Source organism: Apodemus sylvaticus, chromosome 6 (genome assembly GCF_947179515.1).
Source record: "Apodemus sylvaticus chromosome 6, mApoSyl1.1, whole genome shotgun sequence".
In the NCBI taxonomy this organism is placed as follows: Eukaryota; Metazoa; Chordata; class Mammalia; order Rodentia; family Muridae; genus Apodemus; species Apodemus sylvaticus.
The window spans coordinates 40,630,103-40,696,510 of record NC_067477.1 but is presented as its reverse complement, the minus strand read 5'-3'; the positions used below and the strand labels follow the sequence as shown (position 1 = coordinate 40,696,510).

The 66,408-nt window shown below is 45.7% G+C and overlaps 1 protein-coding gene across 1 annotated transcript; it reads left to right on the top strand.

The window, feature by feature from the left end:
- The first annotated feature begins 10,294 nt into the window (after window positions 1-10,294).
- On the top strand, window positions 10,295-47,433 carry Ttc9 (tetratricopeptide repeat domain 9). Its single transcript, XM_052185531.1, has 3 exons — window positions 10,295-10,835; window positions 40,734-40,916; window positions 43,680-47,433. The coding sequence occupies exons 1-3, from the start codon at window positions 10,433-10,435 to the stop codon at window positions 43,757-43,759; spliced, it is 666 nt and encodes a 221-aa protein (XP_052041491.1). The 5' UTR covers window positions 10,295-10,432; the 3' UTR covers window positions 43,760-47,433.
- Window positions 47,434-66,408: the final 18,975 nt, after the last annotated feature.

Genomic DNA, 66,408 nt, shown 5'->3' with positions numbered 1-66,408 from the left:
CTGGTCTACAGCGTGAGTTTCAGAAAAGCCAGGGCTAAATAGAGAAACCCAATCTTGAAAAACCAAAAAAGAAGAGGAGGAGGAAGAGGACGAAGAGGGGGAAGAGGAGGAGGAGGAAGAAGACAAAGAGGAGAAGGAAACAGCCCAGTAAACAAGGTGTATGTGATGGAACATACCACTAGCCCCAGCTCCTTAGGGAGGGAGCAGAGGACTGTCACACTGTAGAAAACACAAGGCTCAATCTCTAGCACTGCAGAGAGAGATGGAAAGGTAATTATTGTATATAGGTTACTAAAGACAAAAGAGAATGCTATGGTAATGAGTGTATTATGTATACATAATTCAAGATGTAATTTGAGACATTGGTAATGTGAAGAGAAAATAGAACTACAAAGCATAGTCTAAACTTCAGCCGAAGCTAAGCTGTTGTCAACCTAAGGCTGAGTGCTATTACTTTGTTTTATGTACTAATGAGAACAAAAAGAAAATAAGTATAAAATATAAATAAAAGAAAGGAAGAAAGTTAAAACATGTCACTCGTGGAAACACTCATTTAGAACACATGGAGATTCCAGAACGAAAGTTCATGGAGACCAGATGGCTTCACTAAAGAACCCCAATGTGCATTTAAAGAATGAACAGTCTTCTGAAAATTAGTGAAAACCCCTGAGGCATTAGCATTACCCTAAGACCTTACAGAAGAATCATGCCAAATTTCCCAACAAAAAATGGTAGCAATCTGCATCCCACAGCACATTTAGAAGATCATATATCACAACCAAATGGGATTGGACTATGGAATGGGAACAGTTCCACCTATCAAAATAAAAGCCAATATAGAGTCGGCTATGATTGCTCCCGGCACTGGGGAAGTAGAAGCTGGAGCCATGTGAGTTACGGGCTAACCTAGGTCACAGTGACATATGGACCACAAAATAGAATTGTAAGCCAAATAAATTCTTTCTTAAATTACTTTTGTTGGATCACTGTGGTGGTTTGAATGAAAACGCCCATGCCCCCTGACCCACCTCCACAGGCCCATAGGGAGTAGAACTATTAGGAGGTGTGGCCTTGTTGGAATAGATGTGGCCCTTATTGGAAGAGTGTGTCACTGGTGGGCTTTGAGGTTTCAAATGCTCAAGCTAGGCCCAGTGTCTCTCTCTTCCTGCTGCCATCTGGATATAGAACTCTCTGCTTCTTATCCAGCACCATTTCTAACTGCATGTTATCCTGTTTCTCGCCATGATGATAATGGACTAAACCTCTAAACCTGTGAGCCAAACCCAATTAAATATTTTCCTTTACAAGCATTGCCGTGGTCATGATGTCTCTTTACAGCAATAAAACCCTAACTAAGGTAGGCACTGTGTCATAGAACAGAGAAAGAAACCAATGTTCCTAAGAACACGTGGTGAGTCCACTCCCCAATGGTGAGTGGCAGGGAAACAGAGATCTGCTGCTAATGATGGGAGTGGAATCTCCTCCAGCAGAGCCTTGGGATAACTTCAGGCCCAGCCAGAAGGCTACCCATAACCCCTTACAAGGACCTTAGGGCTGGTCAAGCAGTTCAGTGAAGAACACCTGCCTAGCATATATGAGATCTCAGGTTCACTCCCACACTGCAAAACACAAAATGCAAAAAAGCTTAGCCAGAACTGTCTAAATAAAAAAAAAAAAACTCCTACAGAAACTGTAGGGTTGCTTCAAAGTAATGATAGTTTTAAGTCTACTTTGGGGGCAATTATATTGTATGTATAGCTACACACAACTGCTCTACCCTTTTAGCACTCTGTAGGGAAAAGAAATAGGTGTATCTCTCTCTCTCTCTCTCTCTCTCTCTCTGTGTGTGTGTGTGTGTGTGTGTTTGTGTGTGTGTGTGTGTTGTGCATGTACGTTAGAAAAGGCTACAAAATGTTAAAAATGCTATTGCTACTGGGAGCTGTTGATCATGCTGTCAGAGTTCCACATAATATTGTAAAAAACTAAACAACAACAGCAACAAACTACACACGAACTGACATGCAAACAACATGGTTGGCCCAGTAGAGGATTTGAGAACAAAAACTTCCAATTAGTGCTTACACTAGTCTGATATTCACCATTACAGATTAATTCCATCTGATCCTGTTGCGTCAAGTCATTAGAAGTCCCCTGGAAGCCACAACATCTTAAAATAGTTTTATAGCAGGGTCATTATATGGGAAAATCTAACTCTAGAGTCCACGTGAACAGGACTGAAGTAAGGAGACTGAATGCAGTCATTGGCCATAAGAAGAACCCGGAGTCTCTTTCTCCCAGAGACTGGTGCGAGAAAGAATAGCTTGAGGGAAAAAGAGAAAACACACACACACACACACACACACACATTTTTCAGAGTGGCTGAGGCATGAATCCAAAGAAGAGGGGTCCCCAATCTTTACTGTAGTAGAAATGGAACATTTTGTAAATCACTGGGCCCAAGCAGGAAGGACACGGAAAACTTGTCAATCTCTGTCATCCCTGTCATCAAGATCACATTGGTTTCTCCCCTTTGCTAAGCTCTCTGTCAACCAAAAGGGAAAAGGAGCCCATGGAGCAGGGATCAGGGCCAGCGCTGGAGGGTGGAGACTGACAGAGCCTTTTGTGGTGGCCAATACTGATTGTCAATTTGACAGGATCTAGAATCACCTAGGAGACAAACCTCTGGGCATGCCTGCAAGGGAGTTTCTCTATTGGGTGAACTGAGATGAGAAGGCCTACCCTAACAGTGGGGGGCACCATTCCATGGGTCGGGGTCCTCCATTAAAAAGAAGGGGAGATTATCATCACCAGCTTTCGTCCTTCTCTGCTTCCTGACTGAGGGTACAATGTGAGCAGCCATCTTACCCTCCTGCCACTGAGCCTTCCTGGCCGTGTTGGATGATACCCACAGACTGTGAGCCAAGAGAAACTCTTTCATCTTCTCTTAGGTTGTCACAGCAACAAGACAGGTGTCTGATACAGTGCTAGAGCATGCTCAAAGTGGAAGGGAACTTTAACCACATGCAGGATAGTCAGTGAACCAACTCCAACCGGCTTGTGTGCTCATGGGCTTGCTTACCTATGAAGCCCATGGTGTATATGGCATTTAAAACAATTGGATTTTATCACTTATCTGACATCCCACAAGCTCTGCCTCTCACCTCTTTTTTCCCCCCTCTATTCCTTTTCCAGTCAGCTAAGCAAGGTGATCATGGATAGTCCTCAGCCCAAAGCCCATAAGATATTCCAAATGGAAAATGAACTTCCTTTCAGGATCTAAGGCTAGAGGGATATCATCTCTATTTGGTCCATGTGCCCTTCCTGAATTAGTCACTATACTACAGGAAGATGAAGTAATATTACCGGCTCTATCTAGAACAGGTGCCAGCAATGAATGAGGGGGTGGTGCAGACAGAAAGATGATTGACAGTTCTCCCAGACCACACAGCAGAGGGGAAGGAAGAGTCTCCTAAGGACAGACGTTAGCTGGTCTAAATAATGAATATCATGGCTCCCAGGCAGGGAGTATAATGGACACCGGAGACAAGGAGGCTGGAGAGGGAGTTGGGTGGTAAGAGAGAGGAGCGATATAGCTAGCTGAAGGAACTATGGTACCACAGAGAGATTTGATGTTAGTTTGAGAAGGGGAGGAGATGACATGAATTAAACCGTGAAATGCATATTAGCTATGTGTAGACACAACTAACCTGAAAATTTCACATTTCCTGTGGAGGAATATTTGAAGACTATTGTAAGAAACAATATCCTGGCTTCATAATAAGAGTGCCAGAAACTCAAAGTGGTGACAAAGAGACAGATTCATTTGTACTTTCTCAGAAGACGGCTGTCAGCATGGACAAAAGACTTAAACAGTGCGTGTGCATCCGCGTGCGTGTGCGTGTGCGTGTGCGTGTGCGTGTGCGTGTGTGTGTGTGTATGTTTGCGCGCGCGCGCGCATGTAACCTCTGTTCATAATTGCATTTCTCTGCCTCCTGAATTCCTCAGTGGCTAAGCTCTTGATGGAGATATAGTCTTCTTGTGTTTAGAATGACTGGCTCCCTCTTCAAATTCTTCATTGTCTTGGTTCAGGAAGCAAGGCTTTATTTAATGTATATCTGGAGGCTTGAGATTTCCTCCTTTTCTAATATGTGACCCTGGTCACTAGACAGACTGTAACTTTTCGACCCTGGAATGAGCTGACAGTACCAAGGCAAGCAGGGAAGGCAGGGGCCTAGTGCCTACTGCTTCTCTGTGACTCTCTGATGATGTCTAAATGCACCCCATACTGAAAATGGAACATAATCATTTATTTCTTACATATGGATGAAAACAGATGATAGAAATGCTATAATTTTTCTCAGGTAAATTGTAAAGTTCAGTGCAACTAGCAAAACATCCTCAAAATAGCTTTGGTTTGGTTGTCACGCCATCCAACCCTGAAAAGCTTAGATTTGAATAAGCAAGATTCAAATATAGATCTCATGTCTGCTCAAGAAACTGAGCTGAAGGGAGAGGCAACAGCAACCGCAGCCATCTCCGTAGGGGGTGTGCAAGCTCAGAACCAGTCTGCAAAGGGGGGGGGGAGCTTTGAAGATCAGTGGATAGGCAAAGAGTCAGAGACCCCAAGAAGTGGAATCAGTATGGAGACCCAGAGAAGATATAAGGCTGAAACCCACAGGAAGCAGGCATTGCATGCTAACACATAATGCTTTCCTTCCAAGTTCTTCACTTCCAGTGTCAACCTCAGGAGTAAAGACTTCCCACGGAATTCTGAGAGCTTACTTGCTATGGATGGAAGGAGAAGCTACCACAGTGCATCATAGCTCCATGATCTCCTGTGGCCCAATCATCTTTCTCTCATGAGGGACGCAGTGCACCCGAGAGCCACCAAAAGAAGGGAAATCAAAATACCACTTTCTGTGCAACGGAGTGAAGGCCAAATTGCTTAGTTCAGGGTCCTCGCTTGAGGGCCAGCAGCCTACATCGATGGCTTCCCAGGGACTTTCCCTCTTGGATGAGGCACAGAATGCAAGCAATGAAAAGTTTATGTGGCCTGGCGGTGGTGGAGCAAGCCTGTAATCCCAGCACTTGGGTGGCAGAGGCAGGCAGATTTCTGAGTTCAAGGCCAGCCTGGTCTCCAGAGTGAGTTCCAGGACAGGCAGGGCCACACAGAGAAACCCTGTCTCGAAAAAAAACACAAAACAAAACAAAACAAAAAGTTTATATGGTTATGCACTTGAGGAGGGGAAAGCAAGGTAAACAGATCCCCAAAGGAGGCCCTGACTCAGTTTCCCTGTGCCAGGCAAATGAAGTAGAAGAAACTAAGTGGGTTTGGACTGATTCATTTCCTAGAACCTTACCAAGAAACTGAACAAAAATCTGGGGAAAGGCAAAGCTAGGAGAGAAGGGGATCCGGGCCTTCCCCTCCCTCTAGCACCTGCCTCTTCCTAGGGCACACCATAGCCAAGCAGAACCAGCATAGCTGAGAGCTTGTTACACATGCAGGATCTTGTGATCCCGAGGTGAACTGAATCAGAGAAGCAGTCCGTAAGATCACCAGGCAATTCAAACCCAGAGTCTGGGCTACACTGAATGTCTGGCTCCCAATTTCACACTCTGCTTCATTTCCTAAAATAATGCTCGGCATATGGTCAATAATTAATGAATGAATATTTGAGAAATTCTCCTTGGCACTTCTTTAATTCCATCTGATGGGAAGCAAGCATTTCCAAGAGGCTAGAACACATTACAAATGAGTGGCTTAGCCAGACAGAAGCATGCTGAAAGCAAGCAAATAAACAATTCCAGGCAACCACACGCAGCACTGCCAAGTGGGACAGATGGGCATAGTAACTCCTTCCTCACTTCCTTCCCCCATGGTCCTCCCTCCCTTCCTCACTGGTGCTCCCCTCGCCTTCATTCTTAGGAGTACCAAGATCTTGTGTTGAGTTCTTCATCTTACACAAAGACATGTCACATGGGCCATCTGCCTCTTCCAACTCTGTCCTTAAGACCAAAATTAAAGGAAAGACGTAGTGGGGGGAGGGGAGTTGTCATGTCATTAATCTTAACCTTCTAACTTGATTCTTTTATTTTCTGTGTGTATGTGTTTATGTGTATACATGTGTGCTATGTATGGGTATGTGCACACATCCGTGCAGAGGACAAACGTCTCTTCAATCACGGTTCACCTTATTTCTTGGGACAGGGTCTCTCATTGATTCACTAATTTAACCAGATTGGCTGCCTGTGAGCTCCAAGGATCCTCCTGTCTCCATCCATCCCGTCAGCACTGGGGTTACAGAGGCTTCCTTGCACAACCAACACCACATTGACTGAGCCATCTCCCAAGACCCACATCTTACCTTTAGATGGTTAAAGTGACCTGATTTACTTCTTTTTGTTGAGACATTAGCAAGCCTAAGGCTGGATCTTGATTTGATATTTACTCTCTATGGTTCTTCCTACCATAATCCATCAGGGTAACAGGAAGCTCAGAGTACCCACTTTCAGTCTCTTCCTTCCATTCAACCTGATATACGACTTGAAAATAAAAAGGGCCAGGAGTTGGCAGATATTCACAAATTATTGGAGTTCTGATGCAACATTATTACGGGATCCAAGCCATGGTAGGATTTAATGTGTAATACAATTATTGTCTGCCAAGTACTTACACTGTGCTTTACAACAAACCCATTAGGTCATAACCCTACCCCCACTTGATGAGTAAGGAAATCTGGGGTTGTCTAAAGTTGAATAACTTGCCCAGGAACTAGCCAAGAGAGAATTCCAGCGCACACCTGTCTAACTTCAAAGCTCCTGAACCACTGAGCAAACAGAGCGCCTCACTTGTCAGAAAACGGTAGACTCAGTGTGTCAGCAGAGATACCCTCTCTAGAGCTAATGGGAGTTCCAAGTGGGATTAAAAGTGATGAAGTGGAGCGTTTAGAAAAGGAACATTCTATAAAATTTAGTACACTAAGTTCAGGCCCAATTAAAAAGTTTTAGTTCTCTATACATGGTAACTACACATGTGAAACACTCATCCTTAGCATGGAATATATCCCAGTTATGTTGCCGTGCAGTTTTCTCTTAGCAAATTCATAAATACCATAATACAAGTTTTACTCTTGATATTAGTGAGGAAGTTATGTAATGATGTATTTGTGCTGGGAGCACAGGTTGGTCCCACCTTTTAAATTTGAATTATACATATGACAAGGTCTTGTGAAACTCAGTCTGGCCTGGACTTCACTCTGTATACCAGGCTAATCTCAAATGTGGAACACACTTTGAGTGTTAGGATTACAGGCAGGACACCCCATAGCCAGTTGGACCACATTTAGACAAACAAACAAATTGGGTGCTGGGGAAATGGTTTCATGTAAACTACCCACCGTTGGCTTGGGGGCCCACCCACAAAGTCAGCAATTTGAAGGTGGAAACAGGGGATCTCCAGAGAAAGCTGGTTAACCAGATTAGCTGCTTCCTAAACCCTGGATTCAATGAGAGACCTGTTTCAATGAAAAACATGGAGAGCAATCAGTGGAGACTCCAACAACCACCTCAGGCCTCCACACGCATGTGTACCAGCATTATACACATATGCTTTCACACACAGAGAAACATACATATTCTCATGCATACCACATACATACTTATGAGGGAGAAAAGAGCAAATCCACAGTATGTTTCAAGACTTCCTTGAGCTAGGTGTATGGCTCAGTGGTAGAATGTTTGCCTAGCACAAATGAGGCTCTGGATTTGACCCCCCCAGCACAGGGGCTGGGGTGGAGGAGATTTACTTTAAAGTTAACACATTTTCCGAGACAGAAAAATAAATAAGAACAATAAATAAATATGAATAATGCAAGAGATTAAGACTAATATAAGAGATTCTGAGGACAGATTGCATGGGTTCAAATACCAGACTTGTTACTTACTGGGAGTATAATCTTGGCAAGTCTCTATAGCATGCTGTGGAGGAAAAGAAATAGCCCTGGTAGATTCGTGTGTGGGAATGCTTGGCCCATGGGGGTGGCACTATTAGGAGGTGTGGCCTTGTTGGAAGAAGTGCATCACTGTCACCATGGAGGCAGGCTCTGAGGTCTCATATATGCTCCAGCTCTGCCCAGTGTGGAAGGAACACAGGCTCCTCCTGGCTGCCTTCAGATCAAGATATAGAACTCTTGACTCTGTCTCCAGCAGCATGTCTATCTACATGCCGCCATGTTTCCCACCATGATGATAATGGACCAAACTGGACTACTGAGACTGTAAGCCAGCATCAGTTAAATCTTTTCCTCTACAAGAGTCACCATGGTCATAGCGTCTCTTCACAACAATAGAACCCCTAAGACACATGGTATCAAAACTGGAGTAACTACTTATTTCCCTAGATTGTGATAAAGGTTAAACAAATTATATGCAAAGTGCTTAATCCAGTGCCTGGCATACTGTAAGCACCACGTATGTGATCTTTAGTATTGTTCACTTCATTTGGCATATTCTATAATAGTGTTTAGTGTAATATAAAAATCTGTCTGGATACAAAAGCAACTGGTTCCGTACCTTAAGGTACACACACACAATAGACTATTTTTCATATATAGCCATGAAAATAAGGCACAGGGACCCAGCTCATCTGTAGAGCACTAGCTTGCATGAATCCTCAGGTACCACTTACATTTGTTAAGCAGGAAAACAAAACTGAGTAAGAGTCTCCAGGTGCTTCTATGCATAAGCTGAGGTTTTTGTTTTCTATACTTTTCTAAACTTCCGGTGCGGGAACAGCAGGTGTTTCTGGTAGCCGTGCTATTACTGTCAATCCTGCTAAAGCTTGACTTCTGGGTCAGTGGGCTGGCAATTGTGCAGAGGAGCTTTTCCTGCAGGCTCTTCAGTGATGCTGATCCTGCTGGTTCAAGGCCCGAGTAGGAGGTTTCACAGCACTGTCTCTGAGACCCTCTTGGCACTCCAGAAGCACGGGTTGCTGGATCCAAGGCCAAGGTTCTGTTTCAGACAATCTGGACTATGACCTTAGTTAGACTTTGCATATAATAATTTCCAGAAGATGTTGCTACTGCAGATCTGGGATCCACCCTCTGAAAATCACATTAGAACATCTTTTTTTCTTTTAGCATCACTAAAAATGTATCTATTCTCTTCATTGCTTTTAAATTCATATCCAAACGCTTCATCCAGAAACCCCTGGAATTCCTCCTAGACATCCTCTCACTTGGAAGGCCACAAAGTCAAACCATTAGGCCTTGAATGCCCCTGAGGTGTCAAACATCACAGCTTCTGAGCTTTCCTAGCAGGGAAATGTTACTCCCTCCCCATGCCCTTCCTTCGAAGTCTTCAACTGTTCTTACCCCCATAAGGTCTCCTCAGGGTACCACAGCGCTTTCTGTGATTGCTAGTGGGAACTGTATCTTCTAGCAGTAAACTGGGTTCTTTGGGGTGCGGTGGGGGGGTTGTTGGGGGAAAAAGTAACTTGCCTATTTTCATCAGCCTGTGTGGCTCAGCTAATCTCCAGCATACAGTTGACACTTTCACTGACAGAGAGAAGGAAGGAAGGAGCCTTCCCAGGAAGGGCGCCGCCAGTAATGTCCAGTAATGGAAACTAGAACCCTATGCCCGCCAAGCCTGATGACCAACAGTAACAGGTGTTTCCATCTCCGCTTCTGTGATTCATTCTGCATAGCTGCGCACGCACATAGCGTAAGCACACACAGTCTCCCGGAATATAACGCCAGGCACGCAGACGTGCACCCAGTGTCCTGGGCGCCCGGGAGACACACCTCAGCCACAACCTGGATCCACAGAAGGGAGGCCCTGCCACCTAAAATAGTAATGTCTTACTGCAAACAAAACAAGCAATGGCTCCTAATTATTTTCCTTGCTCCCTGGAACACCTTTCTCTTTAGTTCGAAAGAAAGCTATTGAGGTGAACCCGCCCACCCCACCCCCGCCCAGTCCTCTCCATACACACGCACCCCTCCCCCACAGTTTCTTTCGGCCAAGGCTGGATGAATGGGAACCAGGGGGGCCCTCTTTGTCGCTAATCCTCCCCTCCTTTGAGCAAGCCCAGCTTCTTCCGGGTCAGCGACAACCACCACCACCCCAGTCCGGCCGCTGTCCCCTGCACTACGGCCAGGCTCGCACTGGGTCCGGTAGCACGCAGGGCCAGGTTGCAGGAGCAGAAAAGGGCGGGGACGAGGGCGGGCGCCGAGGGAGCGTGGGAGGGAGCTGGGAGGAGAGCGATCGCAGGAGGAGGGAGCTGCCTCGGGCGGCTGGCAACGAGGATGGGAGTGCGGGACCAGCGCGCGGCGCCCAGGGTCACGGCCGCGGCGGAGTCTGCGGGGCGCTAAGCCAGCGCCCCGCGCTTTAAAAGCCGGGATCGCGACGTGCTCGAGGCGCGGGCGGCGGCCGGATGGAGAGGAAGGGCTTGGCGGCCCGAGCCTCGGGGAACCCTAGCCCGCCCGCGCTGGGTGAGGGACCGCGGCCCGTGCCGCCACCGTGCGTCCCGAGCAGCGGAGGAGCCCCGGAGCGGGGCCAGGCTGGAGCGGCGGCCGAGCCCGCGGAGCTTATCCGGCGCGCGCAGGAGTTCAAGAGCCAAGGGGCTCAGTGCTACAAGGACAAGAAATTCCGCGAAGCCATCGGCAAATACCACCGGGCGTTGCTGGAGCTGAAGGGATTGCTGCCGCCCGCGGGGGAGCGGGAGCGGGACGCACGGTCAGCCTCCCCGGCAGGGGTTCCCAAAGCCAGCCGCCTCTCGGAGGAGCAGAGCAAGACGGTTGAAGCCATTGAGATCGACTGTTACAACAGCCTGGCAGGTAAGCCGCGCCCCGCCGCATCCCCTCCCCTCCTTCTCCGGGCCTCCAGGGGCCCCGCCCGGCCATGCGTCCCGTCCCCAGCTTTCCCGACCTAGTCACTCTGGGTCCCAGAGTGCTGGTTGGGGCACACCGCGGTGCAGACTCCTTCCCGTGACAGTGGTGCTCTGGGGAGATCTGGGAGGGAGGCGCTTGAGAAAAAGTGTGACTTTCAAGATGATGCCTTCCAAAGGCCATAGTCATCTCGAGTCTCTTCCCTGGCAAACATGGTAAATCTTGCCTATAAATGACCTGGCAGACAGAGGGCGACCCAGCGGGCCTGTCAGAGACTGCTACTGATGACTTAGGTTCAAATAGAAGAGAGAGAACCCAGGTGTGCCGCCCAAGCCATAGATTCTAAGGATAGCCCATGCACCTGTCTGCCCCACTCGGGTGTCACCGGCTCCAAAGTTGACCTAGGTCTTCCCTTAAGTAAGCATCCAGGTGGAAACAGGCCTTCCCTCAAGTTCTCCTGTCCCAGTGGCAAAGGGGATTTTTTTCAGGATGTCCTTAGCATCGTTAGTAAAATGGATACTAAAATGCCACTTTCTTCTCTGGGTCTTGCCGGTTCTCCAGAAGTCTCAAGGCTCTGAGTTTGTGGTTGGTCCTTAGCCCTGCCTAAGGCTCTTCTGTTGTGCTGAAGGTATACTTCCATGGTGCATTTTAGGGAATGAGGCTAAAGTGTGTGTGTGTGTGTGTGTGTGTGTGTGTATTATAAAATGTAAAGTCTATAAAAAAGAAAGGAAAACTCTGAGGCTTTCAAAGGACTTCCTGTGAAATGTGGCAAACAGTGGCATACACAACTGCCTGCCAGTGACTAAACCAGCCTCTCTTTCTCCCACCCAGTGTGTAGGGTTTTGGGCACAGTCAAGCCTCTCTGTTAGAATAAAAGGCCCTTCTTCATTTCTCACCTTGGAAGTTGCTTGAACTTAATATGGCCTGTTAGGGGGTAGGTGACAGGGGTGGTGATGGCTGTCTCTGGAGGTTGAAAGACTACAACTATGGTCCATTTGGAGATGTACATCTGCTGTGTTTCCTTTGGGCACTGAGCGCCAGCCTCCCTGGCCTTCACATTCTGCCATGTTTGAGGTGATCTTTAGGCAAGTGCTACCATGCCCCGACCAGGGGTCATCTTTACTAGGGTAAAACCCAGCTTGGGAAGACACATGGTAAGGTAGCTTACAAACGTAAAGAATTAATACCAAGGGCCGTTACAGAGATGGTGACATTGGTCCTGGTATTACAAATAAGGGCACCAGAGAAAATATTGGCACAGTAGGATGGAATATGTGAATCCATGAAAGGACACTTGATTCCTCTGGGTTCCTGTAAGTATTTGGCCACTGCCCTGGTGAACAGTTAAAGGGCAGAGCCCCTGAGGGCGGAGGAAGAGGCACTCTGGACGGCTAATGCAGTGTTTTTGGAGTCGTAATGGAGTCTGTCCCCAGTATTATCCGTGGGTGTTCTAGGACTACATTTACCCCATGATTCTGGCTACCAGCCCATAAGTAGTTAGCACTGCCTGCCCTCCACCCCACAAGTGGCTGCATTTCCATGGTGAAACCCAAAGTATGTCCTTGGTCAGACCTGCCCAGTCAGAGAAGGGCGGAGGTGTGGTCATTTACCACTTCTGTCCCCACCACACAAACACTTGGGAACTGGTGACAGAATGGAAATAAACCCTGAGGGCTTTCCCTCTGCTGCCTGTTCTGGGGCTCGTCACTTATGAGCATTAATAATGTAGCATATGTGCAGTTAGGTACCTTACATGCACATTGCCTTTTTTGAGACAGGGTTCACTATGTAGCCCTGACTGGCCTGGAACTATGTAGAAGTTGGACTTGAACTCAGATATTCACCTGCCTCTTCCCACAGAGCACTGAGATTAAAGGTGTGCATCACCATGTCCGGCTTATACTAATCTTTTTAAAATATATATATAAGCAATCTGAAAGAAGTATGGCCACCCACCTCACAAAGGAGAATCCCACGGCTCCAGAGCAGGCCACCTCCAAAGGCAATGCCCTGCCCATCACAGCTTGATGTAGACAATCAGCATCATCTGGGCCTCTTCTTGTAGCAGGTACCCAGACTCAGGCGGGCTCTCAAACCCCACATTTCGAGATTCTTTGGGGTCCCCCCAGTCCTGGTAATCAGGAAGGAAAAGCATCCAGTGCCCTGATTCAAGGCTGAGAGAACTGCCTGATGTCTCAGGTCTCACACAGCAATGTGACAGATGACCAGCTGGCCAGTTCTGACAAAGTTAATGTCCACAGCCTGTGTGGCAAATTCGGCATGTGACAGGAAGGCTCCACACAGAAATCACTTCGGTGAGAAGCTTGACACTGCCATTCTTTGGGTTGATATGTAAAATCAGTTACCATTCTCCCAGAAGTCCCACCTAGTAGCAAATAATCCTTTCTCATGGGATTATCAAAGTATTAGAAACCTATAGAGATGTTTTCTTCTAGAAAACAGCAAAATGTTTAGAGAAATGCAGAATGACCTCTAACTCCTCCACCTAAAGAAATCTGTGTTTAGCCTGGTTGTGGACACACCTTTAATCCCAGTACTCAGGAGGCAGAGACAGGAAGATCTCTGAGTCTAAGGCCAGCCTAGTTTATAGAGTAAATTCCAGGATAGCCAGGGCCACAAAGAGAAACCCTGTCTCCAAAAAACAAAACAAAACAAAAAACCAAAACAAAAAAGAAATCTGTTTTGAATGTGTGCATGATATGATGTTGTTGTTGGTAGTGGTTGGTGGTGGTTCTAGTGTCGTTGTTGGTCGTGGTGTGGTGGTGATGGGGGTAGTGGTGGTGATGGTGGTGGTGATGGTGGTGGTGGTGATGATGGTGGTAGTAGTGATGATGGTGGTGGTAGTGATGGTGTGTGTGTGTGTGTGTGTGTGTTGGCAAATCAAGGGCCCTTGTCCCCTTATATATGCAGTCACATGCATTTATACAAGTCATTAAAACATTTCATGAAGATCATTTTAAATGCAAAATAAAAAACGCAAGTGTGCTGGGCATGGCAGTACATGCCTTTAATTCCAGCACTTGGAAGGCAGAGGCAGGCAGATCTCTGTAAGTTTGGGGCCAGCCTGCCTGGTCTACAGAGTGATTTCTAGGACACCCAAGGCTACATAAAGAAATCCTGGAGGGGCTGGAGAGATGGCTCATCAGTTAAGAGCTCTGACTGCTCTTCCAGAGGTCTTGAGTTCAAATCCCAGCAACCACATGGTGGCTCACAACCATCTGTAATAATATCTGATGCCCTCTTCCAGTGTGTCTAAAGACAGCTACAGTGTACTTATGTATAATAAATAAATCTTTTAAAAAAAGAAACCCTGTCTCAAAAAACTTAAAAAAATATTAAGTGTGTATTTTCAGTTATGTTTGGATAGAAAGAAGAAAGACTTGTGCCGATTTAGTTAGGGCTAGCATAGTCCAGCCTGGCCCGTGAAATGGCCTCTCCCCGAGTTCTGGCTAACAGGAAAGAGATGGGCAAGAGCAGATTCATCCTAGCAGAAAAGCAGGTGACTTCCATTGGCATTTTGTTGGCACCTGGGCAGCCTGGTGATATGGTTCTTACAGCACTGTCTTTCCGCAAAAAGCCATATGTAGAGATAGAGGCTTGGCATTGGGAAAGAACTTAGAATAGCCCAGAAATACCTAGAGAATTAGGCTGTGTTGCTAAGGGCTGCTATTCTCCAAACACAAGGTTGAGGTGAGGCTTCTGGAGAAAACTTAAGCTCACGAGCCCTCCTGATCTACCTATAACCCACTGCAAATAATAGCCAGGGGGCTGCTAGGAAGCAGTACGAGGTGCCAGTCTAACACCCATTTGAATGACCCTAGGAGCCCAAGAAGAGTGTGCAGACAGTCTGATGATGGTGGCAGCCATTGTCTGTTCTGATCAGATTTCATTTTTTCAGGAGGACTCTGGCTAGCTGTGCAGGACTAATAGATGGGATTTGCATGACTTGTTTTCTGAAGATTAAAGGGACAGTATTTTCTTCTTTCAGAATTTTAGTAGACAAGACAGTTTAACCTGCCCAGGAAGACTGAGGAGTCTGAGCCTTGCTGGCCACAGAGCAATTGACTGATGAGTGGGTCTTATTGACCTGAACAAGACACGTGATTCTCCTGGGGCCTTGGTACCTTTGAAGGGTAGAACATTTCCTCTAGGGGCTCTGGGGGCTGAGTTATGGGTGTGGCTACAGAGATGCACCACAGATTGCTTTGTTGATATTTTTAAGTGATGCCAAGATTTAAATGGCAGCAGTGGGGATAGGTGCCATTGGATCCTGAGACTAGGAATGTGTGCTCTGACACTCCTCATGACCTGCAACAAACACCATTTTGTTCTATGGCCATTTTCTATTTAGAGCTATGCTTGGGAGATTTCTTTTGTCTTACCAAAGGATAGACAGTATCAGATTGGTCTCAGCCGAAGTCCCCAGTATGAAAGTATGAATAGGCTTAGGAACAGGTTCATACCAAGAGAAGCCCTGGAATAGTGTCCTCTGAAACCGGCTTCATTGGTCTTAATAGACATGTCTTGAACTCATAGGTCAGGACTGGCCATAATTTTCAGAGCTGTCATAGATTTTTGTCAGGTTGACCCAAACCAGGATTATTTGGAAAGAGGGAATTTCAGTTGAGCAAATGCCCCCCATCAGATTGGCCTATAGGCAGATCTATGGGGCATTTTCTATATATGATTGACGTGGGAGGGCCTACCGATATTGGTCCCGGGTATATAAGAAAGCAGCCTAAACAAACCACAAAGAGCAAGCCAGTAAGTAATGGTCCTCCATGGCCGTCTGTTCAGCTCCTGCCTCCAGGTTCCTGCTAGAGTGAACTTCCTTCATGGTGGAATGTGTGCTTTCTTCACTATGACTTCCTTCATGGTGGACTGATTGGGATGAGTTGGACCAAACGAACTCTCTTTTGGGTTGCATTTGGCTGCCAACCCTAAGTGGCACTTGGTCGTGGTTCTCTATCATCGCAATAGGAACCTAAGACAGGAGCCTAGCACAGCATGGAAATATGAACCTTGTTCAAAAATCAGGGAAATTATCTCTCCAAAGATCCCAAAATGTAAAACTCTTACCTACCACATAACTGCAACCCAGTACTCAGAGGGATAAAGCAAGAGACCCATGAATTTAAGGCTAGACAGCCTGGTCTACACAGTGAGTTTAAGACCAGACAGCCTGGTCTACACGGTGAGTTTAAGACCAGACAGCCTGGTCTACATAGTGAATTCAAGCTGGACTGTCTCAAAAACAACCCAACCAGAATGAAGAAAAAGGTAAAACTTTTCCTTTCCTTTCTTTTTTTCTTTTTTTTTAAATTTGCTACTCAATGTCATTACAAGTGAAGAAAATCAAAATTTTATATTGGAATGAACTTTACTATTCATCTGTGTTTTGTGCAATGCCAGTTTTAAATGAGAATATGACTTTTTAACTTGCATGTGGAATCAAAAATTACACAATTCATATTTTGTGGTTCCTACATGCATACATAATGTATTCCTGCTGGAACAGGAAATGCTGCACAAATGAACTGTTTTTATTTAACTTCTTTATATACATATTTTATGTGGAGATGCCTTATGCGCGCTTTCTACAGGGCTTTCTGATAAGTGAAGAGAGAGGAAGGAGCCGTGGGTCACCCTATTCTTTCCTTTGTGCCAGTTCTAGCTTGGCTTATGCCAGAGAACCAATAGAAATAAGGGATATGATCAGGTTCTATGGGATGGGATATTTGTGTTACATAGGCCCTCCCACCCCCGAATTTGAAGAAATTTCTGGTTTAAGAGTGTGGCCTCTTGGGTCCGATAATATGTCCACTTCATTATAGGCATGGCGCCTTTACTTACTCTCACTGAACTCTGTGTCATGGATGCGCTTTAAGTCTGTGCTTGTGGGATATTGTGAATTCAGATGTGAATGGAGCTTCAAAGAACAGTACTGCATTTATCTTACACACATATTCAATGCTGTCATCAGGCTTCAAATATGGCATCAGAAGAATATAACGACAAGCACGGAATGCTTTCGAGCAAGGGCCCCAGGCAGCTTCCTAAGTGGTCTGTCTTTGAAGTCAACCCTAAATGAGTCTGTGGGAGAGGACCGAATGGATATATCTAAGTATACGAAACTGGGTGCAAACGCTGAGATGAAGTCTAAAAAGAAAGGATATTCAGCAAAAAGTGTGGTGGAACCAGACAGCCTAGTGGAGAGATGCAGGGATCACAAATACAAAAATGGGAAGATGAAGAGGAGTTCAGAAACTAGGGACAAGCAATTATCTGCTGGCCGGCAGATGAGATTAGGGGTGAGAAATGGTGAAAAGAGGGGGAGGGAAGGGAGACTCAAAGCTGCTGGGACCTGGGGCTGTTGCATGGATAGCATATCAGACAATAAGTCACGAAAGTATGTAAATGTAGCATCCAAAACCATCCTCCAAGGAAAGACGGGAGAGTAAATGCATAGAACACATTCAGGGAAGACACCAGGAAGAGCAGGCTGGCCTTGGGCCTTCAGCACAGTCTCTAAAGTGGATGCTTACTCTGCCTTCAAGGGGTGTAGATCAGGCAGCCTCTAGCTAGAAACTCTGGAAGGCATCTTAAAATCAGATTCCCTATGGTCTAAATCCTCCAGAATATCTGTGAAAGATGTAAAGATCTGGCTGCTGCCCAGGCAGGAAGGAACAGCAGGGCGTGGAAGAGACTGAAGCTGCTCTGGGAGTGTTAAAGTCGGGTACCATCTCCACACAGGATGACCTCTCTGCCCTGTACGCATTCTCACCAGGCCCTTCCAGGACGGAAACCGGATGTCTCAACCAACCAACCCAACACTTCCTGATTCTCTTTGGTGACCATTGTATCTTTGAAACAGTTTTATATTTCTGCTCAGATAATAACTGTGGCTTAGTTTCAGTCACAACACAGCAACACATGCCCTAGCCCAGACAAGGGCATCAGACATAAAAAGACCAAAGATGTGGATGGAGGGCTGGCTCAGCTGTCAAGAGCATGTCCTACTCTTGAAGAAGATCTGAGTTTGGTTCCCAGCATCCACTTTGGGTAGCTCACAACTGCTTATAACTTCAGCTCTGCAGGGATCTGACATCTCTGACCTCTGTGAGCTCCCACACTGTATGCACATACCCACACAGAGACATAATTAAACAATAATAAAAATAATTTTTTTTAAAAAATTGCCATAGAAGCGTTGAGTTTTTCTGTTGAGGTCCATATGGACTTGAAATTGCTCTTGGCAATGTGAGGTTCATTACCTATTGTATATTTCGTTCATATATATTTTCATACCATTGTTGAAGAAGAACCATGTTCAATAGGACCCATACCAATAGTTCTCATTTAAAAATAATAAGTGTCGAAGAGAGCCGGCTTAAACCAGAGAAGCTCGCATCAGAATGTGTCCAGGTAATCTCTCCATCCGTCCATATTTCTGCCAAAGGGACTTTAAAAATATTTTAGATTTATTTATTTAGGCACCCAAATGACAAGCATAATTTACAGAGGATACTTGGGACGACAAATATTTCCCATCTATAGTACTTCCGTGTATAAAGCACAAGTATAAATTAGTATTAACTAGCGGGCTCAAGAATTGTGTAAGAAAGAATTTATGGTTGCAGGTTGGTATGTGAGTTTTCTGGTCAGCATCACACATTTTCTGTTTGGCTTAGCTAGTCATTTCCAGTGATTGGGAAAGTCATCTTAAATGAGTCTTGTAGCAACCGCCACCAGCAAAACAACAGCCATGCTAATAACAGTAACCAGTAGCAGAGACAGAACAGATTCACATCAGCCTGGCACATAGTACATGGCCCACAATTGTGTTTGAGAGACTGAAATGCTTATATCTTGCGTATCTGTCTTGCGTTAAGGAACCAGATTACCCAACTAAGTGTCCACTTACTCTTTATTGGGTACCAGTTAAGTGGTAGATCCTGGGCGGAGGGGTCTGCAGCAGTCAATATGAAGGGGAGCTTTCCCGTTCAAAGAACTCACATATATATTCCACTTTGTTCTGTACAACTTTATAAGACAGAAAACTCAAACTTGGAACACTTAAATCATTTTCCCTTGGTCGCATACATAGCAAATTGGAATTTATCTATAATCCCAAAGCCTGACATTTTAGCTGTCCATGCCACACGGCTTTGGTACTAAAATGGGTCTTCTTGGAATTTCCATCAGTCCATCTGTTTTCCTCTTTTTCTACGACACAGACTACACCGCATTGGCGTTGGAAGGACGAGCTTTGACATTTCTGGGTCAAACTCCCGTGTTCGTCCTTTAGTCACTTCTCCCAGGACTTAAGCACTATGCTTGTGTCTCATGGGATCCCATTTCATGCTGGTCCTGAGAGATTACAGGGAGAGTCCTGGCTTCTGTGGCCAAGCAGAGCTGGTGTGTCCATGATTGTTCATGCTGTGACATAAAACATGGCGGAAACGAATAAGAAAGGAAGGATTGAGCGGGACTCACCATCCATCACATCACATTTGGGAAGGCATGGCTACAGTAGTGCGCTGTGGCTGAGGCTGTGAAAGCCTGCAGTGACTGGTTAGAGGACCCGCTGTTAGGAAGAATGCTCAGACAGGAAGTAGGGCTATAACTCATAAGCCCTGTTCTCACTGCCCTATGTCTGCCAGCCGCCTTCCAACCTCCCCAAACAGTGACAATCAAGAAAAGCCAAACTGCTGGAACAACTGAGCCTACGGGGACATTTCCCATCGAAGCCATAAAGCATAACACCCTCCCTTCCATGTCAGAGGGAAGGTGACCTGGCTTTGCATGGTCAGAGAAGAATAAGTCTGTATGTGCAACTGTTTAATGAACATGGAGTCTCCAAAGTCCACCCTGCCCCTCCTCTTGCCTTCCTGCCTGCTCTGGAGTATGTGGCTCTTGTCACAAGTTTTGAGAAGTTTAAGTGGATGTGCTAAGAGTAGATGTTCTCTTCAGACTAAGAAGAAAGCACCTGCTGGGAGGAAGATACTGGGTGTGTTCTCTGAGGGCAGGGGTGTCACTTGCTCTCTTTATACAGCCCCGTCTTTAGGAGCAGAAGCAGAAGCCTGCATGATGCAGAGAGGCCTGGGCTGCCGACTCTGTCTCCTATTTGCTGTGCACCTTGAGTCAAGGAACTTTACCTTTTGAGTTATGGGTTTCTAGTTTATAAAAAAAACAAGGGTTGGATTCTGGGACCTCTAAAGCTCCCTTACAGCTGGGCAGTGGTGGTGCACGCCTGTAATTCCAGCACTCTGGGAGGCAGAGACAGGCGGGATTTCTGAGTTCGAGGCCAGCCTGGTCTACAGAGTAAGTTCCAGGACAGCCAGGGCTATACAGAGAAACCCTGTCTCGAAAAAAACAAATCCAAAAAATAAAAAAAATTTAAAAAAGCCCCCTTATAGTCTCTTAAAGATACATTTCCTATGTCCTTCTCTTCTGAGCTACAGGCCAATAATGTCATGTTTTTGTGTGTTCTCACATGACCAGTCTCCAAAAACTTAGTACACAAAAAGGCACAGCGCAGAACTGCATTTACTATGACTTCCTCTATTTAAATATTCAAGAGACAATAACAGTGTTAAGTTTGAGATTACATGGAATGGTAGCAAAGCAGGGAATGGTCACCTTTGAAAAAAAAGAAGTTAGTTAAGAAACTTCAAACAGTAATTATATGCTTCATAACTTTTTTAAGAAGAAAAATGATGGCATTAGTTTTCTGAGTAGAGAAATTATGAGGGTTTTTTGTTTGTTTGTTTCCTTACATTTACCCCAAAGGTAACCCAACATGCAAACAGATTTTTCCATATCACTCTGGGAATCAGTCATGCCTTGTCATTGTCAGACAGTAACATCAAAGATGTCAAATAAATTATCCCAGAGTCCATATTTTCTCTGTATGCCCCTAGTAGGATCCAGTCTACATACAGAGCTCAATCCAGGTAACATGGTACCCTACAGAGCAGGGAGATGCCACACATTAGCATCAATTTGGGTCTGGCGGGCTAAGACAGGGAAGAGTGGGGTCAGGGCTTGTGACACAGTTGGTCCTGAATGTCACTGCTCCATCACTTGGGAAGGGGAGTGGAGTGACCATTTAGGATTCTTGTCTAGAAAATCTTGCCTGCTGCTGGCTTCAACAGAGCAGCAGGAGCACCAGAAGGAAGCCTGCTTATTCATCTGATCTTTACTGGACACCTGCCATGGCTCGTCACCACCCAAACTTGAACCACTCTGTCCTCAGAATGTCATGTGGGGGCCAGCCTTTGAGACCAGGCTCTGCTGAAAAGCAGTTTATCAACTTCAGGTAGAGGCTCAGTTTCCATATATATAAAAACAGCTGGTAATTTCTCTCCAAGTCCTCCTTCAGGAGCACAAACCACTAGGATTTTAAGGGTCTTTAGCCATTTTCCTAGCTCATCCTTTATGTCTGGGGACAGCCAGAGTTGGGGAGGGAAATGGGAGACAAGCTCTCTTTTATTCTGGATTACTCATCTGTGCTGACACGTGCTCATTCAAAGGGCTTGGCCTAGATCACCAGGCAACCCTTGCAACTCAGAGAAGGCCAAGGTACTTCATTGTCTCCTAGGATGTAAGAGATGGAGGTGGGGCTTCTGAGAGGATGGTGGGCTGAGAAGGGGTTAAAGCCAATATAAACTTCTCTGTGGATCTTGGCATCCACTGGCGACACAAAAGAACACATATTGGTGCTGTATCTGCCATGATTAGTCAAAAATACTGACATTTGACTCTAACTGCACAGTCATTCAGCACTAGAAATTACTCCCCCCACCTCCCGGGGGACAGGCAGGAAAGAAACAAAAAGCTTTAGAGGCAGGCTGGCAAGGGCAAGAGTTTCGGGGAATAGATGTCAGCCAAATTCTAAAATCTTACAAAGAAGCCACCCTTGGCATAAAGTTGAATAGCCTGGGGGAGTCTGAACGTTTTGATCATACAAGGCAAAAACTGAACTCTTTTCCCTCGGGGACCTGTCACCTCCAGACTGTAGAGACCACAGAACTATTAGAAATTTGCATGGACTCTTCTCTGACACCGCCATACGAAAGACTGCATGCCCATGTGTGCTCAGAGAGGGGAAGGAAGAGACGAAACATAGAGGAAAGCCCGAGCTGTACCACAGGGCCCCAGAAATGCACAGGGCAGCATAACGGAGGAAGATCGTTGCCTAGTATAAGGATCTGGACTTGAATCCTGGTTTTTCCAATAATTCTGGACAGATCCCAACCCCTCGAGCTACTTTGTTCATTAATGCGTGGAGATAAGATATGTACCGAATAGGAATGCCATATGATTAAATGGTACCAGCACACATACCCAGCACAGTACTTGACATATAGAAGATGACTTAAATGACAGATATGTGCAGAGGTGGTTATATTAATGACAACAGAGGGAGGCATATGGGAGGAGATGAGGAGGATGTGTCAAAGGAGGCTCTGGGAACACGGGAGAGCACGAAGGACAAAGGAAGGATCATAGATCATGGACGTTTCACCTCCACTAAGCAGCCACGGGCTAGGATAGGCGAACAAGATGTATCCAACACCTTTGGTGTAGATGTGGAGAGGCTGAGTGAAGGAAAAGTTGACCAGTTGCTCTCTAGAGAGTCAATTGAATTCTATCAGGACCCCCTTTCCTAGACCCAAAGGGTTAAGAACCTGTGCCCCGTCCCAACTTCTCAGGATTAAAGGATCACATAGAAACTGCTTGATAGGCACTAGAAAAAAATGGTTCGGTAGGAAAAATATGTGCTACGCAAGCTTGAATCCCAGTGTTCAGATCCCCAGCACCCACATAAATTCTGGGCAGGAACGTGGCACACCTGTAAGCCCAGCACTTGGGAGGTGAAGACAAGAGTATGCCCAGAGCAAGACTCCTCCTTGCTACTTAGACTAGCTGAATCATGAGCTCTTGGGTCAATTAAGAGGCCTTGCCTTGTATATGGTGGAGAGAGACAGAGGAGACAGCAAAGTCAACCTCTGGCTTCTAGAACATAAGTACATCTCTCTCTCTCTCTCTCTCTCACACACACACACACACACACACACACACACCACATATAGCCAGAAAAAATGGAGGTGGGTGGGAACTGCTGGATTCTTGACAGCCATGGGCTCCAGGCTGACACTTGTAAGTGAACGAGGCTCAGTTAGATGTGTTAAACGAGTGAGGCTAGCTAGATGTGTCTGAATGTATCTCTCCTCCACGTTCCATCCTCTGCTCCAGAGTTCCCCAGGTTCTTTCTTTAAACTGATCAAGCAGGGAAAGAACTACAGGCCAGGGTGGGTACTCTCGCATAATCAGACCTGTCTCCAAGCGGTCTGACAGCAAGGACTTGATGAGAAGACACATACTGTGGTCATTCAGGTCCTGGTGGGTCCCATAGAGCTTAACAAGAAAGCAAATGCGTTGATGGAGTGGGATGGGGCGGGTGCCACAGGAGAAGTCACAAGCAGATGCTGTCCATCTTCTACAGTGTCAGGCAGGTGCCTAGAGCCCAGAGCTCCTCCTAAGCTGAGAATGGAAACACCTCTGGCTTGGCTAGGTATCCTGGGCATGAGAGGATGGTGATGTGAAAATCAGATGTTCCAAGAGCAAAATGTCCCCAGTCCCCTCTACTGCCGAGGAGCCTGAGACCCAGACAGCACTGTCTGGGTGGCAACCCTTCTCTCTTTAACAGAATATAGACAGATGTTTGGTTTTTCTTTGTGTTTTGTCTCAATGGTTTTTAGTTATAAAATAAAACATGGTAGCAATTGAAGTTGTTGAAAGTACAAGAAGTTATGACAATCAATAAACAAACAAACAAATAAAGAATAGTCATCAGCCACGTCACTTCATAATTTGCCCTTCTCCACTTTGGGAGAGAATGAAGTTGGTCTGATTTGACTCTTGCGTCCCCATGGGGTGCTGCGCAGTCCCCCTCGGTGTCACCAGTGGCAGCCAGTTCTCTCTGCCACCTCCTTTCGAACCACTACATTAGTCTGTTGAGCTAATTCAGGTTTTTACTGGAGGTGAGGGGATGTACAAGGAGAAAGTCCTATTTTTTTTTTTTTTGAGAAAGTCTTATTAAAGCTTATCAACCAACACACTATCAGGATTTAATCACGAGACCCTTATTTTTTTGTCAGGTTCCTTCTGCCACCTTCCATGGTTATCACTCTTCCCCCCCCCCCCCTCGTTTGCATGTCGGCCTCCCCTGGCTCCTGTCATTACATATGCAGAGCAAGTTGGCTGGATTTTGTCCTCTTGAATTTACCCAGTACCCACCTCCAAGCTTCTCCACTCTTCCGAGGCAGCTGTTGATGATAATCCTCTGGGGGGCGGGGTGAGGGGAAGGTGGATACTTTTTTGCTTGAGGGGCACTGTTTTTTTTTTTTAAGTCATTCGTTGTGTAAATGTTTGCACTATTTTTCCATCAGTATTTTCCATTGAGAATAGGTTAGCCATTAAATTTTATTATTCTGTATAGTTGCAGTAGTGTGGGGCCATTATTCATTTAGCTACTAGTCAGCATTTTGGTGATTTTAACAATCTACTCTGATACCGTGCAGGCCAGAGAGGGTGTGTGTGTGTGTCTCTTCCTGTTACAGTTGTGCCTGGTAACCCACCCCAAGCATCTGATAACATGGTGGAAGGCTAGTGGGAGAGTCCAAGGAACACCAGAGATGCATGCCTCTGGGGTTACAAAGGATGGCAGGAAGGTTTACAGATCAGAAAGGTTTGGTTTGTTGTTGTTGTTTTGTCTGCCTTAGTTACTGTTCTACGTTTGTGCAGAGACACCACGACCAAGGAAACTCTTATAAAGGGCAATATTTAATCAGGGCTGTCTTACAGTTTCAGAGGACTAGTCCTTTATTATCATGGTGGGAAGCATGACTGCACACACACAGGCATGGTGCTGGACCTGGAGCTGAGAACTTTACATCCTGATCTGAAGGCAGCAAGCAGAGAGCAAAAACTTCTTCTTTGTCCTTTCTGTAGGCTGCCACAGGAAGGTAGGTGGTCTTCTGACCCCAGGTGATCTGAGCCTCTGGGGGACATTCTCATCCAGACCTCCACAATATCCAAAGAGAACAGGATGAAACTTTGACTTCTGATTTCCCCCCATCCCTGGCTCAGAGCCAGACTGAGATATGTTCTCAACAGTGCAGACAAGGGAAAGATGGTAGCATGCGGGTTTATCCTGAGTACTTTTGGTGATTGTACCTGTCATCACATAGCAAATGGCCAAACTGACATTCCCCTGAGACCCTGCTTCTAGACAGAAGAGTGGGTGTTAATAAAGACTCAACACACACATCCTGTCATCCTTTATCCCTCCATTGCCTTTTGTATCACAGCAAGATCAGGAGTGAGGTTTGGAGACCATGGTTGTGATAACTAGAAAGAGAGCTGCCCTCGCAGCCTGGTAGGGTCTCCTTCTTGGTAGTGGCGCAAGACGCGCACCAAAGGCAGAACTGACCTCAGGACTTGGTGCTTTAGCTCTCTCCGGTGGGTTCCAATATCCCATAAAGAACTGTTGATATATGCCTTCAGCTTAGAGGATGCTAAACCGCCTTTCCACCTTGGCTCCTTCACCTGGTCTTTAATGGCTACCCCATTATCCTTCAGATTTTCATGGGGGGTGATTTGGAGCCCTACCAGATGGCAAAAATCTACAGATCCTCAAGTCCCTTATACCATATTTGCTGGTGTCATATTTGCTGTGACCTGCATACAACCTCCTGTGTACTTTATTTACCTCGTCTCTAGATTACTCACGTGACCTAAAAATGCATTTGCTGTTTGGACAGCTGTCGTGAATACTGTCTTAGGGGACGACAAGAAAAAGTCTGCTCAATACAGATGCAGTTTTTTTCTCTTTTTTCCCCCCAAATAATGTTTGACTGACAGTTGGCTGGATCTACATACACATGCAGATCTGCAATGTGAAGGGATTGCTTGCCAGCAGAGTGGATATGAATAAAACCTTGAAGAAAGCAGTATCTTTTGAGTGCTTTCCCACGAATCCCGGATGCAAGCCATGAAGAGCGGGTCCATATTGAATAGCTTTACCAAGGGCATCTGTCTGGGATCCACAGTGATAGTGAGAGGTATCACGAAGGACCCCAGTACTGGGACATCCACCTGGAGGCTTCAGAGATAGGAAATGGCAGGTTGGTAATGCAAAGGGGGTGCTTTCCAAAAAGAGAGAGCTCCAGAAACAAGGAAAACAAAAGGAACACTTGGCAGGATTTATATCAGCTCTAGTGGGAGCCCGTGGTCAAAGTAGGAGGTCCAAGATTTGTGGTGATGGAATAAAGATATCCCCCCTGGAGATAAATCTGCCAAGTGCATCCTGAATGTGGGAGCGGCAGGTGAGTGGGAGACTCCTCTGTCTGGTTGTCAGGAAGGGAACATATTTCTGAGAACAAAGACACAGCTATTTGGAGGGGACTGGCTCCCATCTGGCCATCCTCCTGCTCACAACCATTTCCCACTCTCTCATCTTGGAAGAAGGCTTTGGAGAATAGCACTGGGTGTGACTCAGGAGTAAGTTATCCCAACTGTCTCCCTAGTAATTGAGCTCGGGGCTTAGAAAGCCACTTAGGGGAGCCAGAGGCAGTTGATGGCCGTCAATAGAGGGTGAGTCACCTTTCTTTAGGAGTGTGGCCACAGCGAGGTTGTCCATACCCCAGTGGTTGACTCCACACCCAGGAGCACACAGGCAGAACTGATGGCACTCAGTGGGTTGGGAGGGAGATGTAGGACTGAGGGGTGGGTGTGATCAAGACACATTGTATGCATGCACGAAATTTTCATGGAACAAATAAAAAACCCTTGAGTTCTTTTTATTGGCAATAATTTTAAAAAATTCACTTGACCAGAGTCCCAGCTTCTGGAAGCGGAGCCTGCTAGGTTATACTATTACTAAGGGAGACCACCATGACAGATACTGGGTGAGAAATTTAAAGTGCTTTACAGATGCTTGTCTGAAAAAGCAAAAAAGACATATATTGTGAACACCTGAAGACATGGGCATCTCCTGACTTAGGATGTGACTATGTGAAGTATGTTTTTAGTAACTAAAAGGAGCCACTTGATGACCACATCTGTAGTCATAATTTCATTGGAAAGAGATTCCCCCAACACATATTACACAAGTGTCAATAGGCAAGAGTATGCTGTAATTGATAGACTTTTTAAAAGTCATACTTTCTCAGTAAGCTATTGATAGAAATGAAGGAGAAAGGATAACCTATCATTAAAAAGCCATCTACAAGAAACTAACACTCACTTTGCACTTAGGAACAAGAGACTGAAGGGATTTTCTCCCTTATGGATTAGGAATTGAACTCTTGGGTGTTTGTTCATGAGAAATAAAGGTGGAAATAACTATTCTTATCAGCTTTATCCATGATAACTCATAATTCATAAACCTTATGATAGCAATGGTGAAACCATTCTGTACCTTAATTTTAATAGAGTATAAATAGATAGTTCAGGTGTCTCACTAGATAAATGATTAACAGTGGTACACCCACATCATACAATACTATTTACAAATGAGACAGAGCGAACTGTTGATGTGACAGCTTGGATCTCAAGGGAATTATGTTGGCTAAAAATAATTCTAAAGCATTTTATACCATATTTTTCCCTCTTCTGCCCCCTTTCTGTTGTTTAGTTTGTTTTATAATAGAGGCTTTCTCTGTGTAGCCTAGGCTGCCTTTGTACTCACTGTGTTTCCTGTGAACCCGCAGTCTTCCTACCACTAAATCCTGAATTCAAGGGCTAGGATATGACCACCATGCCCAGCCCATAGAACAACTGTGAAACAATAACATTTAAAGCATGGAGAACAGATTGACAACAAGCTGCTGCGGAGACAGGGCAGCGGGGAGGTCGATGTGTTTATAAAAGATGGCTGGTGGGAAGGCCTGGAATCCAAGCCTGGACTGATGCTGGCCTACACTGTAACCCTGATTCCAGGACTTCACTTGGTGGCCTTGGGCAAGCGACTCAACTTCTTTGAGCCTCCGATTCCTCATCGGAAACATGGACAAAATACCAGGACAGGCCTTGGAGGCGGTTGTCAAGAGTAACTCGGGTCAGTGCTTAGAAAGAAGTCTAGCCATCTACACTCACTCCAGATCCCCACACCTGTGCTGCCTGGCTTCGGAGAGGCCCCCAGGCACTGTCCACTGATGCTCAGCTGGATTCTTCCATCTCCCCATGCAGAACCTTGTCTAGACCCCTGTCCAGGTTCCTTCACTCCAGCAAGAAGTTGCAAGTCACCAGGAGAAATAGTCAGGATGTCATGATGTCACAGTCTGTCTGAGAAGTGTTTGTCTATACATGCAAATATCCCAGCTCTAGAACTTGGCCATCTGACAGCTCTGCCCTTTGGCTAGTCCTGGTGAACCTAATGACTGTCCTGGGGTTAACAACTCCATGATTCTTTTTTGTTTTGTTTTGTTTTGTTTTGTTTTTTGGATTTGGTTTTTTCGAGACAGGGTTTCTCTGTGTAGCCCTGGCTATCCTGGAACTCACTCTGTAGACCAGGGTGTCCTCGAACTCAGAAATCCACCTGCCTCTGCCTCCCAAGTGCTGGAATTAAAGGCATGCACCACCCCCCGCCCGGCCAGCTCCATGATTCTTAAGAAGCACACATCTGAGGCCTGGAGAGATGGTTTAGCACTGCCTGCTCTTCCAGAGAACTCAACTTTAGTTTCTTGCACCCATTTAGGTGGATTACAGCTGCTTGCAATTCCAGATCCAAGTGATCCAGGGCCCTTTTCAGACGTCCATAGGTACCTGCACAAATATGGTGTACACACATAGGTTAATAAATCTTTTTTTAAAAAAGAAAAGAAACACAGATTTGTAATCTCGGCTCTTCAGGAGGCTGAGGCAGAAGGGATCACAGGTTCAAGGCAAGCCTGGGTAATTTAAATCACATCTGGAAATAAAGATTTCAAATATGAGAACCCTGTTGGCATGGATGTAGGGAAGGGACACTCGTTCCCTGCTGGTGGGAGTGCAAACTGGTGCAGCCACTGTGGAAATCAGTACTGAAGGTTCCACACAAAGCTAGAAACAGATCTAGCACAGGATCTAGCTATACCACTGTTTTGGACTCTCTGTCCTATTGTAGACGTGTTCACCCACGATCCCTGCTCTATTCCCTCGCAAATGGATAATGAAGATGCCGTACATTTACACAATGGAAAAATATTCAGCTATTAAGAAAAACAAAATTATGAAATTCACAGGTAAATGGATGTAACTGGAAATAATCATTCTGCGTGAGGTGAGCCAGATCCAGAGAGGCAAAGGTTGAATGTTTTCTCTCATTGTGAACGCAAGCTTTGAATCTCCAGATTGGAGATACCTTTGGAGAAGGTACCTTTCAAAAGAAAGGAGATAGAACATCGTGCTGTGAAGGGTTAAAAAGGAACAATGGAACTGAACCTATTAAGTTAGAGTAGGGGGTGGGAGGGAGTAGTAAGGGACAGAGCGGGGAGGAATAAAGAACACCAAAGACCTTAAGAGAAAGCCATTTGGAAACTCACTCCTGGAGATGCTTCCTGAGATACATACATACACATATATACATACACATACATACACATACATACACACATATGGAATGTTTAACTGGAGCTGTGCTATAATGGGGCAACACTTTGCCTACTCTATACCAAGGATAACAGATAAAAATCCCAGCTCCAGAAATGGACTTACCTCTTTTGAAGTTGTTGGCCAGTGGGTTCGGATATATCCCTGTCTGAAGCAGCCCCATATCCCACACCTGGGATTAAAGTGAAAACATATGTTATAGTATTTCTATGTTTTTCAAAGAAACCAAACCTCCAAAATTGTCACTACAGGCTATTGTTGTGGCTCTTGGTTTCCCCTGTCCAGAATTTGACATTGAGACCTTGTTACTGAATACACCAGTGCTTGAAGCATGGAACATGGAGGAATCAAGCTGGTACTCACCTGCAGAATTCATACCTACTGGCTAGTCTTTATAGCTCTGGAAGGTGCTATGCACACTACCAGAAGAGTAATCATCAGACCCACCCAGACGTAAACCTGAAAGCTGTAATAATGACCAGCCTGGCAAGACACACTCACTCTTCCATGATGGCAAGAATGCCCTGGGAGTAACCAGCCATTTTCTGAGCTGATTAAAAGCCTGCTCCACAAGATGAAACCCATTCCTGGAACTTTATCTGGGTCAAGAACCCATGACTAAACTTGTCATAGGCCCTACCGGAGAATCTACCACTATTCTTCTGCTAAATGGGCATAGTATTAAGGCAGATCCTGATAATTTATCACTAAACCCACAGACTCTAGCATCTCCCAGCTCTAATCAGAGGAGTTTCTTTATGTAGTACACAGTGAGGAGCCAAGACCACACCTGGTCAAGGTGCAGAGGATGAAACCCTGAGGAATACTCAGCCCTGAAGGGAGCATCTGTATCCTCTCCTCCCAGGATTCGTGGATCATTGTGGAAGAGGGGATCAGAAATACTTCTGTAAAAGGCAGAGATGGTGGCTGACTATAAGGACATAGTATTTTCTAGACTCAGCAGGCAAGTAACACTCATGATGATTTTTCCACAGCTGACCCAAGAGCTGTGCAAAGTCAAACCAGACAAACCCCAGCCTGGAGAGAGGAGCGGGGCTATAAAGTCTTGCCCTAACTGAGAAACTATTGGAAATGATAGCTGCTGGGAGAGGAGAAATCCTTTTCTTTAAGGGTGGGGCCCCTAGCAGACTGCATGGGAATGGGCAGTCACATAATCTAGAGTATATGGGCAGCACAAACTGAACTTAGTGAATTAAAAGAGAGAGACACAGAGGAGGGTGAGTGGGGAAGTGGGTGTACCTATGGGATGAGTTTAGGGGACGGGGTGAATATTAACAAAACACATTCTATGAACATCTCAAAAAGAACTAATAAAAGATCAGAAAAATAAATAAATGAAAGGAGGGCAGTCGTGTGGCTCAGAGGTAAAGTCTTTTCTTAGCATGGCTGACATCCAGTTCCCAGTAATGCAAAAATCAATGTCAAAAGGGAAGTACCGTCCTCTAGTGCTAGAAATCAGGGTACAGAGCAAGGGGTCCCTAAGTCCTCGAGGTCCTGTGTATGGCACAGGGATCTCCATATTAAAGAAACTTCCAGGAGTGATTTTTAGAAGGAACACTCTCAAGACTGAGTTTCTCTAGATTTCAGAGCTAGCACTTGAGTGACCTTTTCTCACCCTGTTAACAAGTCTACAAGGAAAGACAGCTACCAGCCACAACTAACCTCCTGTTAACAAGTCTACAAGGAAAGCCAGCTACCAGCCACAACTAACCTCCTGCTAACAAGTCTACAAGGAAAGCCAGCTACCAGCCACAACTAACCTCCTGCTAACAAGTCTACAAGGAAAGCCAGCTACCAGCCACAACTAACCTCTGTATTTACCATTTTTCAAGCCGAAGAGGCTGAGAGATGAGGTGTTTTAACCCAGGGTACAGAGCGAATTATGCTGGGGACTCTGTAGGCTCTGACTCAGAGGCTTCTAACTCAGGCAACTTAACTCCTGCTAAAATAGTCCCTCTGCCTTCATAGGCTCTCGTGCGGCCCAGAACTGGGGGCCAACCTATTCAGATTCACTTTTGTTGTTGTTGTTGTTGTTGTTGCCAAGCTTTTTAGGTTCCTATCTCCTGTGTCCAGTGACTTGTGGTTGTTGTTTACTCCAGTCCCAAAGTTGTCAGCCAGCTGGGACTTGTAATCCAGTTAAGACAGGGAGGGGGTGAAGGGCGGGCACCAGCAGAGCCTGAGGTCAGTCCAGGCTCATCTGAAAAAAAGAAAATGGACCCAGAACTTTTTATCCTTCTCCCCAGCCCTGTCTTCTCTTCCTGGCTTCACAGCATCTTTTAAAATTACGTTCTGTAATATACCACTGGGAAGAAAATTCGAAAGGACAGCAAGGATCAAGTCTAGATTTGGGAAGTAGCTTGAACAGGTGAGACTCTGTCCATAGCATACTAAGAGTCAAAAACCAAGAAATCGAAAATTTGTAAATGCAGAAGAGAAAACTGGCACTTTTGTGGAAAGGTGGAGTTGAGTTTTGCAACCTATTCTCACACACACTGTTGTAACTGTGTGTCAGGGGACTCAGGTTAGAAGTTTCTGTAATCCATGTGCAACGTGCTGGGAAGACCATATCTGTAAAGGCTTCCTTGAGAGATAGTATTAGGAGAACAGGTGTTGGTTCCAGCACTACACGGCACACATCTACATACAGATGATGGCATTTTATCACGAGTGTTCACAGGCATTACTAACCCATTGAACACGGAAGGGAGGTCCAGCACAATTTGGACAAACTTGCCCAAGGCCCCTGCTAAGTAAGCGGCAGAGCCTGATCAGGTTCCAGCTCAGAACTGTGTCTCCATACCTGGGACTGATACTCAGCCTGGGTGCCCCAGAGTGGTTGTAATCTATCTCTGTCATTAAATATTCCCGAATGTCACCTCTGTCCCGATCCTTCACTCTTTCTGCTTTACTACTGTGCCTTGAAATACATTTAAGAACATGTCAAACGATTTGATGAATTAGATAAAAATTCCTTTCCCCCAGTATGTAATGGCTGCTCCTAGGCCTCCTCACAGGAAGGTAATGTTGCTTCTCTAGGGCTATCATAAATTACTTCAACTTGGAGGACTTAAAGTCAAGGAAATGGAGCATCACAGCACTCTGGAGTCTGAGGGACTGTGGTCAAGAGGCCAGCAGGCCTCCTGAAGTTGAGGCCTCTGAAGGTTGACAGTTCCTCCTGAAGGTTGAGAAATAATGTTTATCTAAATAACTGACAACCTCAGGGATTCGTGTCTTATTCTATGGCCTCTCTCTATGTCTCTGTGTCCATCCATGCTTCCCCTTTTTATAGGGACATTTGGATTAAGGCCTACTCCAAAACATCCTCTTAAAAAAAATTACAATGACATCATTCTACCCCTTCCCTTCCCTCCAACTCCTCTCATGCCCTCCTTCAAACTCATGGACTCTTTTTCTTTAATTATTATTTTTATCTATTTGTGTGTGAATAAATATATAGATACAACCTGCTGAGTTTGTTTAGTATTACTTGTATGTATATGTTTTTAAAGGCTCACTACTTAATATTGGATAACCAATTACAGGGCTCACCCCTGGGCATGAATAATTAATTCTCCCTCTTTCAGAGTTCTTAATTACTTGTCACTCTTTATTAAGGGGTGGACCCTTGAGGGTTCTCTCATCCATGTTGGAATGTTAACTAGTGTTGGAATTGTTCAGGTCTTGTGCATGCAACCATATTGTTGAGATGAATGAAGTTTCTTGATTACATCTATAAGGCTCATGTTCCTAGCACACTTCCTGGTCCTCCAGTTCTTATAATCTTTCAGTAATTTCTTCTTTGATTGTTCCCTGAGCCTTGGTGGGGGGGGGGGGGGTAGGGATTGTGTTATAGATTTATCAACTGGCGCTGGATTCCACATGGTCAGTGGTTCTCTGCATTTTGACCAGTTATGGCTTTCTGTAATAGTCTCTAATGACCTCCTCTTGATTAAATATCAGCTCCACAAAGACATCTTTATCTATAAAGATTAGAGAGTTGGTGACTCAAGAAGCTTCAAATCTTCTGAGATGTCTGAATGAACACACCTGGAGTTGCTTAGGCAACAGAGCCTAGAGGAATTAAGATAAGCTTCACTCCTGCTTCTGAAGAACCAGAAGGGACATTCTGCCTGGTCTAATTGGTGGTGGCAGAAGTATCTTTAGTATTACTTATATGTATATGTTTTGGTTTTGGTTTTGGTTTTGGTTTTTAATCTCTAGATAAGATCACATTCGCTGAGGATTGTGACTCTTACATGTGTTCCGGGAGGACATACGACAACTCAGCGTAGTGAAGCAGCTATATAGAATGGGTCCTTCTCCTGCCCAACCCCAGGTGGCTCCTTCCTTCCCATCCAGGTCCTGATTCCCTTCTGTTGGCTGGATAAGAGCACACTAGTGAGTCAGCTGTAAGAAAAAGTCGGTGACTGCATGAACCCGTTCTTCCTCTCCTTTGGGTTCTCTTCATCTTGTGCCAGTTGGTGGCATCTTGCCCAGGCAGTCGCTATGCCCTGGATGAACCAGAAAAAAACAGCAACAGAACAGGTGCCAGAATCAAAGAAGATCCTGTCACTGGCGCGGTAGCCTGAGGCCTCGGTGAGGCTGCTCTGGGGAATGTCACACTTGAGGTTTTCTGTGTCCATGGGTGTGTGCTTGAAGCTCCTGGAGCCCCCACTCTCTAATCTTTATGAACATAGATGTCGTTGTGGAGCTGAAATAGCCTGCCGACCCTTTTCATAAACTCATACCCAGCCACCCAAGTAGGCAGTTCCAGAGGAATCTGTCATTGGAGTGGTTGGAAATTTACAGCCTTCACTCTATAAATCATACTAGCTACCACCACCACCACCAATCAGACCGGGCAGAGTGTTCCTCCTGGTTCTTCTGAAGCAGGAATGACACTTATCCGAATTCTCTAGTCTCTGTTGCCTAAGCAACTCCAGGTGTGTTCATTCAGACTTCTCAGAAGACTTAGAAATCAGAAAACTAACGACATGTTTTCAAGGAGGCTCCTAAGAGCTGGTTGTTGCGGAGCTTGGGCCCATCCTCATGTGTCCAGTGGGGACACATCTCCCACCATGCAACTCGTTTACTGTCAAGTAACCACCTCTCCAGAGGCCAGCCTAAGCATACCGTGCCGTTCCCAGGAAACAGCTTTGTCTCCTTGCAGTTAGTCCTGAGACTATAGGTCAGCAGTAAAGTGCCTGCCTAATGTGTGCAAGGCCTGGGTTTGACTCCTAGTATGTTAAGAATGATGAAGGAAGGAAGGAAGGAGGGAGGGAGGGAGGGAGGGAGGGAGGGAGGGAGGGAGGGAAGGAAGGAAGGAAGGAAGGAAGGAAGGAAGGAAGGAAGGCAGGCAGGCAGACGGTCAGACAGAGATGATTTGCCTTCTTGATTTAATGCTTGCTTTAAAAACTTGACTTCAAGAAAGAACCTTGCCTTGGAAGATCACCTCCAACCCTCATCTAGTCTAAACACACACACACACACACACACACACACACACACAGGAGACAGAGAGAGAATCCACTCAGGGGTGGGGCTGATAAGTCATCTTATCTCTTGATCTTCTCATTCTAACCATAATCCCCTAAAGAAGATACCTCACTCAGCAGTAAAGATGGAATTCCTTTTAACAAGGGATCAGGGAAATAACTGTATTCTTCCATAAAAAGGCCAACACTTTTTCACAGGCTGTTGGATCTAAAAGGATGGTTAGTAGAGGCAACTGCTTATTAGTAGATTTTAGGCTCCTGGTTTAGCAGATAGAGTCAGGGCCTGATGAAGAGAAAATGACTTTTGTCATGTTGGTTAGAGGCAAAGGGCAGAGCAAAAATCTCACCTTCTGATTCCCAGTCCGGGGAATATTGGTCTGTGTCACATGGCCCAACTCAACTTCGATTCTAACAGAGCAGATTGCAGCAGAGTGAAAAGATGCTTCTTCCTCAGCAGTGAGTCTAAAGTCCCAAGGGAATGTGGGGGAAGGGCTCAGACTTGCAGAGGAACAGGACACAACAGGGTTCCCCCAACCCCCGCCCCCATTCTAGCTAGCTCTCCCCTTGGGATCTCGCACACTCCTACCTGTCCAATTCCATTTTGATTGATTATTCTGAAAACCCAATGGATTATCCCTTTCCTACTCCAAAAGGAGAAGGGAGTCTGGGTGTCATGGTTTCTTGCCTTTCCAGCTTCATTTTTCTCTCTTGGGCTCCCCACCGGGCTCTCTGCTCCAGCCTGATGTGGGGTCCCCCAGGCAACCCCTGCAAGAATGTTCACAGGTGTTCCCTCTCAGCCTGTGCCTGTCTTTCCCTCCTCTTGTCTCTCCTCCCACCCTGCCTAGAAAACTTCTCTTAGGTTCCCTTAGCCCAGTCCTCCTCAAACAGGAGTGGTCCTACCTCTTCAGGGGATATTTAGCAATGTCTGGGTGGGCAGGGGAGGGGATATTTGTTAATTGTCACAATTAGTGTTTAGTGAAGAGAAGCCAGTGATGCTCACTATCCCAGGATGCACAAGGCTTCATCCTGTAACAAAGTGTCCTGGCCCCCGACATTCATAATGGCGAGGTTAGAAAATACCAATAGTTCACTTTCATCTTAAACTCACTCCTCCAGGAAGGTTTGATGGAGGCCCTTCCCACAGTCCAGTAGTGTTTCCACTCTGCCCTTTCCCTTCTAATGTAACACCCAATTCCTTAGCAGTCTCTCAACCCAGGGGATAGACTAGGGGTGTCCATAACTTGACACTGTAATATGACATCTACAAATGTGTTGGGTCCCAGTCATAGCTAGCCAGGGAAACACATGGACTAGGGTACACATTGGCCCTCTTTCCCACCCAGGGTCTGTGTGCCGTGAAGCACTCTTTCACCTGTTGCTTGTGGACACAGTTCTTGCAATGTATTCTTTCTTCCCAGAAGTGGGGTGGGTTTCCGAGAGCCTCAAATGCAGACACTCCAGTACACTCTGGGGAGTCTGGCACAGATGGCCTGATAGCCCAGTTCTACCCTCCTCTAGTTGGGTGACCTTCAGCAAGTTGCTTAATTTCTCTGAACTCAATTTCATCATTTATGAAAGAGCATTAAAAATAGAACCTGTTCCATAGAGTTTAGAGATTTAAAGACAAGCCCAGTGTGTGTGAGGTACTGTGGTACTGAGCCTGGCTCTGACAAGACAGTGAGGAACATGTTACTGTGAGGACGGGGCTGGGGAGTTGACTCGCTGTGCAGGAGTGCTGGCTGTACCATCCTGAGGACCTGAGTTCAGATCTCAGACTCCACATGAAAGCCAAGTGTGGTCACAGTCATGTCTGTAACCACAGCTTATATGAGGATGTGAAAAAGACAAGAAGTTTGCTGGTGTTGGCCGCCAGCCCAGATCCAGGTATCTGAAAGGCAGAATCAGGAAGCCAGAATCCAGGCATGAGGAAGCCTGTATCAAGGGAATAAGATGGGAAGGGCTGGACCACAATACCCTACAACCTATTCTGGCCTCTGCCCACACATACAGTGCTTCTGTGTACACACTCATGTGTCCATATGCCATACTTTCTTTTTCTTATTAGTTATTTTATTTATTTACATTTCAAATGTTATCCTCCCTCCCAGTTTCCCCTCCACAAACCCCCTACTCCTCCCCCTGCTTATATGAGGGTGCTCCCCCATCCACCCAACTACTCCCGCCTCACTACCCTGGCATTCCCCTACACTGGTGCATCAAGCTTCCACAGGACCAAGGGCCTCCCCTCCCACTGGTGCCATATAAGGCCATCCTCTGCTACATATGCAGCTGGAGCCATGGGTCCCTCCATATATACTCTCTGGTTGGTGGTTTAGTCCTGGGAGCTTGAGGGGGGGGATATGGTTGGTTGATACTGTTGTTTTTCCTATGGGGTTGCAAACCTGTTCAGCTCCTTCAGTCATTCCCCTAACTCCTCCATTGGAGTCTCCATGCCCAGTCTGAGGGTTGGCTGTGAGCATCTGCATCTGTATTGATCAGGCTCTGGCAGAGCCTCTCAGGCAGGGGACAGCTATCGCCACACTTTCTTACAAACACACACACATACACACACACACACACACACACACACACACACGCACACACACCTTATTCTTAAGTTCCTCCACATTCAAACGTGCCTAAAAATGTGTTGTCTCACTATAGATTGGTTACATGTGCCTAGCGAATTCCCTTTCCGAAGCATAGAGGTGCCCCTGTGTCACCTGCAGGTAGGCTCAGGTAACCTCCAGCCTCTCACCCTCTCCACTAGCATCTTCTTTCAAACCCTGGCCTGGCACCTAGCTTCTTATCTGGATTCTGCCTCTCATGTTCCACCTTCTGTTTCAGCCTTACTCTGGAAAGCTGCCTGCTTCTCAGCCTCCCTGGGTACTTCCTCCAGTGTGATCAGGGGTTCCACGCCCTGTTACCTACAAGCTAGGCCTTGCCTCCTATCAGGTTAGAACCCTGGTCCATAGCCAGGTGCCCCAGTTCCCATAGGATTCCCTACAAGGGATTTAAAAACGTTTTTTATGAGTCGAGGGCCAAATAGGTCGTTTTACTTGCCTTCCCTATTATGGGCTAGGAAATGGTGGGGCTTTCCAATTTCCAGCCTCCTACTTCCTTTGTCCGATGCCTTAGATATCCAAAAACTGTTTTTGAAAGAAGCAGTGGCCTGTTTCCTAGACTGTCCAAGTCAATAAACAGAAGTGTCTGTTTAGAGATGGAAAGTGAGACCAGAAGTAGGTGCTGTGCCTGGTCAGAAAAGGCGTCACACAGGGCACCGGAAGCTACACACAGGAAATCCTTCTGCTCTAAGAGCAGATATAAGAGCCAGGTCCCACGCTGGTAGATAGCTGTTAGTGGGATCACATCCAGGAATAGCTTTCAAAGCTCTCCCTGTGAGCAGAGCCTGGGTCCGAAGAGTCCTGGATGCCACTCGGCTGGGCAAGGTGGGGGTGAGTGGGCTGTGGCATCAGCTCTTGGAGAGGGAGCCTCTGGCGCACCAACAGCTTGTGATTCTGGGTGAACAGCCCTGGTAATTGGCTTTTGGCTTAACAGCCAGGAAAAACTGGTGGGTTGGTTTCTTGATCTCTTTCACTTCCTGGTTCTCTTGTCCTCAGGCTGGGTTTACTCAGTTCACCTGTTAGCCTGCAAAAGGATGGGGTTTCGGTTCAGAATGTGGGATGGGATGCCACGGAAAGGGTGGAAACAAGTGAAATCAGAACTCTTAAGATTAAAGTCAGTCGCTGGGCACAGTGTTACACGTCCCTCATACATGCAGAAGGCAGAGGCACACAGATAGCTTTGTTTGTTTGAGGCCAGCCTAGTCTACACAAAGAGTTCCAAGCCACCCCGGTGAGACCCTGCCTCAAAAAAATAAAGATTAATTCATTAAGATTGCAAGTCTTGTGAAGACCCTTGTAATGTGAGAACCAGGAAAGACCTACATGTCTGTCAGCAGCCCCTCCAGCTCCCCATCCAGGCGGGCCTTGGGTGTCCATGGTCTCTGATTTGAAGGAAAAAACAAAGCCTCCCCTCTCTCCTCTACCTGTAGCCTTGCCCGTGTGTGCAATGAACCTCTTTGCTGTTACTCAGAGCTCACTAAATATGGTGGAAATGTCTCAGCAGATTCACAGTGAAGTGCCCAGGATGCCAACTACTTTCCAAGATGGTTCAAGTCCCCTCCAGGAACACGCTCATCCTTCCCCAGATTTGGCTTAGGCCAACGAGAAAATCCTTCAAGGGAGGATTTTCACCACTGTGTAGGAATGAATCTGACATGGCTAATTATAGAATGAGCACCTGCCCTCCTAAGCTTCCTCCTGCAGAGAACTTTGAGGGTTCCCATGTCAAGAATGAGTCCTGTATGAGCTGGTCACTAGTCCATCAGAAAGCTCCTCTTCTAAAAAACTGTAGAAACAAGCAAAAAGGACAGAGAGAGACCAAGACCTGTCTTGATGAAAGTCAAGGGCACATATCCTTGATATAAACCGAATGGAGTCAGAGGAAAGTTAACATGCATTGTGTGAGCATTCCTTGCATGCCACACCATGTATTAAGTACTGTCTGGCCATTATTAAGTACCCCACAACCCACATCCTGATAAGGCAGACTCTAGGCTGTGGAGGCAGACAGCTTCAGTTTAAACCTTGCCTTGCCTCTTGCACGTTGTGTACTCTCATGAACTTCCTTACATTCTTAAAGGCTAAATTATCCTTATCTGTAAAATGGAATGCTAATAATACCCACACCATAATATTCAGATGAATGCAAACATAATGGTGAGGCACGCCTCCGGCATAAGATAAGCAGTCTACAGGTATTAGCTAGCTTTATAACCATTGCCTTTGATAGCTTCTTTCTTGGGCTTCTGTAACAAAGTCCCACAAACTACAAAGTCCCATTAACCAAATGGTTTCAGTCACACAGATGTATTATCATCTGGCTCTGGAGGCTAGAAGTCCAAAATGAGGGTGTCGGTGGGTTGTTTCTTTTGGAGGTCTGAGATGAAAAGTTTGTTCCATTTTCTGAAGTCCACCTCCTGGCCCACACAGATTCTTACTCCTACCCTCTGGGATCCTCAGACATTCCTTGCTATAGGCACACCCAGCTGTCCGGTTGTGTCCCTTCCTGTTGTTCTCTCTGTGTGTAATTCCCCTTTCATAAGGGCAGCAGTCACATCAGATTTAAGCCTACTCTAGTGAACTACTTTTAAAACAATTACCTCTGAGATCCTGTCTCCAAACAAGGTCACGCTCTCATGTACTGACAGCCGATAACATCCCGTGTATCTTTTAGGGGAGGCATAATTTGATCTATGAGATACAAGTCTACGTAACACGCTTAAAGTTATGTGACTTGGTGGTGGTAGAGCTAGTCCTATAAGCAGTGATTTTTGGATGGCAGATTCCACAGTGTCAACCCCAGAGGAGACCTCAGTTGTGCTCAATGTCTTCTGGGATGAACGGATGAGGCAGGGATGTATAGCACTGTGACATGATGACACTGTCATTTACGAAGATGGACTGGGCTGAATTTGTAGCTATCCTGAGACCCATGTGGGCCGTGGGCCATAAGCTAGCCAGTTGAAGGTGTTATAGCCTCTGGTTTTGCTAATGGTGTTTTCTCTTTATTTTTCCCTCTTCCACAGCCTGCCTGCTCCAGGCTGAGCTGGTAAATTATGAGCGAGTCAAGGAGTATTGCCTCAAGGTCCTGAAGAAGGAAGGAGAGAACTTCAAAGCTCTTTACAGGTCTGGTGTGGCCTTCTATCATCTTGGGGACTATGACAAAGCTCTCTACTACCTAAAAGAAGCAAGGACCCGACAACCCACAGGTGAGACAGATGTCCATTTGTCACCACAGTCACTCCTGATAATTCCTAGGGCCTGCTCATTGCAGAAGATGGTGTCTGTGGCTGGCAGAACTAGGTGGAGCCAGAGACAGAAAGCACAGGGCTCGGGTATAGGCGAGACCTGGAATGAGGAGGGTGCATGTGGTCCATAACTTCACCTGGGATCTGGTTTCCAGGGGCCCTGGGTACCCCTTCTCTTCAAATACACTATAGAATTGGTAGAATTGGGTTTTGCCTTTCTCAGCTCAAAGCTAGGTCTCTTCACTGACTCAGTAAATATATACTTACTATTTACTACATAGAGTTCTTACTGTGTAGCACAAGCTGCACCAGGCACCAGGGATGTAGATGATAAGGTGCCTCCCTTTTCCATGAATCCACATTTAACTGACAAGGCTGAAGCGAGCAGAAATTTTGGTGGCCAGCATCTTTCGGGAAGCTTGCGTAGCCTCTTCCAATCAGCTATTCATTCTGTGGGTATTTGCTGAGGTAGTGTAGTGGACAAAGTGCAGTGAGGCAAGAAGGCTGCTGCTGTGTCCAGCGCCCTGTGCTTGCAGTCCTAGCATTCAGGAAGCTGTGCAGGAGCAACTCTTAAGTCTAAGGGTTCAAGACCAGCCTGGGCAACACGGGGAAGAGTTACTTGTTTTATTTGGGTTTGTATTTTCATTTGCTTTCTTTCCTTCCTTCTTTCTTTCTTTCTTTCTTTCTTTCTTTCTTTCTTTCTTTCTTTCTTTCTTTCTTTCTTTCTTTCTTCCTTCCTTCCTTCCTTCCTTCCTTCCTTCCTTTTTCTTTCTTTCTTGTTTTTTTTTTTTTTTTTTGAGACAAAGTCTTGCGGTATCAACCAGGCCACACTCAAACTCCTCATCCTCCTGCCTCCCACGTGCTGGGATTACAAGTGTGTGCTGCCGTACCCAGCAAGGAGTGTTGATGATGATGGAGGGAGCTCACAGATGGACAAGTAGATGATGCTTATTTGGCAGTAGTGGACACTATGAAGGAAATGAGGCACAGTAAAGGGAATACTGTTTTAAGGCAGGAGGTCCGAAAGCCTCTCCAGTGACTATGGCCTGACATCATTACTGTTCATGTGGTCATTAACAAACATAGCAAGATTTCCTCCAATCCATCTTTAAGAACTTCTCAAGTTGCTAACGTCCAACTACATTCTTTCTTTGTCTTTTTTAAAAGAATACTTCTCTATTTTTACGTATGGTTGGCTTATTTTCTGTGAACAAATTGTGTTTCTACCAGCTTTGGAACTAAGAAACTTTGGAACTAAAAGCGGATTCATCCAATAGAGTTTTCTTGAGCACCTGCTGTACACCGGTACAGGATGCTATGCCCAGAGCTTTTAAGCGTGATGCACTACTGTTTTCATTTCCACAAATAGGTATCCCAGGCAGCTGTGAGAATCTTAATGTTGTGGCCAGCCATGACTCTGGCATGCCACGCCCTGCTCACTTGCCATAAGGGCTGGAATTAGGAGAGGATGCTCCAGTTGAGGACTGGTTATCTGGCAATACTTAAAATGATGAAAATAAAGGTGGGGCAAAGTCATTTTAAGCTCCTAAGTTAAGTAAAACAACACATTCGATTCATGTTTATTGATTATGGTGTTAAGCACCTTTAGACTTCCTTCTTCTGGTCCTCACGGTGGCTCTATGAGGAGGGCACTATGATGTTCAAGAGAATCAGGCTTGGGCAGACATGCCAGTCACAGTATTATCCTCTTGAGGTTTTGGGTCGTTTGTTGTTGTTGTTGTTTATTTGGTTGGGTTTCTGTTTTACTTGTTTTGTTGACAAGGTCTTTCTAAATAGCCCGGGCTGTCCTAGAACTCACTATGTAGACCAGACTGGCTTCAGACTCAGAGATCTGCCACCTAAGTGCAGGGATTAAGGAAGTGGGCCACGAGGCCTGGTTTCTTTTTTTCTTTTTTAAAGATTTATTGATTTATTTTATGTATGTGCATACACTGTCGCTCTCATCAGACACCCCAGAAGAAGACATCAGATTCCATCAGATGGTTGTGAGCCACCATGTGGTTGCTGGGATTTGAACTCAGGACCTTCAGAAGAGCAGTCAGTACTCTTAACCCCTGAGCCATCTCTCCAGCCCCGAGGCCTGGTTTCTTGCACATCTCAATCTTCCCAAGTCCCAGTTTTCCCTTTTGCCACAGTGAGTCAGGATATGTGCCTTGAAGCTGGAAAGAAGAGTTAGGTGGGATAATGAAGGCTTTAAAAAGCCAAGTGCAAGCAAGCTCTGTGGTGTACACCTGTAGCCCCAGGTAGCTGGGGAACAGAGGCAAGGCCATCACTTGACTCTAGGAGTTTGAGACCAACCTGAGCAACAACTCTTCCATTAACTATGCCCCGTTGTAAGCAACATTTTTTAACTTTAAAAAAAATCACAAAGTAGACATTAAAAGTGAATATTGTTTATTGTAAATGAGACAGAAGGGTAGAGAAGTTGGGGCTTGCCTGAGGGTCAGTGCCAAGCAGGCTCTCAGCTGACTGCGCTAATGCAGGGACCACTGAGATAACTACTTCCAGCTTCAGGGGAGAGCACTTCCTGCCCCCCTTTCCTAGTGACAGTAGGCTGGTCATTTTTGCTAGAAAAGCAATGAGGAAGAGGCTATGGTGTCTGTCTGCTCTCTCTGCTGCTCCTAGGGCAAGGCAGAAAGGACCTTAGCTGACCACCAGAATCCTTGCTGATGTGTGTCCCTGATGTGTGTTTTCTCCTCGCAGACACCAATGTGATTCGGTACATCCAGCTGACCGAGATGAAGCTTAGCAGATGTTCCCAAAGGGAGAAAGAAGCCATGTAACAAGAAGCCTCCCTCAGCCACACTCGACCCTGACCAGGGACTTCCAGGCCCCAGTGGGGGAGAGTCCCGACGTGGGTTCTCTCCCTCTCTTCCCAGATCTTCCTGTATCTCTCCTGTTGCTCATTCTGTTGCTCCCCAACTCTGTCTGTGAGAAGGTGAGCAACGCTCTTGGATCTTCGTGGGCAACCCAAACGTGGACTTATCCTCTTCTCGAGTACGTCAGCAAATGGGGCAGCTGGGGAGTCTCGTGGACTGGGGACGGTCCTGTGGCTTTGACTTGGCCCAGGGTTTCTGAGCCTCGTAGGTGTGTGGAGCCCACAGTCTGGACCCTTCTACATCTTCCCAGGGGATCAGAGCATCTTGAGGCAACTGTGATCAATCTAAGAAGCAATGGTCAAACTAATGCTGAGCTCGTGAATTTCCTTCTGCCCCCTGCGCCTGCAACATCCCCGGACTTGGCCAGGCTTGTACTTTCTTTTCTCCCACTGCGTGGTCAGGTCTTTGCCAGGATTCACATGCCATTAAGGCCCACTCTCAGTGCCCTCTGGTGACCACACATACCATTCCCCCACCCCCAGCTAGCCGGCAGCTGTAACAACAGAAGGGCAGGGTGAAATGGGCCAAAGGTTGGGGGCAGAGCAGACTGGGTAAGTGACTGAGGAGGGAAAGAAAGAGCCTTGGGTGGACTGAAGGATTAGACTAATTAATGTAAATAAAAACTAACTCACAGGCATCTGTTCCTGTCATTCTGTCCACTCCCTTACTTCTGTTTCCTCTCTGTCCCTCAGGCAGAGTGGCCTACAGCTTCCCTTAAAGCCAGTGACCAAGACTATATGCATCATGTTAGCCACAGCCTGTGCTGGGATGGTGGAAACTGCTCCAGGACTCGACTTAGTGGGAATTTGTACGCCCCACACCCCCCTTTTGACAAAATTATCTAAACTCAAAATCTAGCGCATAACAAATTTTTGTCAACTGGATAAATTTCAACTGCAGACTGACTCACCTGCCTTAAGCGAATCGGGTCCCAGCCTGGTCTCCTGACACACATGCTTTTTATGCTATACCACACTGAAACATTTCCTGAGGGCTTACTGGTCCCCCACCACAGTGCAATATAGGACAGAGTCCCAGTCTTCACGAAGATAGGAAAGCTAAGAAGTCCATATGACACCATTAATATATATAATGCTTAAACATTTTCAAGGCACTTCCATGTATTTTTCGTGTGACTTAGCAAGACACTATTGTATAAAATCAAAATATATACAGATGCAATAATGTTAATAGTTAGGATTTATTAAATGCACTATCTTTAGATCGTTACACGGACAATCTCATTTCTTTCATATACTCACTCTGTGGGATATTATCCCCAGGTGATGGGGAAGACAAACAGCCGGGAAAATTAACTTTCTTGAGGTTGCACGGCCTTACAGGACATGGCTAGGATTGAACCAGATCTGACTGGTTCCAGAGCTCTGGCTCCTCCTACCTTATGCTTAGCTGCCTCTCTGTTAAACAGTGGCACTGTTTGAGAGCAGAACAATTTCCATAAAGTCGAAACATGATTCACACATCAATCCTTCACCCCCTTATAGTTATACAGGCAAGACAGAAAGAGACCAGAAGCCAGAATCCCTAGTGGCTTTGAGCAGTGACCAGCCCGGAAAAGGACAACAGACCTGGCAGTTACATCTGTGTGCTGGTTGTTCTATTTCTGATGGGGCAGCACGAATCTGAACAACCCGCCTGGCCGTCCTCACTGCATGGCCAGCAGTGAGAAGGAATGGCAAGTGTAGGCAAAGACTGGAGGGAAACACGAGTACGGCTTATTTGTTCAAGCAGTTGCTTTGCCAGTAAAAGATCCAGTCACTGCTGAAGTGCCCAGAAGCCAGCAGCACAACATATATCCACACAGCTCCCCAAACACTCCCAGTGGGGGCTGCAGGAAGGTGCTAGAAATATCCAGAGTCCCACCATGGCTCTGGAGAAGAAGAAAAGGAACAAGCCATCCCAGAACCACTCTCCCTGACTTTGAACATAGTCTGTCTTCTTCCTCCAAAATGGCTTCTCATGACCCCAACCCCAAACTGCTCTCAGCCCTGGCATCTGCCTACACCCATCCCCTCAGTCCTCAATGCCACCCCCAAGCTCAGAGGTCACAGGCTGACAAACAGTTAGGATCTGATGACGAAAATGAGGTCAGAGGTGGTATACAGAATGAGTTCAAACTGGCAGGCTCCTCCCTTGCTCTTCAATGCATTAGGATGGTTTTGCTACTAATTTCTAATAAAAAGGAGGGAGAGAACACTTGCTTGAATGCATGCGTTGGGGGAAAGGCTGTATTCATAGGAATAAGACCATTGCCACCCCAAAGAGAATGTTTGAAAAAGCACAGTGAGTGACTCAGATACTTATACTCGTGGCAACTCCATTCACTGTGACCCAGACTTAAATGACTTGCCCCCCACCTCAAAAAAGAAGCGGTCTGGGCTATTAGTTAATACGAGAGGGTGGCAGGGAAGAATCTTCTGTTCATTTGCCAGCAGAGTCTTTAGAGAGCTGTTTCTCTTCCTTCTTCCATGTCTCCTAAGATCAAGGACTGCACTCTGCTTGCAGACCTGGTGGGTGCCACTGCTAAACTGTGCAGACCACACACACTCAGCACAGATCTGCCCTGCACTGTCACCTGTCTGGACTTTTGCGAAAGACCCTTTGGCACACAATTTAGACTTCTGGTTGAGTTGTCAAAGCCACACACATGTGTTGTAGAACATGTAAGGAAAGTTAAGGATGACCCTTAGCTCATCACACTAGCACCAAGAGGACATGTCCATCCTTTCTGTACATCTTTCATTCTCCTTGGTATAAATGTGTACATGTACTCTCACCGGCTTTTGGTTTTTCCGCTTTTATGTTTGTTCATTTGTTTTTTATTGAAGAAAACTGGATCGTGCTGTATATACTGTTTCATAACTTACTTTTCAAATGTGTATTTATATTTTAGAATATGCAATATATGCACAGATCTATAAAAGTCAAATAGTATACAAACTCTGTAGTTGAAAGTAACTCTCCTTCCCTGTCTGCCCACAGCAAGTTTCCCTCTGGTTTCTTGTGGACCCCTCTTCAAGAGACTCTCGTTTTTCAAAGATATGTATATATTTTCTTTTATCACTCACAGTGATAGCATGCCAGATGCTTTTCCCCCTGTTGCTTTGTGTAATATGTTATGGGCATTTCGGTGTGTCTCTTGGACTTTTCTGATCGCATCTTCATGGTATGGGTAGGTCTTTATTTTGTAACCTGTCCACAAACACAGATGATCTCCCCTGTTTCCAGTCTTTACTGTAAATAATGTTGTAACTGATATTCTTGTCACTAAATTTTGCACATGTCTGTGGCGAGTTCCTTAAGGATATAATCCGAGATGGAAACTGTTTGAATATTTTTAAGGATTTTGATACATGTCGCCAATACCCCGTGGAAAGTTTGTACCCAGAAGCTGTCCTGTTTGCCGCCCCCAGAGCACCCTGCTCTCTGGACCCTGAAAAGCACTAGGTGTTATCACTTACCAAATCTTTGCCAATTTGATAGGCAAATAACAGTAAGTCAATGGCATTTCAACTTATTGGTTTAACTTTATCAGTGAATAGCATTTTCACGTGATTATTGGCCATTTGTATTTCTTTCTTTGTGAATTTCCTATTTATTTGATATTGATATGTTTATCTTTATCTATATCTATGTTTACCTTTATTATCTATTTGTAACTTTAAGAATATTATTTTTGTCAAGAAATGCAACAGATATGCTTTCCAAATGCTTTGCTTTCAGATTTCATTTATGGTGCTTTTTGACATACATAAACTCCTAATTCTGCGACTAATTTGTTCTGTGTTGCTAGCTTTTCCTGCCTGTATCTTCAACCCTGTCGTCTGAAAGGCAATCTGAGCTGGCGCTTCTACAGCTTCAAAATCCTTTGTCACATCTCATCATCCTTAAGATAAAAATCAAAAACCAAGTCCCTTAGGCTCAAGGCCTTTCCTTACAATCTCTCTCCAACTTCACCAGGCTCTCCTCCCGCCCTCTTAAAGTGTCCTCCATTCCACAGCCATGTAGCCCTAAGCCACCGAGCTGGGACTGTGGGTCTTTCCATACTGGCCCCTGTTCCCTGTTAGACATTCCTAGTACTTCACCCCATCCTTGCCTTGTAAGTCTTTTATGTGCTGACTCAGGATTGCTCCCCAAACCTTAGTCTGTGTTCCTCAAGCAAAGCCTCCCTGCCTCTGCCCAGTGTCGCCCACAACTAATCAGAATGTCATCTTTTTGTTTGTTTGGTTGTTTTGTTTTTGTTTGTTTTTTAGACAGGGTTTAGCCTGGCTGTCCTGGAACTCACTATGTGGTTGGTCTCGAACTCAGAGACCAACTGATGCCAGCATTAAAGGCATGTACCAACACCACCTGGCAAGAATGTCCTCTTTACAGTCACCTCTTCCCTTGCCCAGGTGCTCCCCAAAGCAGATGCTCGGGTTTCTTTGCAGCCAGAATGTCTGCCATTGTAGGGGCTCAGGAGCTGCTGAGTTCAGCACCTGCAATGGATGGACTCGACAGCAGATATTGTTTGTGGTAAAAAGTCAGGGCTGGACTAGTCTATGTCTCTGAGACATGAGAACCTCCTTATGACTCAGGTTGGCAGGGAAGCTGTGTGCTCCCGCTCTTGCTTTCCAAACCACCATAATCTCTTGAGCTTTTTAACGGTGCAGGCCCTCAGGCTCAGCCTCAGCCTCAGACCCGATGAACCGGACGCCAAGGGATAATGCCCAGGACATTAGCATGATGAGTGGGCAAACTAGGGACCCATCACGTCAGAGCACGTGACTTCTTACAGTGGACAAGTGACGCTTTGTCAGAGTGCTCACTGAACAGACTACTGGTTGTGTGACACAGAGGTAGTTACTTTCTGACTCATTTTCCTAACTTACATAGAAGGGCGTGAGGATTAAGAACTGACTGGCTCTCAGCTACTGTCTGCTACAGAGTAAGCACAGAATAAACTATTTCCTCTCCCACCCTCCTCAGCCTCAATTTTCCTCACTTAGAGTGTGATGATACCTCTGCGCCTGCCCTCCCTGTTCTCACACTCGGCTCTCTAAAAGCCCTTGTGTAACTCTGGTCAGTGGGACAAGTTTTGGGGAAGGGTGGTAGGAAACAGGCTGAGCCCTCTCCACAGCAATCAATGGGAAACATTCTGATGGTTTTCAGGACCCACTGCCCTCTGGTTATATACAAAGAGCAACACAATTTTCTCCTGACAGTCTACCCAAGAAGAGAGGCAGCTTCCATGCTGCAAGGAGGAAGCAACTATTGGCAAAGAGAAGGAAAATTACCCACTCAACTTCCGGTGCCCTTGACATTCCCATCATGTGACTGTTGTGCAGTCAAACAACCAATCAGCAGTTGCTTTGATGAAGATGGTCCACCCTCTTCATCCATCACCACAGCAGCCCAGGGCAGGTGGTGGAGGCAGAGAAAATGCACTCTCTCCATCAGGCCTGGCATAGTTCAAATTACCGAGTCAGCATGAAAAGTCCCACTCTAAATGGACTGAAATTGGATTCTATTAAAAACCGCATGCAGTAAGGTCTTTGGCTATTAATACTTGCTAAGACTTAGGAGAGGGAGTGGAGGCGTTGGCCTCTGAAGAAGGTTGGGACTCAGCTGCTGTGGAATAGCTTGTGGGGAAGGAGCCCTACATTGCCCTGTTTCAAAGGTCTCAATGGTAAGAGTTGAAGGAAGCTTGGGGTGAAATGGCTGTACCCTCTCATACGCGACTGGTCAAATCCAGTCTGGTGACCTACTGAAGGCCACACAGCTTGGAAATTGTTCATCCAGAACAGAAACTCAGGCCAGATTGCTCATGACAAATAATACTCTGTCCCCTAAACCAAAATTGACTCACAAAGCCCCTAACTTAAGAAACACATTTTAATGTTGCAACTTGTTTTGATCTAAAGCAAGTAAGGACATCATATTCAATCCACTAAGTACCTGTTCGCCACGTGCCCAGCAGAAGAGTGTCCAGTGGTTAGCAAGACATGTCCTCTGCCTGCAAGAGTCTGAAATACTGGAGAGAAGGGAAAGGAAGCAAGGCCAGTTCCCTGTGGGAAGTGTCACCAAAGACTCTGGGGACACACATAGAAAGGAACCTCTATACCAATCCTGAGGGAGCAGGAAGGCTTTGTCCCTGGAGGCAGCCAACACAGTAAAGGAGAGATCTGTAAATTCAGACCAGGCTCAATAACAATCTCATTCTTCCTTTCCGGTTATGACTAAAAAGATGTCAAATAGTCTTGCACAATCTTCTTGTCTTTTTCCTGGTTTCTCATGCCTGGAATCGAGCAATGCTGGTTCTTTGCTGCCTTTTTAGGTCCAAGGGCCAAGAGATCACAAAAGACTCTCCAGTTGTGTTTGACCAAGTCTTTCAAGTAGCTGTTTGTGTGTCTCTGAATTTAGCAGAAACTTAAGACTAGTGCTTTCCATGGAGAGAAAGGTGGCTCAGCAGATGGAATTGCTGACTGGGGACAGGGAGCTGAGCTCAGATCTTCAACACCACTATAGTGCTCTTCCTGGGACCCCAAGTATGGCTCACAACCACTTACGACTTCAGTTCCAGGAGATCCAATACCCTCTTCTGGCCTCAGAAGACACATACACATATCATGCCCCCACACACAGAGAGACAGAGACAGATATATTAAATATCTTTTAAATAAAAGTAAATATTACTAAAAGAAATAAAGATCCCCATCTCCTTGCTTTCAAAATTTATCATAAAGCTATAATAATGAAAACCATGTGATGCTAACCTCAAGAGATATCATCGGGGATCAATAGATACACACAATAGAAATGAGAGTCCAAAAATAAGCTCTGACATTTACAGTAAATTGATTTTCTACAAGGATGCCAAGACAATTGGGGGGGGGGTTCTTTTCAAATGGTGCTGGGTTGACAAGATACCCTGCGCCAAGGTAATGATTGGGATCATCTGCCTCCTGCTACATACAGAAACCTACTCAACATGGACTATAGTCTTGAATGTAAGTGCCAGCATTATAAAATTCTTTATGACTAGGACAATATAATGGTTCTGAAACCCAAGCAACAAAAGAAAATGACAAACTGGACTTCATTGAAAGCTGAAATGTACTTCAGAAGATATTTTCCAGAAATGACAATCCACAGAGGAGGGGGTCGGGGGCATTGCAGTTAGTGTGTCTAACAAAGGACCTGAGTCTGGGATATATAAAGAATTATTACACTTTGGTAATAAAAGAAAAACCTGATTTTAAAAGGGATAAGGAACCTGGATCTATAATGCTCCAAAGAAGACAGTCAGATACCAATACCCACATTAGCAGATGATCAATAACATTAGCAAAGTGCATATCCAAACCACAGTGAGTGAGCTACCACTCTGTGCCCTCAGGATGGGTCATCAGACAATTAACAAAAGAAACTACACTTGTATTCATTTATTTCTTTTGTTTGGTTTGGTTCTGCTTTTTTCCAGACAGGGAGGGTTTCTCTGTGTAGCCCTGGCTATCCTGGAACTCACTGTAGACCAGACTGGCCTCAAAGTCAGAGACCCGTGTCTACCTCCTGAATGTTGGGATTAAAGGTTTGTGCCACCATTTACTTTTCTTATCACTGTGACTAAACGCCTGTCAGAAGCAACTTAAGGGAAGGACCGATTGTTTTGATTCTCACTTTAGAGAATACAGTCAATCCATCAGGGCAAGAAAGACATGGTGGCAGGACTGACTTCTGTCCATGGTCCCAAGAGCTTTCAGAATGCATTATTACATCTCAGCAGATCAGAAAACTGGACCAACTTGGCACCCTCCAAGCCCACCCCTATGCTCTGCATCTGCCAGCTAGGCTCCACATGCAAATGTTTCCGCAATCTCCTCATCCCCTGTTTGCTCGGGGGGGGGGGGGGGGGGTTCTATTGACCACAGCAACTCTTATAAAGGAAAACAATTTAGTGGGGTTGGCTTACAGGTTCAAAGATTTAGTCCATTATCATCATGGTCGGAAACATGTTGGCATGGAGTCAGACATGGTGCTGAAAAGTCTCAGAGAGTTCCACATCTGGATCCATGGGTAGGAGAAGGGGGGAGGGAGGGAGGGAGGAAAGAAGGAAGGGAGGGAGAGGAGGAGGAAGAGGAGGAGGAGGAGGAGGAGGAGGAGGAGGAGGAGGAGAGGGAGGGAGAGGGAGGGAGAGGGAGAGAGAGAGAGAGACTGGCTGCTTTTGGAACCCCAAAGCCCACCCCCAGTGACATACTTTTTCCAACAAGGCTGTACCCCCTAATAGTGCCACTCCCCATGGCCCTATGGAGTCCATTTTCATTCAAATCACCACATCCCTCAAAAGATGTAAGACAGTTATCACAAGCTATCTTTCCACCTTTTCCCCCAGTTTCTCAAATCTGAGTTCAAATAAAGCCATGTGAGTTACCTTTATAGGCCCAAGGGTTGAGCAATCACAGTAGACACTAGAGGTGTGTCTGATTAAGTCCCTCAGCTGATACTGGCATGCTCTCTGAATGTAACTGGAGGATTAGCAAGACCCAAGATACTGAGATTCTTCCAGCACAAGTTGTTGGTGGCCCAGTGTTCAAAGCATGAACCTGTGGGGGACATTTCCAATATGTCTTGGTTACTGTTTTATTGCTGTGAAAAGACACCAGGACCAAGACAACTTATAGACTAAAGCACTTAACTTGGGGTTTGTTTATAATTTCAGAGGGTAAGTTTATGACCATCATGGCAAGGAATGCAGAAGCAATCAGGCGAGCATAGCGCTGAAGCAGGAGCTGAGAGCTCACATCTGACCTGAAAGCCACACACAGAGAGAATGAGCCCGGCTTGGGATTTGGAAACCTTAAAGCCCACTTCCAATGACTAACTTCCTCCAACAAGGCCACGCCTCCTAGTCCTTCTTAAACAGTCTCACCAGGAACCAGTTCAGCATAGGAGACCAACATTGTTCATGTCCACAAGGAGCATGGAGGCTGTAACACCCAGACATCCCTCCTTAAGTCCCTCTGCAAGACACCCACATGAAATATGCCCACATGAAAGGCTACACAAATGACCATACCAATGTTATTTGTAGTAGTCAAAAAGTGAAAACAGTCCAGGTGCCCATAAACTTACCAATGATCAATACAATGTGGTTGAGTCACACATGACTCAGAGCATGAAAACAAGTATGGACATGCTGCAGAAGGAATACAAGAAGACGCTGAATAGAAGAACCTGGCCACAACGCACCCCATATCACATGATTTCCAGACTACATGAAATTTCCTGAACAGACGAATAACATGGGACAACAATGATTGGCAATGGCTTTAGAGGCCAGAGTTAAGGGGATGGAAGGAACAGACTCAGTCTCTGAGACGTGTGGGGCATTTTGTGGTGGAAGGAAAAATATCCTACAATTAATTGACTGTGCTGATGTATACACAACTCAGCAAATGTATTATTAACCCTTGAAATATGTGTTTTAAATCAGCACATTCTAATTTTATGGCTGCTGTTTTGGAGACAGTTTCACTATATAGCTTCTGCTGGCCTGGAATTTGCTATGTGAACCAGAATGGCTCCTGAACTCAGAGACCTACCTTCTTCTGCCTCTTGTGTGCTAGGTGCTAGGGCTAAAGGTGTGTGCTACACGCCCAACAGTTCCATTGCTGTCAAAAGACACCATGACTGAGACAACTTATAAAATAAAGCTTTTAACTTGGAGTTTGCTTATAGTTTCAGAGAGGAAGTTTATGACCATCAAGCCATTGTATCTTGATAAGAGACTACTAATCTATATTAGCTAGCCCAATAAATCTAAAATGTTATCACTCAGTATAAAAACATATATTTATTGTCCCTTTCTTTAGATGTGTGTGTGTGTGTCTGCCTAAGTATGAGCACTTATTGTACCAGTTCTAAGAATGGAACTCAAGTACTCTGTAAGTACAGTACTTGCTCTTAATCTCAAATCAGCCCTTATATTCTTTTTTTCCCCTGTAATGTAGTATGTAATTTATACTTAAGGGCACATACCATTTAGACTAGTCGAAGTGCAATTGCTTAATAATACATGTGGTTAGGAACTATCCCATCAGACCACACAGTTGTATTTCTTCACAGAAGATTCTGCGAAGACGGAACAGCCACCAAATTGCAAGGACCTTCTTGGTGGTTTTAATCCCGATTCTTCATGGAGTTTCCAGCGCCATCATTCCCAGACTCCTCTGAGTGTCCACTAAGGCAAGACAGAGCCAAGACTTCTGTAGAGAAAAGGAGGCCCTGTTCCATGATCCTCCTCTGCCAGTCCTGTGGTGACCCCATACAGCCTTTCTAAGGTGCTGTTTCAGACTCTCAAACTTACCAGGTGCATGTCTCATTTAAAAGGACTTGGAGGTTATTATACTCCTGTTCTCACAGGGTCTTTGTGAGGACTGCATGTGATGACATACACGAAAAGCCATGTAGAGAGTACAGAGTCAGCATGCTTTAGAATTAGCTAATTACGATCCACCATCACTAATCATCTCTCAGCTTTAATAGCGAGCCTGGCCCACGTCAGATTCATGGGAAACGTCTATCTCCACAAGGGAACCTCATGCCACTGAGCTGATCCAAGGATCCTAACTCCAACATGGTCATTGCATTTCCACTGGTTGGGGTGCACCCTCCTGCAGCTGGCCAGCATCCTCAGGAGCATCCGCCACAGCCTGCCTTTGGCGTTTGTTCGGTTCACAGCAAGTTCTTCCCTATGGTGCCATTCCAAATAGTTAAAGACAGTCTCCGAGCTCTCTCACATGCTCCTATTTCCCTAGCCGGTACATCTTTGGTTTCTTCAGCTCTCCTTTTTTTTTTTTTTAAACAGATTGTCCAGCTCTAAGCCTTATTTTTCAGTCTTTTATTTCTCCTTTTAAAATGTGACAGACTAAACTGGAAAGAGACTCTGATTATCCCAACATTTGGACTGCCTCAACGCCTAGCTTTGTGGTCAGACCATTTCACACTTTGTTTGTGGTGTGCTCATAGCCCTGTCTTAGATTTGTATCACCGACTTTTAATTACTGAGTTATAATTGTGTGCCATATACCCTACCACCATCCGCACTTTCACTTTGTGTTGTTTGGCTTACCTGAGCTCCCTGTGTCTGAAAATAGTAAATGGAGAAGTCCATAATAAAAGCATGAATTCTAAATGGTGCACCGTTCTGAGAAGCATGGTAAAATCTCACACTCATCCTCATCCAACACACCCACACTGTGTATGCTACCCACCCAGCCATCATTAGTGGCTGTTTCAGTTATCAGATCAACGGTCACAGTGTCCCAGCCCTAGTGCTTAAGACTTAAGAGTGGCCCAGGGCAGGAAACCAGTGAGCTAAGAATTTGGATATGCCAAAGAGAAGCTTTAAGATGCTTCCTTCAGAGCTGAAGGGGTTTGCAACCCCATAGGAACAATATCAACTAACCAGACCCCCAAAGCTCCCAGAGACTAAACCACCAACCAAATGGTATGCATGGAGGACCATGGTTCCAGCTGGATATGTAGCAGAGGATGGCCTTGTTGGGCATCAGTGGGAGGGGGGGCCTTGGTCCTGTGAAGGCTTAGGGGAATCCTAGGGCGTTGTGGAGGAGTGAGTGGGAGGATGAGGGCCTTCACAGAGGCAGGGGGAAGAGGGGAATAAGGGGTTTGTGGAGGGGAAACTGGGAAGGGGGATAACATTCAAAATGTCAATAAATAAAATAGCCAATAAAAAATGAAAAACCTGGAAAAATATAAATAAAATGCTTCCTTTAAGTAAAAGGCTGAAAATATAATATGAAATCTTGAAAAAGACAGAAAATTCACGTAACATTCACTATTATAGCAAATGTATTATTGATTATGACTATTGTTATTGATTATTGTTGAAAATCTCTAACTTGGCGGATTTGTAAATTAGACCTTATTACAGATAGGTGTGTATTAGGATAAAACAGCATATATAGGATTCAGCTACAAAGCCAGGCATCCCCCAGGGTCTTGAAACATATCCCCTGTGAATGACAAAGGCTTCAGTACTCAAAGTGGCCAGATCTCAGGTAAAAAGGAATTCCATTTGCACTAACGGATCAGTAGAGCATCGTCCTTATTCTTGGAAATCCCCCTGCTGCCTTCCCAAAGCATTTCCCTGAAACCTCCAGAGAACAAGCATTACTTGATTTCTAACCTCACAGATTCCTTTTCAAACACAGAAATTCCTGGGAGTAGAATAACAGAGCATTAGACCTTAATCCACCATTTTATTCCTAGTAAATCACTCATTATAATTTCAGCCTTTCTTCATGGTCTATTGAAGGCATTTGGTTTCATTTCCCCAACCCATGCCTAGCTGATTTCCTAAACTCTGTATAACCTTCAGATTTGATAATAGTTCTTTCTGCCCTTCATCTACCACCAGATAGGGACCACAAGGCGCCCATGGGCCTTGAATAGAAAGCCTGCAATGTGCAGCTTAGAGAATGAGAAGCCCTGACCCGAGGAAGCACGGGACGATAATCCCCCTTGATAGACAGGATCCAGATCTATTTGGATTAATTTATAGAAGAAAGAAAATGGCTTTCTTCCACTCTTTTCGGTTTTTTGACTGAGCTTGGAATTAAACTGACAAAAGGCGTATTAGCTAACAGGAGAAAGCTCATTTTAATTAGGCACAAAAAACCCACAAAAATATGAGACACTAAGAGAGCCGGATGATTGGAGTTTATATAGCATCCTGGGCCACAGAAAGGAATGGGGATTGGAGTTGTGGGAGCTGTGGAGACTAATTGAGAGGACGAGGGGAAGAAAATTAGGGGGAAAATGTTGCCTTGTTAGGTGAACAAGAGTCTCTCTGGTGACTAATATTATCTAGGGACATTACTTCCGTAAACCATAAACGTTTTCTTTTTTTGAGGCATTCTCTATGTTGAGCAGGCTAGCCTCGAACTCACAGAGTTCCACCTGTCTTTATCTCCCAAGTGCTGGGACTAAAGGCTTCTGACACCACTCCTGGGTGGGTGTGTATATACATGTGGGTGTGTTTGTGTGGGGGTTACAAGTGCAGTGCCCATGGAGACCAGAGGAGAACTTCAGATCCCTTGGAGTTGGGGTTACAGACAGCCATAGGCTGCCAATTGTGGGTGCTGGGAACTGAACTCAAGTTCTCTAGAAGAGTAGCAAATACTATTAACCATTGCACCCACCACCTCTCCAAATCCCAATACACAGGGTGAGGGGCAAGGAGATATTGGTGTCCGAAGACAACGTTTGGAAGTTAATTCTTTCCTTCTGATATATGGGTTCTAGGAATAAAAACAGGTTTGCTAGACCTTTTGGCAAGGGCTTTTACCTGCTGAGTTATCTTGCCAGCCCCAGATGCAAAAATCTTTGAAGACAACTTCTCAAAGATACCTGTGTCTGTGGTTTCTCAGAATAACCACCTAATAACGACTTTGGCAGCAATATGTGTTCTGGGGTGGCATAGCCTGTTCCTTATTTCTATCCCAAGAGGTGGCTTAAGAAGAGGGAAGTAGGGGCAAGACCCAGGCACTGGGATGTATGCTGGGAGGAGACAGGGCTCAGGAGAGGGTCCGAGACTCGCACGTGTAGAAGACAGCTCTCTGGAACATGGAAGAAGGTCCTGAGGGAGGGAAGCAAGGGAGAGAAGGGAGTACACCTGTCTCCCACAGGGGAATCCCCAGAGGTTCCCAAAGGCTCCCTCCCTGAGGAACCCAGAGCTAAAGCTATTGTTTGGATTTAATGCTACACTTTGCTTCATTTTGTTTGTTTTGCTAAGTCCTAAGTAGAGTCAGGCAGCTTGCAGGGAGAAAGGATTTTCCTAGATTTAGAAGCTGCTGGGACCAAAAAATCATATAAAATACCTCGTTCCTTCCTGGTCCCAACTGCAAAGCGCTGGGGCTTGGGGTACAGGGGCTGGCAGGCAGATTGCCTTATGGAAATGCTTCTTAAATGTTTACTTTTTTATTATACGTACCCACAGTATAGAAACTATTTTTTTGAACTGCAGGCCGACACGGGAAACCTGGATCTGCCATATTTGGCTTGAACTTTAAGCTTCTAGCAGGCTATCTTTGTTTTTATTTCCTCTAAAGATGGGTGAAAATTGTACCCATTAAGATATCAGAATTCCAGTGAGCATTTAAAAACAAAATCCAGGTAAGGGGTGTTCTGTTCTGTTTTGGTGGTACCTGGAATGGAACCAGTGGCCTCATATCTGCTAAGAAGGTGCTCCACCCTTAGTTAAATCCTCAACCCTAACATCTTCTTTAAAAGACAAACTCTACACACAGTTGCATGGACCTGTAGTATCTGTTCTTAGGCAGTTTATGTGGAAGAAGCTGGGACTACAGTCCAGCAGTTCAAAACCAGCCTGGGCAACATTGCAAGACCCTAGGCTCCCCTACTAAGAGAAAAAGTTATGGGTGGTTTGTGGGGAATTGCTGAACAACTATAAGACATACGTATGGTACCATCTATCAATCCATGGTTTGCCCACTAGGCACAGTTAGTCATTCCCAGGCTGTGCATCTATTTGCATAAATTAATATGCTTAAGGACACCGGTTTGGTTTAAAGGTAAGAATAGAGTTTTCTTTCTTAGCAGAGAGATTTGGAGACCATAAAGGGATACTGATGAAGACACTGCTAGCTTTCTGTCTGAACTCCACTCCACAGTTACCTGGCCACAGCCAGATATGCTCCACCCACGGTGGTTACCTTGCTCCCTCCTCCCTCTCTTGTTCCCCTCTTGCTCTCTTGCTCTACCCTTCTTGCTCCCACCCTGTCCCCTCCCCCGTTCTCCCATTCCCTGCCCCTCTCCCTCTCCACATGCTCACAGCAGGCCTCTACTTCTCTCTCTTTTCTTCTCTTCTTTTCTCTTCTCTTCTCTCCTCTCCTCCTCCTTCTTCTTCTCTCTCTCTCTCTCTCTCTCTCTCTCTCTCTCTCTCTCTCTCTCTCCCTCTGCCTTTCACTGCCTCTACTACCCTCTTAACTCCCCTCCCCATGCCCTGAATAAACTCTATTCTATACTATACCATCATGTGGCTGGTCCTTCAGGGGGAAGGGATGCCTTGCCATGGGCCTGCTGAGACACCCCTTCCCCCACACCTCCATAGAACATAACCACCCCTTTCTCTTTATGTTTTTATAAACATATCAGACAGTGGTGATGGACAGAAAATCTAAGGGTCAGGCACAATCTCCAGTTCATAGGAGACTGGAACTTAAGAGAAACTTCTACAATAAGGACGTAAAAATCATGCTGCCGGGCGGTGGTGGGCACTCCTGTAATCCTAGCACTCTGGGAGGCAGAGACAGGCAGATTTCTGAGTTCGAGGCCAGCCTGGTCTACAGAGTGAGTTCCAGGACAGCCAGAGCTATACAGAGAAACCCTGTCTCGAAAAAACCAAATCCAAAAAACAAAAACAAAAACAAACAAAAAAATCATGCCAGTGGCACATTTGGTCACAGGGTTTTCTGGGAGTGAGGCACTGACTTGGAACAGAGCATGAGATAATGCAGATCACTAAAGTCCCACCTGGCTTGCCGTGCAGAAGGACAGAAGGACTGCATTCTCTGGCTTCCTCTGTTTCTCTTTTGCTCTTTGGCAACCACAGCAACCTTGGGAACCACTAAGCCCTGCTGTCCTAGCCTTGGGCGGAGCCCTATATGGTGCAGCAAGGACTCAAGCTTCAAAAGTAACCAGGGGCTCTTTTGAAAGAAGGTAGAGCTGGAGTTAAAGCTCATTTACACAACAGTGTCCCGGGCCCTGGGTTCCATCCCCAGCAGCACAGGAAAAGGAAAAGGAAAAGGAAGGGGGCAGGGAGGAAGAGTAAAGCCAGAAAGGGAAGGGAGCCAAGCTCTCATGAGCTAACACTCTACCTATACCCACATTGCCCACATCACAGCTGAGAACTGGAGGCACAAAGTGGGTTAAGGAAGGAACACCGGCCACAACACAGCACGGACCTCGCTCACGGCCCTTCTGAGTCTCACCATACAGCAGCCTTAGGTCTCAGTCCAGAGCTGCTGGGAGCTTGACTGGATTGGCTTTCTGCATCCCTGGCAGATGGCTATAGACGAATCTCAAATGAGACTATTAATAGAAGTTATGCATTAGGGAATGTCTAATGAATCAACTAATAGAGACATTGTCTGGTGATCATAGCTTATGCTGACTGTGGCTGATCTCTCTCTCCCCAATCTCCACTCCCCACCCCACCCCCGTGTATGTGTCTGTCTGTCTGTGTGTCTGTGTGTGTCTATGTGTAAATGCCAACAACGTTTGTTTTGTTATGTTATGTTGGTGATATGTCTTTCCACAGCATTGTTCGATAGTCAAAGAGTTTACTTGAAGATAAGCTCCTACAGCCATATCCCTGTCACCCCAGCACTCCAGAGTCCAGCCTAGGCTACATATTATTGAGACTCTGTCTCTACACCTAAAGGGAGGATGGGGAAAATAATAAGAGATAATAAGCCCATTGAAGTATAAACTTCATTTAAAATTATAATGCAATCAGATTTTGTTTTGTCTGAGACAGGCTATCATGCAGCCCAGGATGGCCTGGGCTAGTGAAGGACAACTCCTGATCCTCCCGCCTTTACCTCCCAAGTACTACAATGACAGGCATGTGCTGCCAGGTCTGCCTCATAATCAGATTATGTTTATTCATTTATTCCCCCTTCCCCCATCTCTCCGTGGGTGTGTGTGTGGGGTGTATCACAAGACAGCTAGCAGAGTTGGTTTGTTCGCTCCTTCTACCACTTGGGTCCCAGAAATTTAAACTCAGGTCAGCAGTCTAGACAGCCAGTATCTTTTCACTGAGTTGTGTCTCCAGCCCAGTGATCAGATTCTCAGCAGCACCTGATGGCGTTCTGCTGAGAGGTGGTAACATCCCAGCTTTGTTATGCCCTGAATCCTTGGTAATCTTGTTAAAATGTAGACTTTGATTCAGTCAGTCTGGAGCAAGGCCCAGGGTTTCACCTAACATGGTCCCATCCCTGGTGATGCTTGGCTGCTGCTCTGTGGCCTGCACGGGAACAAGGCTGCAGCCTGAGCAGAGGCAGGCATTCTGCAGAGCCAGCAAGTTCCCAGCCATACACCTAATGACTCCTTTGACAGTGTCCTTATCTTCCCATGCAGCACTGACTAACCTACAGGATTCTTAAGTGGCTGGAGACTTTGGGGTTTCCACTAATCTAAACATCCTGTGAGATAGAATAAGGACTCCCCTCCACCTCAACCCTCCTGTTAGCTAAGTCCTTCCTTGTATAACCCCAACCCATCCCTTATAATCCGTACCCTGCAACCTATCATTTAGTTCTTCCTTTTCCTCCCTCCGGTGTAATCCAGTCCAAGCAGAGGAAACAGCTGCAGCTGTCATGTGCCAGCCTGCGGTTTGCTCTTCTCAGTAGGCTTGTAAATGCCAATGTATGATGTAGTTAATATTTTAACCTGCTTGTTACTGACAAGGAATTGAGACTCTGTGGGTTAAACAATATTGCCTGAAGCTATGTGATGTAGCAAAAACAAAAACAAAAACCAAAGCCAAGAGATGAATAATCCAGGCTATCCTACTCCACAGTCCAAGGTCTTAGCCTGCCCTGATATAGGAAGTTCTAGAATGACCTTTTTATTCTCTCTGGGACAACCAGGACTCTCCCATCTTCTCCTTAACCTAAATTACAGTTGTTCCTAACTCACCCTGGCCACTTTCCCTTCTCCTTAGTCAGAACTAAAACTGCATTAAGTCTTAGATACCCACAGAGAATGCATGGCTTTCACTTTTAGTATCTTCAGCACTTGAGGAGTTGGCCAAGCTGGACTCTGAGATTCCCAGTCTCTCTTTCCCAAAGCAGCTGAACCCCGTGTGACTGCCTCGCCACTGCCTTCCAATTGCTCTTTAAAAACCTTGCCTTCTGCATCAAAAACTATTTTCAGAGAAAGCCATGAAACCATTTATTAGTGTCTTCATATGTACAAGGGATTTTAGGAGGCTGGCACTGTAAGCCTTATCTCAGGGAGCTGTGGTCTGAAAGATAAATGACTATTAAAGAAAGAAATGGAGGCTAAGGAGTCAGGGGTCGGGGAGATTTCAGACAGGAAGAATATCAGAGTTACTCAGGAAATGTTTGCTGATGAGCCAATGAAAGTGGACTTAAATACATACAAGCCCACTGGGGACCCAAGGGAAAGAGCCCTGGGAAGCCAAGCCTCTCTTACTGCCTTCTATGCAACTCTAAGAAAAGACAGTTAAATTTTTTTTAAAAAATAAATGATTAACGTATAGTGTCTTCCTTCCTCTCATAGCCCAATGGTTGATTTTATCTTTGATTAGATATTCTTGAAGCCAAAATACTCATTCAACTAGATGCCACTTAAAGAAGAAATCTATGGGTTAGTGATGGCTCACACCTTTAGTCCCAGCACTCAGGAGGCAGAGGGAGATGATCTCTGATTTCAAGGCCAGCCTGATCGATAGAGTGAGTTCCAGGATGGCCAGAGCTACACAGAGAAACCCTGTCTTGAAGAAGGAGTGGGGAGGAAGGAAGGAAAGGAGGAAGGGGGAAGAGGAGGAGGAAGAGGAAGAAGTCTGTAATTTTGGAGGTGAGAGGGCTAACTTGCACAGAGCTCATCCTCTGGCACTATTACGCCATCCTTGGGATCCAGGCTCTGGTCCCTGGTACATGAACAGGAATGAGAACTAGGACCCAGGTAATGTATTTTATTAGAGACAAAATCTCTCTGTGCATCCCAGGCTATCCTCAAATGCTGGGATGACAGGCATGTGCCACCATGCTCAGAGAAAGCTAGACTGTTTGATGGTGTGCTACAACTTTGAGTGTGCTGTAATAGATCCGCCATTGTGTCACTCATTTTCTTGTCTCCATTCTCCTGGCCTTTACTAGTCTGAGTCATGGGACCTATGGCTTGCTCTTCCAATAGTCAGCAAGCAAGACAACAGCAAAGGAGCTTTGGAGTGAAGTTTACAGCACAGGGAAGCCTAAATGTGTCCAATGACTTTGCACCTCTGAATAGAAATGAGAATAGAATAGAATAGAATAGAATAGAATAGAATAGAATAGAATAGAATAGGAGAGGGAGAAGTCTCTGCAAGGGCAATGAATAGGAGCCCAGTAGCCAATCCTTTCTCATTCACTAAAACATCCCAGTATCTCTTGGAGTAGGAACCAGAGCTCCTTGACTATGAAGTGTCTGATTACACACAGAAAATGCAAGATAGAGGAGGCTAGCATGGTTGTTTAGTAGGAAAATTTCAAGCCTTCATACAGGAAACTATAGAACAAGAATATGGTAAGTGTTTGAGCCAAGTCATTACGGCATCATGGGCTGGAAATGTGTAGCCTAGTTGGTATAGTTCTGGCATTTGTGAGGTAGAGACGAGAACACCAGGAGTTCGGGATCATCTGTGGCTACATAGTGAGTTCGAGGCTGACCTGGGGCCTTTGTCTCAAACAAAAATAAACACGCCAAAAACAACAACAGTATTACATCCTGCTGGAGGGGCGGGGACAGGTTTTTAATCCACAGAACATTTATTTTAAAAGTGGCCTGGATAGTCTTGGATTTCTAAAGTACTCCCCAGCTATTCAGTGCCCTGCTGAGTATGCAGCTGTTCGTACGCCTCCTTCCCCTCAAAGGCATGTGCATGTGTCTTGTTTACTCTTGTGTCCTCGATCATAGGCCATAGCTATCATCAGTCAGGAGCAAGCACTTATTTTTTAAAGATTTATTTATTTTTGTGTAGATGTTTCAGTTGCATGTATATCTGTGCACCACATGTGTGCATTGCCCACAGAGGCCAGAAGAAGGTGTCAGAGTCCCTAAGACTGGAGTTACAGACAGTTGTGAGCTGCCATGTGAGTGCTGGGACTCAAATCTAGACCCTTTGGACAAGCAAGCAGTGCTTGGAACGACTGAGCCATCTCTCCAGCCCCAGCAATAAGCATTTGTAATAGAGATGAAGGGCAAGAGGAAGCTGAATAGCTATAACTGTTTCTACAGATCATCTGCCTGAAGCTCAAACTGAGGGTCCTGTGCCCTGTATGGCCCTAATGACAGCCCAGCCTTCCACAGCCCTGCTGTTCTCTCTGCCTGTATATTTTATCCATCTCAGACAGTCTAAGCATCACCGCTTTTGTACCCAAAAGCAAAAGTCCCCACATGCATGCTATTCTGGAGCTATAATTCTGATATGGTTCGTTCACTGAGTCTCAGTTGAAGAAAAAAGAAAAGTGAGAGTAAAGTCAAGGGGAGGGACTCAGAACTCCGCAGGTGTTCGTTCCTTCAGCCTTCACTTCTGCTGACTCACCGGGCCCTGCTGCTGGTGCAGTCTCTTTGCTCAAGCGCAGAAGTTAGACCTGGGGACAGGAGAGAGATGGATTCTCAGGCCTTGCCCAGGAGTCTAGCTCAAAAGCTTCCTGTCTGTCATTACGCCATCACGGCAAAATGCAAGTCACCTACCTTTCTGAATTTATAGGAGGCTCGCGGAACCTGCGGAGGACTCTGCAGCCCAGACAAGCAAAGATCCCAAATAATAAAACCTGAGGTTTTGAGGGGCTCATGGGTTGTGGAGACTGAATCCACTGGGAGAAACCAAGACTTACACTCAGTGCAAATTTAGAGCAAATGAATTCCTATTCTTAGCTCACCTGCAGGCCACTAGGATTCCCAGACATTCCAGAGCGAAAGGTCAGCGGCCCTGAAGGGATGCCTAGCTCCACGGAAAATCTCTTTAGTCACCACAGGATCCTGAGTATCAGGTTTGCAGACTCTAATGACTGGGGGTAGAGCAGATTGTTTCTGGGCAGCCAAAAGCACAGTGATCTCAGGTTAGGGCTGGCTGTCCCATCCCCACATATGAAGCCCACTGAAGCCCCTGAGGGTAGGGCTGGGAATCCAAATTCAGTGCCTACCTCTGGGTCAGGACTTAACTTCTCAGCCTGGCAGCTCTGTCCTGGGACTGCTGTGTTGGCCTCTGTCTTAGGATAGACACCATGGTCAAGGCAATGCTTATAAGAACGTTTACAGGTTCAGAGGTTCAGTCCATTATCATCAAGGCAGGAGCACAGCAGCATCCAGGCAGGCATGGTGCAGGAGGAGCTGAGAGTTCTACATCTTCATCTGAAGGCTGCTAGGAGAAGGCTGGCTTCCGGACAGCTAGGATGAGTAACACACCTACTCTAAGGTCACACCTACTCCAACAAGGCCACACCTCCTAACAGTTCCACTCCTTGGGCCAAGCACATTCAAACCACCATAACCTCTAAACTAAGGATGGAAAGAAGAGACTGACTTTACTGCCTGGGTTCTCCCATAGGACCCTGGTCACAGACTTACAATGCTCTTACCAAATCAACTCCATCTGCTCCAGAAAGTGCCAGACAGACTTCCACCCCAGGACCTTTGCACTGGCTGTTTCATTTACCTTCTCTTCATCCCTCCCCTTCCCACAGACAATGTGGCTAGCCCCATCATTTTGCTTGCAAGGCCCTGAATCAAACATTCTTTTTTAGTGACATGCTCCCTGGCTACTCTAGTTTAAATGTTTAAATTCAACCATTCGGTTGACATTTCTTATGTCTTTTCTTCACTATATTTCTTCTTGCCACTTTCAGGGAACATACATTTTACTTCTTAATTTGCTCTCTCTCTCTTTTTTTTTTTTTTGTCTTTCCTGCTAGAACACCAGCATTTCCGTGTCTCTAGTACTAGGACAGTATGTGGCTAGTAGATAGATATTCAGTGAGCATGTGTTCAAAGAAAGAAAAAAATGAAAGCCTATAACACAGTAGCCCTGACTTGCTCCTAGCTGTGAATTGGGGTTCATTGACATCTCTGTCACCCCAAATGGACGCTGAACAGAGGCCTTCCTGGTACTCAGTCCCTTTGTTCTCTCCATTCTGAGGTTGTTCCTTATCCACCCGGCCCCCCCATAATCAATCAAGCTGATTTTAAATACAGCACCCATTCAGCAAACGGCAGTGCCTGCTGCATATCAGCCTCTATGCTTCCTGTAGACTTTGTATTTGTTCATTATGAGCTAGATAGCGTGTATGTGCATTGTGCATACATGTGTGGGTGTGCTCCCCCAGAGGTAACGTTGGGATGGCTTTCTCCATCATCTGTCTTGTGTTTTGAGACAGGGTCTCTCACTGAATGGCTGCAGAGTCCCCGGGTTCTGCCTGTTCCGGTTCCCCGGAGCTGGAGTCACAGGGAGCTATCACACCCAGGTGTGTATATGGGCACCGGGATTTGAACTCAGATTTCTGTGTTTGTGCAGCATACACTTTCCCTGCTGAGCCATCCTCCCAGGCACCACATTATCTTGTTTTTACATAATCGTGCGACCCTAGAGACCACACTGAACACTCAAGTGTCTTCTTTTACTTCTGGGAAAAGGATCTCTCAGATTTCTCTATGCATAAAGGTGGGCTCTGCTGGCATACTGACACTTGGGATACCCCACTTCCTGTACTCAAAGGCCACTT

Coding starts and splice junctions, on each gene's coding strand:
- Ttc9 (XM_052185531.1), top strand. CDS start 10,433: ATGGAGAGGAAGGGCTTGGCGGCCCGAGCCTCGGGGAACCCTAGCCCG. Junction 10,836..40,733: donor CTGTTACAACAGCCTGGCAG/GTAAGCCGCGCC, acceptor CCTCTTCCACAG/CCTGCCTGCTCCAGGCTGAG. Junction 40,917..43,679: donor AAGGACCCGACAACCCACAG/GTGAGACAGATG, acceptor TTCTCCTCGCAG/ACACCAATGTGATTCGGTAC.